The sequence below is a fragment of the Rosa chinensis genome, chromosome 4 (genome assembly GCF_002994745.2).
Source record: "Rosa chinensis cultivar Old Blush chromosome 4, RchiOBHm-V2, whole genome shotgun sequence".
NCBI classification, from domain to species: Eukaryota; Viridiplantae; Streptophyta; class Magnoliopsida; order Rosales; family Rosaceae; genus Rosa; species Rosa chinensis.
This window is the reverse complement of record NC_037091.1, coordinates 7380775-7441722: the sequence shown is the minus strand read 5'-3', so window position 1 is coordinate 7441722 and position 60948 is coordinate 7380775. Positions and strand designations below refer to the sequence as shown.

Below are 60948 nucleotides of genomic sequence, written 5' to 3'. Positions count from 1 at the left end.
ATATTTAGGCTTCTAACTCTCGGGTAGAAATGTTTTGTTAATGTGAGGAATGCCAAACATGATATACTAACATATAGGTTTGGGTATTGCAAAGGAGACTTCGAACTGTGTTTTCTAGTCATGAAGGTTTCTGTAGCTTGGAAGTTTTAAGCTTGGGCCAAGAAGCGAAAACAGTAACTACTCCTTATGCTTGTTACTTCATTTTAATCAATTCATGGTCTTTGATGTTGTAGCTATTTGTGTCCCTCAGTCCAGTCCCTCACTCTATTTCCCACTATAAATCAGACGCACATCCCCTACAATTGGGACTCCACCATTTCAATCAAAACCCCTTTCCCTCTGCTCTGGTGTCCTGTGAACCCAACTAAACGACACCCTCGTCATGTCAATTAACTCATCAAACGCACACCCTTTTCTCTCCTGCATTTTTATTTTCCATAAAAGGCAGAGGCAGCTTCACCAAACAGTTCTCACATTCACAACCCATGTACGTTAAATACATTATTCATTTCAGTTCCTGTGGAAAAAAATGAAAAGAAGACATTTTTAGTGCTGGGTTATTGTTTTTGCATGATCTCTGTTTTTTTTTTTTTTTTTTTTTTTTTTCTGGGCATGCTTTTGTTTTTCTGAAATTTAAGTAGATCTGTCACTCTCAGATGAACATGAACAATATTAGGTGAAAACCCTTTGGGTCATTTAATGAAAAAATGGATCTTGATTGATTGTTTGATGTGTTAGATATTTGTGGTGTCTGATTTTTCTGTGATTTTTCTGAAGGGTGAGTTGACCACCTCAACATATCTCTGCTTAAATACCTTTAAACTGTCGTTTGCTGTTTCTTGAAATAGTTATTTACATTGTTTGTAGATTCAGTTGTTGTGATTGAAAAAGGTTTTTCCTTTGATCAGTGTTATAGGTTAAGGTGAAATCGATTTGTTGGCAACATGTATCTTCCAAGGAGAAAAGCTCAGAACCCTGTGGAGGATGATTCTGCACAGAAAGAGGCACAGAAAGAAGCAAAGGTAAATAATTTACTTTTACTTGTGGCAGTATGTGTGTGTGTCTTTTTACGCCATTGCAGCTGTTGATCGTGTCATGGTGTCATTATTTATAATGAGTTTGTTTCTGTTTCTCTAATCACTGGGTTATTATTTTAATTTTTCCAAAGTTAGCTTTTGGTTGCTAAGAAATCTAGATCCGGATTCTCGGCTATAATGTTGTTATATTTGCTAGAATCTGCTTGGACTTTACTATGATGTTGCCATGTCATAAACTGGCAATCCAACAATTTAAAGTAAAAATTATTAACCAAAAACTTCTCTGATAAAGTTTCTTCTCATCATTTTTGCATCACTGATCAAGCTGTCAACAAAACTTTCTTTTGCACAGATTGTGGAAACCTCAGAGTTGTAAATGAAACGATCATATGCCTCGCCAAAACTATCTTTATGAAAAAGCATAATGATCTGAATGTTTTAATGAATAGTTGGTTTTCAATGTCCTTGAACTCGATCTCCCCAATAGCAAGAACAATAAGAAAGAACAGGACCCATATATATATATATATATATATATATATATATATATATGTCATTGTGTTTCATTGAACAAAGCAAGTTAGTTCAAGAACTAATGTCTCTGATTTAGAATCCAAAACCGCCAATGCTCTGATTGCTGGAACTCATTTTACTGAGGTATGTCATTTTGTGGGAAGCAGAAAATGTTTGATCAGTGTAGAGCTGATAGAATTTTGGTGTTTACATACTAGGAACTGTTGTTGAGCTTTACCACAGCAACCCATCAGAAGTTTGAAGGTGTTTTCTGAATTATTTTGATTACAAACTAGTGGTGGTTTTTGTTAATTTTGTGTAATCAGTGGGTTTCCAGGTGAAACTTTTTTTCTAGTTCTGTGTGGAGTTTAAACTTGTTTACTATTTGCTTTCTTTGCTGCTCTTAGTTTAGTAAGGTTTTCCTGCTAATTCTTGTATCATACATTCTTTTTTGATGTTGCGGGCAAGGGGGAATTTGAACTTGGGACCTTATGGAACATAATGGATGAGAAAAACCACTAGACTTATAGTGACTTAGTAGTATTTCCTGTAAAGATTGTTTACTCCAATTGATTTACATATGTTAATTTTCTGCACACTAATTCTTAATAGTTTGATGATAGAATTCTAAAGAAAGTTTTTTTATTATAATTTATCTTATCCTTTAAAGAATGGTGGTTGAAATGATTATCGAAAGGAGAAGGTAAAAGGAATGGTGCTTGATATGATTCATTTGCGTAGGTTCTCTTTGACTTATGTTATATGGCTTTGTCATAGACTGAAGTGTTAATTTTTCAGGTGCATGGGCTCAGGGTCAAGAAGATGGAGATATAGTTGTGGGTTTCTCTCTGAAGAGTCTTCTGAGATAATGTTTTCTATTCTGAAATGGAAATGCTCATGGTCTATGATACCGGCGATTGCTTCTATTGTGGGATTGGTTTCACTAATGTTGGCTTCAAAAGTTCATCTGTTCTTCTTTCCATTAGTTCCTTCTTTCTAGTACTTTAGTCAAACTCATAACTCTTGTGTCCCAATCAATGCTTCCACTGAAGCAATTACGGATCATTTTAGGAGAAATTTAGAACCTCCTATTGACTTAGAAAATCATTTTCCAGCTGACTTGCACAAGGCAGTTGTTTTTCGTGGAGCACCATGGAAGGCAGAGATTGGCTGGTGGCTTGCTGGTTGTGGCTCAATTTCTAATAAAGTCAACATTGTAGAGGTAATAAGAACAACCTTTTACATGATGTAATATAATTTTTTTTTTTTCTGAATGAGTGAAGTAGATTTCTTATAATGGAGTTAATTCATGTACAGAAGGGATATTGAAAATTAGAAACATAGAGATGAATACCTTGCAAGTTTGAATCAGGAGGTGGGAAGAGAAGTGGGAGTGAATGGGTGTTTACTCAGTTAATCTATGAAACCAGATGACACAAAAATGTTATTATTATTCTTCTATTTTTATAAGCCCTTGGAGATATGTGAGGTGAATATCAATTTTTATGGGAAGAGTATTCATGTTAACTAATTGTTCTGTTGGCAGTTAATAGGTGGGAGTGGCTGCAAAAATGACTGCAGTGGTCGAGGTTTTTGTAATCGTGAATTGGGACAATGTCGGTGCTTTCATGGATATAGTGGTCAGTATAATTTCATCTTCTTTCTTTCTGTGTAATTAAATTAATACAAAACTTCAAAAAATTAGGAGCAATCAGAAGTGGGTATGATGCTCAATTAGTCATCTCTGGAAACAAACTGAGTTTATACCATAATGGTATTAGTTTCTGCTATGTACTTTTATAAACTGCCAACTAATACGTCAGCTACTTGCCAATCTTTCTAGCTTTTCCTTGGTTATATTTTGTAACCATGCTACCACAGCAGATAGCAGGCATAGTGAGAAACTTGGTTTGCATTATAATATGACGAGTACAGCAGTAGTTATGGATGCTAGGATAGGAATGTCTTGTAAGCTCAATGTCTTTTTTGGTCTTTCCCTTTTCCTTTCCTTTCTTTCCTTCTGTTTTTCTTGTTATAGCTAATTGTTCATTTCATTTTATTTGCAAGTGAAAACAGAAGAACAAATGGGATATAAGTATGGCGAGGCTTGCTTTCGTTTATGTTTCTAGTATCATGTACCATTTAGACTTAAATTTTTGTTTTATTTCAACATGTTATGCATAGAAATACTTGGGATGTTGTTATGTATTTTGAACATCAATATTAATCAAAATTTATTTACTTACGATATGTTTCTCATTAGATTTCCTATCAACAGTTACAAATCAGTTTATAACTATATATAAAAATGAAGTCATATAAGTTCTAAAAGAAAAAATTGATATCCCATTAGCCAGTGGATAACAAAATATTAAGTAAGAAACGATGTAACACAACCCAATGAACAAAGACTTATTATATAAGAAACGATGTAAAACAACTCAATGGATATTGAGTTATTAAGTAAGAAACGATGTAAAACAACGCAATGGACATTGACTTTGTGTAAGAAACGATATAAAACAAAGTAATGGACATCGATTTATTAAATTAAAAACGATGTCTAGTATAAGCATGAACATCGGTGCCAACCTCAAAAATTGATGTTTAATAGAAAAATGGACATCGCTTCATAAAAGGAAACGATGTTTAATAGATTAATGAACATCGGTCGTGTAATACAAAAGAATGTAGATTTAATCTTAAATAGTGTGATTTATGGCAAGTACCGGTAAAACTTATAAACAGCAGGCAAACTTCAAAAACACCGATGTGTAAGAGAATATAACACATCGTTTCTAAAATGAGTAACGATGTTAAAATGAATACTAGTGCTGTTGGACCTATATTTCGTTAAGCATTAAATGAATAAATATGAAGCTTTAATAATATCTTAAAACACCAATTTGTGATCATAATAGCAGTTTAACATCGATTCTGGAACATAATCCGATGTTTATTATTATATGGGACATCGGTTTTTAACCGATGTCTATTTTTTTCCGATCTTTTACATCACCCACTAACACATGTGTACAAATTTTTTTTTACATCGGTTTCTGGCCGATGTATATGAGGAAAATTCTAGTAGTGACTCTTCCTCGGATGCTCTGTTGTGGTAAATTATTTATGTTATTAGTTTATTTTGGTTTAGTACAGATTTTGCTGCACTGGTGCTTACTAGATTCATGCTCGCTACGTGGTTTATTTGTTGTAGTGACATGATCATTAATTCAAATATGACTAACAAAAAAAGGTCTTGAACATTTTAACTTGAAGCATGTAGGAGCAGTTACATGTTGTAATGATAAATTGATGTAGTAGTAATAAATTCGTGGTCCATAGTAGTCTACTTGTTTTATAGCAAGAGGAATATATGTTGGTTGATTCACTCTATTATATAGGACATTGCAGGTCAGGAACGTTTCCATGGCCTGGCTCCCATGTATTACCGCGGTGCAGCTATAGCTATTAATTGGTCTATGATATCACAAGCATGGTAATCATTCAACTCTCCAATTTAGGTTCAGATGTCCTTATGTGTTGCTGGTTTTTGCAAGTTCGTGTTTGTAATTTCACGGAACATTAGACTTTCAAGTTTCAACATTATACAGTCCCTGCAATGGTTCCATTATAAGTATCTGCAGATTATATGTAATCGACTTGAAGTTTTTCTTTTTTTGATACTCTTGAAGCAAAGACTTTGGCATCTTTGATATATAACTTTTGAAAGCAGAATGAGCCACTTGTGACATTCTCATTGTAAGCCTTAAAATTTTATCAATCAAATGATCGAAGACTATGTCATTAATGATATGCAATATGAGTTGCTTAGACTTTATCTGTCAAATGATACGAGACTCTTTGGTGATTTGTAATATGAGTTATGTACTTTTTAAGTGTAATCAGTTCGATGGATATTGTTTTTGGCTGCAGGAGTCATTTGTTTTTAGCGAGCTAAGAAGTGGGTTTTTGAATTGCAAAGACAAGGTACATTTGAAAAGTTTTGGAGTGACCACTTTTTGGATTGATATAACTTGAGTACGTAACTAATATTCTTAAAGACTACTAACTCACTCAAGTTTATTTTACTTCTCATTTGATATTAGCAAATCCAACTTTAATAATGTTCTTGGCTGGAAACAAGGCTGACTTGGAAGAGAAGAGAAAAGTAGGGACTGAGGTATATACTCACTACTACCTTTCCTTGTTCATTTTTTTGTTACCTCTATTCATGAAGTATAGTTAACTATACATTTGCATCTCGATTGAGTTTTGCAAATGAGTTTTCTGCTTGATACTGTTAATCAAGCAATCTGACTATAAAAGTTTGACTTATATTTCATGTGTTTAGCCCAATGGTAAATGAACTAATGTTGGTTAATGTTGTCACAGAAAAGTAGTCCTCACTTAGGAAGCAGATATCTATCAGCCTATCAGGGCATAAATGGTTAGGAAGTAGAAACGATACGTAGTCTGCAGAAGGCAAGCAGAAAACAAGTAGTGAAGTCTTTGACCATTGCGCAATAGATACACTGCTGAATTCTCATGGGACAAGTACACTCTTCATGAAGGACCTTTTGAGGAGGTCGGAGCAATGTGTTGAAACTTTTATCAATGGGGTAGATTAGTTTATGCTGCTGTTAACAAACTATATTTCATGGTTTGAGTATGACTTTCATCATTGGGATATATAATAATACATTGGAAGTTATATGTCTTTTTAAATAATATCAAACAATAGAAAGTTACCAATAACTATGGTTTGAAACAAGTACACACAACAGAAAGATCAAAGATACTTCAAGCATCTACACATTCAAAGGACATTTAAATGTCCTTTTACAACAATAGAGACAATAGATAACTAATAGTGGATGTTGTTTCAATAAAGTTCACACAACAGATTTGGCAAAGAAATATGGAAATTCTACACATTCAGACGACATTTTATTGTCATCTCGCATTAAAACAGACAATAGATTATTTGTAAAGTCTGTTGCTAGAGTTTGACAACAACAACATTTGACTGTTGTTCTATTTCATATCTAACCACATATACTCACAATTTGTACATATTTATGCACATTCAGACGATAGATTTTTTTTAGGTGTCTGTCATCTGAGTGAATTTTTGACGTCGAGCTTTAACCGTCGTCTGAACGTTAATCAGATATCAGTTTACTAGACGACAGATTTTTTGCATATCAAACGACGGTCATTGTCTGTCGTCTGATGAGGTTATTGGCATAGTGATTGCATATCCCTTGGGAGTGATGCTGAACATATAGTTCCCTATGTTCACAGTCAAGAGGGTCTCGCAAATAGAATCTTGGTAATGCACACCAAGCTTCTAATTTCTGCATGGGGCTATGCAATCTTGAATGTAGCTATGTTGGTCTCGTTGAGGCTCACTGCTACCAACCTTACTCCATGTTATAGCTGGTGACTGGGTACGAACCTGATGTTTCGCACTTACGCGCATTTGGGTATGCAGTCCTCGTGCCAATTGTGTCGCCAGAAAGTACAAAATTGGATCCTCAACAAATGATGGGCCTGTATGTCGATTATGAATCCCATCTATTATGTGCTCTTTAGAGCCCTTGACAGGCGATCTCTTCACTTTGATGAGACAGTCTTCCCCTTGTTAGGGGGAGATAAGAAAGTCACCGTTCTTGATGAACGGCGTGAATTAACATGAAATGTCCCCACTATGTCTCATCATGATCCCTGAATCGCATGAAAATACTGAAGTGCGGACAATTCTAGATCTATAGAGTATATAATGTAATAAGCCAGACAGTTTCTCTAATCTAGCTAAAGTGACGATATCACATATACATGCTGCAAATGTGCCTGCAAAAATAGACGTTCCTGTAGGATGTGTCATCCTAGATGGACGAAGTACAACCATGGCGGCTAATCAGTTATACGTCCCTGCCCATAAGCGAGGTAGACTATTAGATTCGAAGGATTCTTATCCCCAGAATAGGGTAAACTTGGCACAAACGAATCCTCTTGACATCTCAATCTCAAACCGATTCATTTCACGAGATAAATCCGAATTATGGGTACGTCCTAGAAGAGACCATGTTAGGGGATGCTCCAACATTTGAACCCACTCCCGAGAATAGAGAAATCTCGGTAAATTTAGTGAGATTTGGAATCAGAATGAGAATATCATCAATGATATGTTTGTATTTGCGGTGGTCACCCAAACTATAATAAACGATGACCTCGAACCTTGCTTTGTTGATCAATATCAATGAAGAGACGACTGGCCAAAAACAAAATAAGCAATCCATGTCAAATTAGATTCCTTGACAAAGAGAAAGGTGTTTAAACCTGTTGTTCCCACACCTCCCCATGTTAAACCCGTAGAATTTAAATGGGTATTTGTAAGGAAACGTAATGAGAAAAATGAGATTGTGATACACAAGGCTCATCTAATGGCGCAAGGATTTTCTCAACGCCCTGTGATTGATTACGAGGAGACGTATTCTCCCGTAATGGACGTCATAACGTTCCGCTACCTTATCAGTTCGGTGGTCTCCGAAAAACTGAATATGCAGCTTATGAATGTGGTCACAGCTTATCTTTATAGGGATCATGATTCAGAGATATACATAAAAGTTCCTGAATGACTTAATATACCCGATGCAAATAAGTTCTAGACCACGGAACATGCTCTTCATTTATTTTGTGGCATTCACTTGATGGATTGAAAAATCTAGACGGAGGTGGTATAACCGTCTAAGTGAATATTTGATCGGGATGGGATATATGAATAATAAACTATGCCCATGCGTGTTTATTATGGAAACAAGTTCCTAGTTTGCAATTGTGGCGGTGTATGTCAAAGACATGAATTTGATTGATACTCCTGAAGAGATCAAGGAAACCGCAAAGCACCTAAAGTCGGAATTTGAGATGAAAGGCCTTGGGAGAACAAATTATTGTCTCGACTTGGAGCCCGAGCACAGTGCAGATGAAATTTTGGTCCATCAACCAGATTACATCTAGAAGATGTTAAGACGCTTTAATGAGGATAAAAGCAAGCACACCCATGGTCGTCTGGAGTCTAGAGAGAACCTTATTGTCCTGCAGATGATAACGAAGAGATATTGGTGCCAGAAGTCTCATATCTAAGTGCAATAAATGCATTATTGGATTTGGCTCAATGCCCTAGACCGGACATCTCATTCGATGTGAACTTGTTAGCTAGATATAGCTCTGCGCCAACACACCGCCACTGGAATGGCATAAAAGACATTTTTCGCTACCTTAGAGGTACGACGGACATGGGCTTATTCTATCCCTACGCATCAAGGAAGGGATCAAACCCCCTTGATCCTCAGAATGATGCTCGCCTTGTTGGATATGCTGATACAGACTATATCTATCAGACCCGCACAAGGCTCATTCCCAAACTGATTATGTCTTTACCATTGGGAATATTGAAATTTCTTGGAGGTCTACGAAATAGACACTTGTTGCTACCTCTTCAAATCATCTGAGATACTAGCTCTTCATGAAGCAGTATGTGAATGTACATGGCTAAGAGCCGTTACAAAGCATGTTCGAAGCACATGTGGACTGCATTCTACCACTGATGAACCAACCATTATCTACGAGAATAATGCTGCTTACATAGAGCAGATAAAGACGAGTTTCATCAAAGGAGACAACACCAAACATATTGCACCGAAGTTATCTTTCAATCAGCAACAACAGGAGCATCAAAAGATTGAAGTTAAACAGATTTGATTTGAAGACAATCGTGCAGACCTCTTCACCAAGTCACTACCAAAGTCTACATTCCATAAGTATGTCCAAGGTATTGGTCTACGTAAACTATCTAAATTACCTAACATGTAATTTTCAGGGGGAGTATCCTAAAGCATACCCACTTGACCATCGTGTACTCTTTTTATCTTTCGTCCAGGGTTATTTGGTCTCACTGGGTTTTGTTACCTATCAAGGTTTTGACGAGGCACATCTTTGGCATGGTCACCCCACTTACTGCATCCTGAAGATGTTTTGATTCGACATATACACATTTGATCATCTTTTTCCTTCGACCATGGGTTTCTCCCACTGGATTTACCGGGCAAGGTTTTGGTGCAGCAACTCTAATGCATCCCTCTTGTAGACATACTATATACTTAGGATGCTGATAAGAAGACTGCACCTGTTTCTGTTGTGATACGACTACTCCACATTCACACGCGTTGTGTTTTTTTTCTTCTTCGACCAAGGTTGTTTTTTCCCATAGGATTTTTATTACTTGGCAAAGGTTTTTGATGAGGCAACTTAGAAGCACATAGTAGAGGCAACACTATTGACATGGAATATCCAAGGGGGAGTCGCTACTACAATAAACGGATACAAGGACACCAAAAGAGGACACATAATTTTTATACAATCCTTCAAGGTTTTTAAGGACACACATCATTTAATTGAAATTTTTAAGAGGAGGGAGAGTGTTTGAAAGACACATGGACATCTTTAATGTTGTGTCCTTAAAGTTAGTTCGGCCCAATTTTCATTAAAATAAGAAAACGCTCCGCAACACTTCGCATTTTCCCTCTTGAAATTTCACTTCCCTCCTCTCCCAATTTTCAACTTCCCTCTTCAATTGAAACCCACCAGAAGAAAAAAGATGTTGTTTCATTCATTCTATTTCCATTTTTTAGGTGTAATTGAAAACAGCACAGAGGCTTCTTCTTCCAATGATCTTCCCACTCGCCCTAATCTCACGCACACCTCACTCCTGCTCCCTCCACCATGACTTCGTCAGATGCCCCCACAGCCTCCGCCCTCCCACTAGTGACCTCAGGTCTCTGAGGAAGAACCGATGCCAGTGCCGGCGTACATCAACATCTGCTGTCACGGTTCTTGATTAAAGCGTCTCTCAATTTTTGTTGAAGAGGAAAGATCCCACATTGGAAAAGTGACAAATAAAATATAACTTATAAGTGAATGGATCTCACCCAATTGTACCAAGGCCTTTTGTGATTAAAACAACGCCTAACAAGTGGTTAAGTTTGGACAACATCGGTACAATGGTGGGGTCACGGGCCACGCTTGTCGCTGTTTAACATGGTATCATAGCGGGTCGTTCTCCAATTGCCTCTCCACGTAGTCATGTATCATAAGCCCAAATTGGGGTTCCTTGTATTGTCATCGAAAGTGCCAAGTGTCCAATGTAGGCCTTGGATTGTATCGACCAAATCTCCGATATGAAACTTGTGTCCCAATTTCCAATGTGGAAATTGGATTAATTAATTTCAAGTGCAGACCTAGAGTTAGGTTGCACGTGAGGGGCGTGTTGAAGAGGAAAGATCTCACATTGGAAAAGTGACAAATAAAATATATCTTACAAGTGGGTGGATCTCACCCAATTGTACCGAGGCCTTTTGTGATTAAAATCCAACACGTAACAGGTGGTTAAGTTGGGACAATATCGGTACAATGGTGGGTCACGGGCCACGCTTGTCGCTGTTTAACAATTCTCCCTGGATTCTGGTGTTCGTCACGGTGGTGATGTTCTCTGCGGTGTGAGTGGTGTACTTCAATCAGTCGCTGAAGCCGAAGAAGATGAATCACAGAGAGGTTAGCGAAGATTATCGAAATGAACCAAAAGAAAACACTAATGTATTAGTTTGTGTGAAAATTTGATGAGAACAACCCTCTTTACATCCAAAGTTTCACTGATGCCAATGACGCCCTCAAGCTCTACCACATCATCCACTGCTCTCTCAATGTAGTCGAGAGCGAGGTAAATTTACGGATCTGGGTCTCTCTTACTTTTTCATATACCAATCCATTGCTCCTCCAGCAAGCTTTTACTTTTTTTTTTTTGGTTGAAGAATTTATACTTGGAATTACAAATGCAATTCTGGGTTCTGTTCATTTGGTCTTAGTTGGGTATGGTTGGAGTTGGAAGTGAACAGAACACTTGGATCATATTGGATGATGATACATTTGGATCATATTTGAATTTGTGTGTTTCACCGTGAATTTATATGGGTGTGTGTATGTGTGTGGTTTTGTAGTGAACAATCCGAAGAAGTTCAGACCAACACAGAATGAGTTCTTGGGTCTGCTTTATCCAATTGAAAATTACAAAGTGTGAGTGCTTTTGCCGCTTCTCTTGTGTATGGTTGTCACGGGGGTATTGCATTGTGTTGTTCTTATATGGTGATATTGTGTGTAGGTATGGCTATTTGACTAATACAAAGGTGAAGTTTATCTTGGTGACTATTGATCTCGATGTTAAAGATGCAGATGTCAGAAATGTGAGTATTGCTCTTGATTTGATGCTATTGTTACTAAAGAATTCAGTGTGTGAAAATGAAAACTGATGCAGAATTAACCCAGCAAATTTTCATCAATCTGAATATGTATTAATATTTCTTCTCATGCTTAATGATGATGAAAGATTATGTAGCTCCAAGTTGATCTAATTAGTTCATAAATTTTGACCAACTTAACAAGATTTCTCTTTTCTGGGAAATGACCCAAGACTTATAGGAAACAGTGGAACCCATGCAAGTTGTTGGGTGTAACTGAGTAGGATTAGTTTTACGTTTTGCACGGTAGTGTGCTTTTGTTATCTGAATGTTGAATACATATCATAGATTCCTTGTTTTATGTTTAGTCTGGTGATGTGAGAAGGAATCTGATACTATCATGCATAGCATTAAAGTGCATGGCTTTTACATCCGGTAGTTTGTTATAAACTCATCCCCAAATTTTAGTTACGTGATTTGAAGGAACTGAAATAAGAGGTTGCCAAGTACAAGGTGAGTTTACTCGATCGTTTTTTTTTTTCTTTTTTGATATGTTTTGTTTATATAATTTGTTTGATATGTTCAATGTGTATTGATCTTGGATTATGTTACGATTATGAATATGAATCTTGTTTTGGTTTTCTAGTTTGCAGATTGATGAGAATGTTCAGAGGGAAATCACAAATCACAGATCCTTGAGGCATCCAAATATTGTCAGGTTCAAAGGGGTAATTAGCTAGTATTGAGTTAATTGTGTGTGTACAGGCACTTTGGAGTGTATGGTGTGTTTGAGTGTTTCAGCTTGTTATTGTGGTGTTTTGACAATCATATTAGACTAATTTTATGTAAAGATAACTCCAAGATGATAATTATCAAACTCAACGTGAGCACCAAAGAACTAAGATAAGGCAGTCTTGAGACGAATGCTTGAAGTATACTTGTTTTGCTGCAGGTCTTGGTGACTCCCAGTAATATTTTAGCTATTGTCATGGAATATGCAGCTGGTGGTGAGCTATTTGAGAGGATATGTAGTCTGGTAGATTTAGTGAAGATGAGGTTAGTTCTTCAGTTGTCATGTTAGATAAAATCATTAGGTTTTTCTGCATATAGGAATTACTTAATTAGAAGTTGTTGATTCACGAGTATTTGTTGATTGCAATTCCTCTACACAACAGGCAAGATTTTTGTTCTAGCAGCTGATATCTGGAGTCAACTACTGTCATTCCATGGTAAATTATATTTGATGCAGATACATTATGAAATGGTTTCCTTGTTTAAAATGGGAAATCTAGTGTAGTGGTGGGTATCTCATACCCACATTTATAAAAGTGAGAACAAATTTTGTTGTCAAAGTTGTAATTTGAGTCCTACTTTGTGTAATTTTAGTTCTAATAATGGTAATTACACCTCTTACGACATTTTACAAGTTTTTGAACAAATTCGTTGTCAATGTTGTAATCTTAGTTCTAATAATGGTAATTACACCTCTTACGACATTTTTATAAGTTTTTGAACAAATTCGTTGTCAATGTTGTAATTTTTGTTAAACTATATGTAAATAGTGTAAATGAATATGGTAACTTTTGTTCTCAATGTTGTAATTTTGGTTCAAATACTTGAAAATTTTTGTTCAAATAGTTGTAAATGAGGGTATCTCATACCCACCAGTACACTAGCTTGTCTTGTTTAAAATAATAATTATCTGAAATATGGTATGTTCTTTTGTTCACAGGTTGAGATAATTATGCAGGGAAGTGAGCTCGATGAGAAATTTAATGGTTGTTAGATTATGCTCAGAAGGACTTGGGTGCTATATAATTGAAATCAATGCAACCATTGAATTGTAATCCTTGCATGCGTTCAATCTCTTATAGTTGCCGATTTAGTCACTTATTTTTTTTTTTTTCTTCTTTTTTAAAAAGAGGATCAAAGGGTTTCACTCCTGCCCCCATGGTGACTCGAACTCATGACTTCGTACATAGTTAGTGGATGCTCTTATAGTTGCCGGTTTAGTCACTTGTTTATTAACAAGCTATAAGGATTTATTTTAATATAGGATGTTCTTTTGGGCTTCATTCAAAGCATGCTGATATGTTCTTCATTTTAAATGCTGATTATTGGTGATAATATTTTCGTAATTAATGGTCAGATCACTAGCTTACTGTTTTCTTACTGAGCTCTTCATGGTGCAGTGTCATTAAGATGTTTAATGCTCAAAAGGGAAGAAAGAATTGTAAAGCAGTTTATTGGGAGGTGGTTAAGGTACATTTCTACTTAACCATGCATGTATATATATTTCTTATTTCTGGTATGAATTGAGTTATATATATAGCATCAGCTAGCTTTGAATTATGTAGGTTCAAAACAGTAGTAGTAGTGCATTAATTCTGGATGTTGGACTTGTGGTTTTTGCAAGTTACTTGTTTTGGATGGTATGAATTGAGTTATATATGTAGCAGCAGCAGCTAGCTTTGAATTATGTAGGTTCAAAACAGTAGTAGTAGTACATTCGGGATGTTGGACTTGTGGTTTTTACAGATTACTTGTTTTGGATCTTGGACATGTATTAATGGATGTTCTATATATATAAGGACTTGTTTAATGTGTAATCAATGTTATGCAATTTTGATAATATGAGAATGTATTCCCTTATGGATTTACTGACTCCATTTTCATAACTTTGAGGACATAATTTATGTGTCTTAGTATAGAAAACATGACACATATGGGAATGTATTTTTGTGTCCTCTTATAGATTTAAGGACTCTATTTCCAGAGTTTTTAGGACACAATTTATGTGTTCTTGTATAAAATAGAGGACACATATGAGAATGTTGTTTTTGTGTCCTCTCATAGATTTAAGGACTCTATTTCCATAGCTTTTAGGACACAATTTGTGTGTCCTCGTATAGAAATGAAGACACTTATTTGACAATATAAGGATACAATTTAGGTGTCCTCTTAGAGCAAGTTCACCAGTTGAGTCACCGGTTCACCTACTATTCACTACTTTTTAGTATATATTTTCATTCTTTGGGTCACGAAATACATTGTGCCCGTGACCCAGGGCACCTAATACATTGTGCTCGTGACCCAAAGGGTGAAATTAACACTAAAAAGTAATGAATAGTGGGTGACCTGGTGACCCAACGGGTGAACTTACTCTTATGGATATAAGGACACCACATCCAAAGCGATTAGGACACATAAAAATGTGTCCTCGTATAGATAAGATGACACATTTCCAGTGTCCTTGTTTGGGACTTATGATAACACCCGGATATATGACACTTTTTTAAAGAGTCCTTGCATGTATTTAAGGACACGGTTTCAATGTCCTTAAATCATGTTATTGTAGTAGTGAATGTTGTAAATGATTATAGTTATTCATGCAATAGGTATTGCTTGATGTATGCGATCACTATTGATTGGCGATTGACAGACTCGTGATTGTATGAGTGATTGGTATAGCTATTATGTATTACCTTTTGTATACATGATGTAACCCTATATAAACCTCATGGTGAGATGAATAGAAGACACACATCCCATTATGAATAGAAGACACACATCCCATTCTCTGCATCATTTCTCTCTTCTCTCAAATTCTTTTACTATTGTTTTACAACAACAACAACATAACCATAAACATGTGGTGCTGCAGTAAATCCTTGCTTCAATGGAACCATGAGTCCACCAACTTTTAGGAATCACGCTGATAAGGAAAACCCAAGTCATCCATTTGAAGAAAAAGAGAGAGAGCAGGTGGTGGAACCTCATGCCATACTAATGAAGAAGAAGCCAAACCCAAGTTTGCCATTCTGTCTGCAATAGTATTCCCTTCATGAAGAACATGAGAGCAATAAAAGGACATCAATCGGATGCATGATAAGCAATTTAACCATGCAATATGAAAAGGCCATGGTGGAGATAAGGAAGAAGAGGTAATGCATGAAAGAACACTAGTAGAATCACTCTCAAGCCAAATATAGCTCCAACCAAACTGAAAAGCATAGTCAATCCCAAGAATAACTCCCATTAATTCGGTGAAGAAGGCAGTTTGGTTACCTAGTCCATGACAGAAACCACCAATGTACTGACCAGTACTATCTCTAAACACACCACCACAAGCTTATCAGTGTGAGACCTTGAGGTACGTTGAATACCCAACCCAATCAATAAATTATTATCTAAAATACCACTTGAGTGACCCTGCATGTGGGGAGCAGCGAAACAAAGCCAAGCTTTAGTGAACCGGAAAACTCTCATAAGAGAAGGAGGTTTATCATCAAAGCGTAGCCTATTGCGTGTCTTCCATATAGCCATTAATACATAAAGACAGCCACAAATCCAAAGATTTTTCAGTTGAGGAGAAAAAGGCTTACATGTGATTGAGTTTAGAAAATCACCAATAGAACCATTAGAAGGCAATGAAGTCCCAAAGCAACATGCCAACCATTGCCAAACATGTTGAGCAAGGGTGCATGAGACAAATAAGTGATTTGAGTCCTCCAAATAGCCAAAATAACAGAGCTGACAAACAGAGACCATAGGAATGCCACGTCTTTGAAGTTGATCATCAGTGGCCATTATACAAGAGACGCCACGCTAGCATGGAGTAACGTGGAGGAATGAAATGTTGCCCAATCAGCCGATGCTAGGCGCTGGCGAATAAGCTCATAACCCTCTGAAAAAGAAAAATGCCCAGAGTTAGAAGTTTCCCAAATTAAGAGATCAGGTGTTGAGTCAATGGGAAGAGGTGTATGAAGAATTTCAGCAGCCAAAGTAGGAAAAGAAATAATAAAGCTATTTGGTAAGACCCATTGCTGACCAGATACAAAAGACTCCACTTTAGTCATTAACGGTGCAGGAAAGTGTTGAGCTTGAAGCTTGTCAAGTAGAGGAGTATCGAGCCAATGATCTGACCAAAACATGACAGATTTACCATCCCCTACAAGCCATCTAGAATTCTGGAAAATTAGTGGAAGAATAGCCTTTAAACCATGCCAATTGAAGAACCAAAATATCTATACCTCATTTGAAGACAAACAGAGAAACAAGTGCATGCAAAAGAGCTCCATAAGGATACAGATGTGAGAACATTCTAGCCTAAACTTAGAAGAGCAGCAGTGTTATTGGATTTAAGATCACGTAAACCAAGACCAGCTTCTTCCTTAGGAGCACAGACTTGCCGCCAAGAAACGGTGACAATCTTTTTATGTTTAATTTCAGTTCACCCCCCTGAGGTTTGGGGGTGTCATCATTTCACCCCCTCTCCTCTCAATTTTGAATTTTTACCCTCTGAATTTTTCAGTTTTGCTCAACCGTGTCCAATGTCTCATTTTCCGTCCAAATTGGACGTTAAATCAGATCTTGATGCCCACTTTAAGGGCTAAAATGGTCAATTCAAGATTAAAAAAAAAAAAAAGACTCGACCTCTCTCTTCTATCTCTCTCCCTAAAACCATTTCTCCTCTATTCTCTATTCTCTCTCTCTCTCTCTCTCTCTCTCTCTCTCTCTCTCTCTCTCTCTCTCTCTCTCTCTCTCTCTCTCTCTCTCTTTCTCTCTCTCTCTCTCTCTCTCTCTCTGCCTCACCACTACGATGGCCCCCGACCAAGACGACACCAAAGGCGACCTCTCCTCCTCCCCCCAAGACGAGGACGTCGACGACTCCGCCTCTCCTTTCTCCACCTCCGATGCTGTCACCTCCCGACTCGAAAAAGCCATTGCAGCCTCCAATCCCTTCGACGACGGTGTCGCCACCAAGGAAATCCATATCAATCCTTTTACTTCTCTATCTATTCGAATCTTCCTCCCCGAATCCGCTCTCAACCCGTCGGAGCCCTCCTGTAAATCTAGGGTTTGACAGCGCAATCTGAATTCTCCAGCCGAGTCCGAACGAGCAGCTCCATCATTCCAGCTGCAACAGCTGTGGCAACGTGGTGGTGGCGAATACGTTGAGAGCCAAGCCGAGGAGGAACAGCTACGGCTTCAGCTATGGCTTCAGCAACGTCGTTGAGGGGTTGAATTTGATGGCCGGAGTATGCTCCGGGGTCTACAGAGGGTACTCGCCGGGTCAGACGAAGCAAGAGATTACAGCCACTTATTCGATTAAGTTCGAATCAAGAGAAGCCAACAAGTCCACCAGTGATGTGAAATCTAGAGTTTCGCCGCCGATCTCCTCTTCCCCAATGCTCTGTTTGGTTACTTTGAGACCAACAAATAAAATAGAGAAGGGGATTCTTGTGTTTTTATGGTGACTGATGAAATTTTTTGTGTTTGATTAGATTCAACAGCTCCGGACAATAGGTACCTGCCAGTGTTTGAAGACGGGTTGAATTGGTTGGGGAAGCAGGCTGATATTACTGTAATGTGGTTTGCATTGCTTGCGGTCAACGTTTTAGAGTTGATTAGAATTGTGAGTTGATTTCTAAGTTTGAGTTTATTTCTTTCCAGAAGATAACGGGTCGTACTGAATCGTGGTCATCACTGGCGCGGTGGGGGTAAGCAGAGCATGGAACATGATGGTGACGATGGGAGGAGAAATGGTTTTAGGGAGAGAGAGAGAGGAGAGAGGTCGAATCTGTTGTTTTTTGTTTTTTTTAATCTTGAATTGACCATTTTAGCCCTTAAAGTGGGCCTCAAGATCTGACTTAACGTTCAATTTGGACGAAAAATGAGACATTGGACATGGTTGAGCAAAACTGAAAAGTTCATGGGGTAAAAATTTAAAATTGAGAGGAGAGAGGGTGAAATGATGACACCCCTAAACCTCAGGAGAGTAAACTGAAATTAATCCATCTTTTTAATAGCCAAGTTCCCAGACCAAATAAAATTACGAGCACAAGTGTTTACTATAACAATGTATTACTCCATAGCAGGAAATCATATTACTCTAAATAACCTGATCATCGCAACAAGCTCTTCTCGATCTTCTTTAGAATTTCATTTGCAAACGATTAAGAAAGTAGGAAGTCATAGCCAAACACATAAGTGACAAGTACATCACTCATATAACTATTACAATGATAGAAACTAATTGTATGCCTGAAGAGTAATACTACAAGAGGGTAATTTACTATGACACCTTGTGTTTATGGCAGGGGCTCCTCTGTCTCTAGTTCAAAGCTTATAATAAGACAACGCAGACCTCCCATCAAGGCCTTTTTCTCTGTAGTATGCATGATAGTCCCTTAAAGTGGTCTCCCTGTACTTTGGAGGATTGTCTTCTGATAATAACTCCTTAATTGGTCCGTAGAGCTTTGTCAATGGCAGCAGTCCAGTGCTGAAAAAACCCGCAACCGATATTCTGGGACCTCTATGGTTTGCCAGTACCCTGTGTTCTACACTCTTGAATTTGTCATTGGATATAAGCTGCACCCTCAAAAGAATACTAGTCAATTTGAAAAACCCAAAGCAGGAAACCACATCACAGTAATAACAAAAATACATGCTCTGCATAATCATATATAACAGTATTCCCTTTTCTTTTTCTCTCTTTATGCATGCTCTGTCCAAATTTTGTTCATTATTTACTTTGTCTTCACCATTTTAATCATCTCCGCACACTTTATCAACAGTCAAATTAAGGCCATATCAACATATCCGCCAACTTAATTGACGAAACATCCATGTAGAAAGAGAGAAGTGAAAAAGTAGTACTCAAACTACGAGAACCAAATTACTGATTTATTTTCCCTGTAATTAAACAAAAATCAATTGTATTATCTATATAGATAAAGAACAATTGTTCTGATGAAGGACAATGTTAACCACTAGTGAATTATATTATACTTGCCTGTAGAAAATCTCCTATGTTAACCACTAGGGCACCCGGTACAGGGGGTACATCAATCCACATGTTATGTTGAAGGACTTGAAGACCACCAATATTATCTTGCAGAAGGACAGTGATGAAGGAATTATCTGCATGCTTGCTTGTTCCTATTGTTAATTCTGGTTGTGGACAAGCAGGATAGTAATGGCCTATAACCAGAAGCCCCTTGTTACAATCTATGTCATTCAAGTGACTTAGCTCTAGCCCAAGAGCCTCAGACAACAACTCAAACAATAGCTTCCCCAAATTCATTAGTGGATTTGAGTATTCAACAAGTATCTCTCTGCAAATTGGAAACCCAAAAGAGCATATGAGGTTGTCATATTTTTCGTATCTTTCTTTTAAAAAGAAAAATTATACATAATGTATATAAACTTGACTCTCCAAATTTCTTCATCTATTGACCAATTCCTCATGTATAAATTGTAAATGGCTGGTTACTTGTTAGATATAAAACTGACATATATGCAGAAATGGCAATTTCTTCATTACAACCTATTGTCCGGAACAGGGTGTTTGTAACTCGAGCAATAAGATTTAGCCTATTAGGTCGAGATTATTGTCCATGGCATTCAAGCCTAAAACGCCTGCAATATCAGATAAGGAACAGGGCCAGCTGATACTGCCTGTCAGTTGTCACAGGCTAACCAAGTAGAATAGCTTGTTAAGTGATGCTATACATCTATATAAATCGCTATTCTTGTACGATGGGTTTTTCATCCAACTGAAGGATAGTGAGTGATCAACCCTTAAGCTGGTCAGTGGATTAATTTACTGAAACTGAAGAATCAACTCATACAACATACCATCTAAATCATGATTGAATCTGAAGTAAACTAATTAGTTTCGTAGATTTACCGGTTATAGACAGAATTTTATATAAGAGTTATGTCATTGTCACATACCTGCATACTTCTGGCAAGTCCTCTGTCTTAGGAGTAGGAGTCATGTTACATCTAAAAGTATCCCTCCAATTAGTCACTGGTGCACTATACAGATCAAAGTTGCTATTGTAGACGAATGGGATACTGTAGTTATCACGAATATATAACTGTTTCTTCACTTCAGTATCCTGCTCAAAGAAACCACGTACCCCATCCTTAATCTCCTCAAGCACATCAACAGGTATTCCATGATTGACAATTTGAAAAAAGCCCCAAGATTCTGATGCTTCTGCAACGTCTGCAACGATCTCCTTTCGTTTAGTTGGATCTGAGAGGCCCTTGAGGTCTATGACTGGAATACTAAACTGGGCTTCTTCTGAATCAGAGGTATTGTTAATGGAGTACTCATCAGGTGGATGATAAAAGATCCGAGGAATCTCGGCGATGCCAGCATCAACAAGGCCTTTGACACCTTCCTTTGTGTCATCAAAAGCTTTCAGTTCACTTTTTCTATCATAGTTGGTAGAAACATCATCTTTGTTGGTAGCTGCCATCTTCGTATCAACTGAGGTAAGCCTAATGCCTGTTCGAAATCTTAGACTGGACAATAAGATTCATAGAAATAGTGTATGTAAAAGCTCAGTAATTTTCACAAACACCACATTGCAATTTGCAAGTAGACGGCAAGGAAACATTATTGCGGCCGACCAAAAGTCCAGCAACCTTAATTGAATAACGACTAATTGCACTAATTGACAAGTAATCAAATGTGGTTTTCCATATATGAAGTGAAAGTTTGAATATTTGTAAACCTAATCCTTATAATGAAAAACTTTAATACCAAAAATAAAACTGCATCGTAAATAAAACTACGTCGTTTTAGACTTCTATTTAACCCGAACATATGACTTGAGAACATGGCATCTATACATGACTTCCTGCATAGATAACATCCACCGGACCTTGGATAGAACCAATAACTGTGTGATGCATTCTTTCACTTTTGTCAAAGTACTGTGTTTGATTGAATCTTTTCAACGCCTCCAAAGTTGGAAAGGCATCTTGATGCTAGAGACATCATCATTAAAGGCCTGATGGATTGTTGGGGATGGTATGTCAATTACTTTTTGGTCCTTCAATTGGGTTTTTCCTTTTCCACTTTACTATTTAATTCCTGAGCAAGATGGGAATAATTTAGACTAGTCACTTAAAGTGGCTAATTTTATACATCATTCTACTTTGAACAAACAAGCTTTGATGTCAATCTTACCTATAGATGTTGTTGATAAGACGGTTGCTATTCCTCTTCCTATAACTCCCACTGCAGATGAATTCATTTGGGGACTTTCTTCTAGCTTCTAGTACATTTTCAATTAAAAGTGCATCTTGGATACAATATGACCGGCCAGATCAACCCTCATTCAAAATCTCAAATTTTGAATAAAGTTTGGAAGCTAAATATTCCTCCTAAAGTTAAGATTCTTGCCTGAATTTTACTTCGAAATAGACTCAAAACTAGAGATAAGATAGCTATGTGTAATCATTCTATTTCTCATTTCTGTCTTCTTTGTAATCAAGATACTGAATCTGTGGAGCGTTTATTCAGAAAGTGCAGGTATACCATTGAGCTTTGGTCACATGATCTCCTTAAACCTTATGACTGGAATGGTTCTTTCTTTTCTTGGTTAGATTACCTTAGTAAAAGTAAACATAGTTCTGATTTGTTAAGCATTTCCCTCTCATTATTTGGTCTATTTGGAATTCTAGAAATAAAGTAATCTTTCATCAAAATCTTGCAACTCTTGCTAGTACGTACTTGGTTTGAAGCTTTCAATCTAGGTTCTAAGTACTCCCAGGTGAATAATAAAAATCATATTCAAAAGGTTGTTAGAAACATTCACATTAAATGGTATCCTCCTAATCACCAATATGTCAAATTAAAATTTGATGGTTCTGTTAGAAATGATGAGGCTTCTACTGGTTTTGTTATTAGAAATGCTGATGGGAATCCTTTAGTTGCTGCTTTCAGGGTCATACGTACTACAAATATCTTTTTTTTTATCAAGAAGAAACTTCATTAATAATGAACTGGATACAATGAGTTTTGGCATCATCTCATACATAGAAATGGCCAGTGGATTTCACACTGGAACTCCAAAATGACTGACTAACAGAGCCAACAAGGCCCCGACTCAACTACAGACTTAACTTGCACTACAACAAAAGGCAAAGACAAAATTGTATGACAGACAAAGGCGCAGAAGCAGTGAATTCTTGACATCTCACCTCTCGTCCAGCAGCAAGAACTCTAAACTAGACAACTTACTTGTGTCGACACTAAACTCACCCACCAGAGTCCTCCTGACCAGTGTTTGATCGACCAAGCCAACACTCATTGTGACCTAAACCCGACCAAAAAGGTTGCCAGACAATTAGACCTGGGACTAAAAAACTCAACACCATCATCACCCTCTTGTCAACACCATCCATCCACCACTGCTCCAAATCTTCATCGCCTTCGACCCAATCTCAGACAGGAAGGACCCACTAGAAGGCCAAGGATGATTGTCTATAGCCAGACATATTCGCCACCGCTGCTGACCCAACTCCAGAACAGGAACAACCTCTTGACCGGCGAAGAGAAGATTGTCTATACCAAAAATTGCAGTGCGACCCAACAGCTAAAACTAAAAAAACCTACAAAAGTCTTATTGATGAAAACCAAATAAAGAAACCAAACACCAAAAACTCTCAGCAGGCCGCCACACCCGCCACCACCGCCTACATCGGAGCCTCGCCTAGATTAGGCCACCGTCTGCCGCAGACCACCGCCTGCAATAGATCGCCGCCAGCATTTGAACTCCCCAACCTGCATCAGATCGCCCTCGCCTGCATCGATCTCCCACCTGCCGACGATCACCTCTGTCAGCGCCCCGCCAACCCGATTGTCCCAAAGCCCAGCTATTCCGGCCACCCTGTCCCTACCAGATCCGAGGGCAATACCCACAACCCCAATCCAAGATAACCTGATCCCCAAACCCCAACCCTGGCCCCACAGGTTTCGAGCGATTACCACCGAGCCTGCGCTACACCAGGAATAGGACGGAACCCCAGAACCGCAGATCGACGCCGTAGCAGCAACCACGCTAAATCTTCATCTCATCCCTCTAGATCGCCTGTCTCCATCCATCCCTTGCCAAGCACTGCTGCCTAACCGGCCATCCTATATACTCGACCTAAATTCCGATCTAAACCACTCGGGAACGAGTGGTTCGATCTCAACAACAGCCCAAACTCAGCAACCACCATCCTCGCCCTCAGAGAGAAGCATCACCATGAAGGCCAGATCCCGTCCGGCTGCACGCGCCACTCGCCGACGAGGCCAGAAGCCCGCGCCAACGAGGGTGCGCAGCCGGACGAGTAAAAGTTTTTTTAACGGGGAAACCCTAGGTCTAGAGAGAAAACAGATCAATGCTGCAATTCTAGAGGTACTACAAATATCTTAGTTGCGGAAGCTACTACTTTTAAGAGAAGACCTCCATATAGCTTATCTTCAAAATATCTCTCATATTTTGTGGAGAGAGATTCTAAGCTCTACTCATTGACAGTATTCAAGGCCACTAGGCAGCTCCTTTGACCATGAAGCTTTTAATCAAAGATATCAAACAGTTAGCCTCCAAGTTTCAGGACATATTTTTTAGAAATACTTATAGGGAAGCTAATTTCGTAGCTAGCAAACAATTTAGCATCCTTAGCTTATAATTGTCAGAACCCTAAGGTTTGGTTTTCTTGCCTTCCCCTTTCTGTGTGTCCAACGTTCCAGTTGGATCAGCTGGGCAGGAGAGTATATCATGGTTTTTCTTTTTCTCTGTAAGCTTTTTTCTGTCATAAATAAAATAAAATATAAAATAAAAAACTAAATAAATGTTGAAAGATGTCGATATCATGTGTGCCTCTTCAAACTAGGGTTTTTAGTCATAGAGTTGTAATAGGAGAAGGTTCTATATTTCCTAGTTATGTTAGGATTCTATTACCTTTCATGTACTCTGTAACTCCATATATAAAGGGCTCATATTATCAATAATACAACACAATTCTCTCTGTAATTCCATTTTTACTTAAACACGTTATCAGCATGAGTCATAACCCTAGCCTAAAAGGAAAAAAAAAAAAAAAAAAAAACCTAAATCCCTCATCACCAAAATCTGCCGCAAGCTACCGCAAGGCCTGGCCCGTGCAGCCCTGCCTTCCGCCCTACAACTTCCTTCCGCAAGCCCTGTCGCAAGTCCCTGCCTGCTGCCTTGCAATCCGCTCCCCTGCGCTCCTGCCAACCCTCCAGCGACGCGCCCCTGCACTTCTGCCACACACCCAGCGCGCCCGTGCTCCTGCAACCCTTGCGCAACACCCCCGCAGCAACTAGCCTCGCTGCCCTTGCATCTGCAGTCCCGCAACGCACCAGCAGCCCCTGCTGCCCCGCGCACCCGACCCGCTGCAAGCCTCGTTTCATCATCTCCTCGGTTAGCTTCACTCCATCATGCTTGCATCAACAAGTGTGTGACCCAAACCCCGAATCAACAAGTAATTTTTTACGATTAAAGTTCATGCTTTCTTGTCTTTAAATTCCTTTATTTGCTGCACATTTATATAGTATGAACATGGTTTCGAGTATTTAATAAGCAGAATTGTGGGGATTCACGATTAACAAACTAAAAGCGTTCGTAATCAATGAACTAAGAGGGTTCATAATAAATGAACTAAGAGCGCTCATAATCAATGAACTAAGAGTGTTCATAATATTCGGACTAAGAGCGTCCGCAAGCATCAAGTTGTGACCATATCAAAACATCATTCTTTGGTCTAATCCAAATATTCTTGGAAATTGATTTCTTGGTAGTATAGCTCGGAAATCTTATTATTTTAAATTTCATGGAAGTTTAGCTCCGAAACTAATATATCTTCTCTTCTTATTTTCAGGATGTCGAATGAACCTAGACTCGACTTTCCCATGCTTGACTTAACAGGCTCAGATTACCATAGTTGGGTGACCGATGTTGAGAACTGCCTCACTTCAAAGGGAATATTACCCATAATCTAGGAACCTAACCCGAATCGTGGTCGTGGTATCCTTGGCCATGGTGGTGGCGCCATAGGTCGTGGCTGTAGCGCCAACCCGCCTAGGGAATGTCCACAACGTGCACCTCAATTGAAGGGAGGCAACCACAATGATGTGTGTCATCGATGTGGATCAAGTTAGCATTGGTTCAAGAAATGCAAGGCAAGCAAGCAACTAGCTACAAGATACAGGGGATACAGGGACCTGAGGGGGCAAGAAGTATACCTTGCAGAAGAAGAAGGTGGTGAAGATTTCAATCTCACCATAGAGGACTTCAAAGCTGGAGATGAAGTGCACAAGGATGTCGCAGACTTTGATTAGAATAGTCCTTTTATTTTCCAAGAATTTTGTAATGGCAATATGCCTTAGTCAATAAATGACAATTGTATTAACTCTTTCTTATGTAGCGCACCCAATGAAATATGATGTCTAGGAAAGTAATTGAGATTAGAGGTACTTAAGAGAGCCTCGCTCCACCAACATCTCTCTCTACTTTCCTGGTCATATTTGATTGGAGTTATCAAATGGATTGAGTGACTACAATTTGTCTAAGTTTGATTTTCTTTATTTTGGATTAGACTTTTGGGTCCTTTGATGTAATTGTTAATGTATGTGACCGAAAGGTCTAATTAACGATAAAATACAGAGAGAGAGAGACACACACACACACACACACATAAGAAGTATAATGGTTTGTCTCCCGCTACGTCCACTTGAAAGCTTAACTATGTGTGTTGGGCCTTGCAACCCAAGAGGATTACATGAGATGTAATGGGATGATTGTTTAAGTGGGAGGAGGGGTCCCTTTTATAGGTAAGGGAACCCCTCTCAATTACATGTTCTTCAATGTGGGATGCAAACCCACTATTCTAGTGTAGAAAGGCCTATTATGGAGGCAACTTGGTAAGGCCGGGAAGGTGGCTTACCGACAAGGTATTGGCCGCTTCCGACTACCGCGGTGTATCTTGGACATCGGGCTACAAGATGCAAGTCGCGGTTGGGTCCCACCTCTACTTGTGGGCCCCAAAAGAGGGTGCTACTTATGCTTGGTGAGATAGCAAACTAGCTTGCTAGTAGAGGTATCTACAAGTCCCCGAAGTCCCCAAGTAAGAGGAGCTTCTTGGTTGAGAGTTATACACATGATGTCATCAAGCATAAGTAACGTCCGAGAGGCGCCTAGCCCCTACAAGTCCCCGAACTCCGTAAGCAAGAAAGGACTCGTTAACCTGCATAAGAAAGACAAAGCACGCATATGTAGAATGCTTGTTGCATTGGGCACCAAATGTGAGTTGAACTGATATGCATTGGCATATACGAATATACGAGGTGCATGACACATGTTGATGTATACATGTGAATGGAGTTGAGTATGATCGGTTATGACGTATAAACTCGAGAACGAGTTTGGTTGTGTGAACATATCACGAATAAGCATATGAATTGCATATGATGCGTGTGGTGTTCGCTAGAGAACGAACGAGGTCTAGTTGACGAGGTTACGATTTGTGTAAGTTGCATGAATTCCATGAAGGTAAGAGTTTGTAATTTTGAATGATGAATATGCGAATGCTTGTGTTTGTTTGGTTGTCGCTCGTATTAATAGAACGCGAAAGAATTCGATTTGTCCGAGCGACAATTGGTAGAAGAATTCAATGTTCCATTAATGTGTATTATGTCGAGGGAATGTAAGTATAACACTTGGGAATGTCGGGAGGCAAGAGCATGGAAGCTCGGGAGTGCCGGGAAGGCGTGATAGAGAGGTCAGGGGATGCCAGGAAAGCGTGAGAGGAAGCTCAGGGGTTGCCGGGAAGGCATGAGAGGAAAGCTCGGGGTTGAGCGGAAGCTCGTGAGCGGGAAGCTCCAGGGTGAGAAGAATCTCTGGGGTTGCCGGGAAGGCATGAGCGGGAAGCTCGAGGGTGAGCGAAAGCTCGTGAGCGGGAAGCTCAGGAGTGTCGTTAAGGCGTGAGCGGAAGCTCATGAGTGGGAAGCTCAGTGGTGAGCGGAAGCTCGGGGGTGATCGGAAGCTCGGAGGTGTGAGCGTTAGAGTTCATGGGTGCCGCGGAGGCTCGTGAGCGGGAAGCTCGGTGGTGAGCAGAAGCTCAGGGGTTGCTGCGAAGGCGTGAGCTGAAGCTCGTGAGAAGGGAAGCTCAGGGGTTCCTCGAAGGCGTGAGAGGAAGCTCGTGAGCGGGAAGCTCAGGGGTTGCCTCGAAGTCATGAACGAAAGCTCGTGAGAGGGAAGCTCAGGGGTGCCGCGAGGGCGTGAGCGGGAAGCTCGGGGGTGTCGCGAATGCATGAGTGGAAGCTCGTGAGCGAAAAGCTCGAGGGTGCTGGGAATGCATGAGCGGAGAGCTCGAATGTGATCCCCTGAGGAGTAAACGAAAATCAATTGTATTATCTATAAAAGATAAAGAACAATTGTTCTGATGAAGGACAATGTTAACCACTAGTGAATTGTATTATACTTGCCTGTAGAAAATCTCCAATGTTAACCACTAGGGCACCCGGTATAGGGTGTACATCAATCCACATGTTATGATGAAGGACTTGAAGACCACCAACATTATCTTGCAGAAGAACAGTGATGAAGGTCCTATCTGCATGCTTGCTTATGTCTACTATTAATTCTGGTTGTGGACAAGCAGGATAGTAATGGCCTGCAACCAAAAGCCCCTCATTACAATCTATGTCATTCTAGTGACTTTGCTTTAGCCCAAGAGCCTCAGACAAGAACTCAAACAATAGCTTCCCCAACTTCCTTACTTGATTTGAGTATTCAACAAGTATCTCTCTGCAAATTGGAAACCCAAAAGAGCATATGAGGTTGTCATATCCTTCATATCTTGCACTTAAAAAGAAAAAATATATATTTATATACATATGTATATAAACTTGAGTCTCCAAATATTTCTTCATCTAATGTCCAATTCCTCATGTATAATTGTAAATGGCTGGTAACTTGTAAAAAACAAAATGGATATGTGCAGAAATGGCAGTTTCTTCATTACAACCTATTGTCTGGGACAGGGTGTTTGTAACTCGAGCAATAAGATTTAGCTTATTAGGTTGAAATTGTTGTCCATGGCATTCTACCCTAAAACACCTGCAATATCAGATAAGGAACTGGGCCAGCTGATACCACTTGTCAGTTGTCACAGGCTAAGCAACTAGAATAAGTGATGCTATACATCTATATAAATCTCTATTCTTGTACGATGGGTTTTTGTCCAACTGAAGGATAGCGAGTGATCAACCATTAAGCTGGTCAGTATGTGGATTAATTTACTGAAATGTCTGAAGAATCAACTCATACAACATACCATCTAATTCATGATTGAATCTGAAGTAAACTAATTAGCTTCGTAGATTTACCAGTTATAGACAGAATTGTATGTAAGAATTATGTCATTGTCACATACCTGCATACTTCTGGCAGGTCCTCTGTCTTAGGAGTAGGAGTCATGTACCACGTGAAAGAATCCTTCCAATGAGTCGCTGGTGCACTATACAAATCAAAGTTGCTATTGTAGACGAATGGACTACTGAAGTTATCGCGAGTGTAAAACTGTTTCTCCACAGCAGTATCCTGCTGAAAAAACCCTCGTACCCCATCCTTTATCTCCTCAAGCACATCAACAGATATTCCATGGTTGACAATTTGAAAAAATCCCCAAGACTCTGATGCTTCTGCAACTGCTGCAACGATCCCCTTTCGTTTAGTTGGATCTGAAAGGCCCTTGAGGTCTATGACTGGAATACTGAACTGCTCTTCTTCTGAATCAGCTGAGGTATTGTGAATGGAGTACTCATCAGGTGGATGATATAAGATCCGAGGTATCTCGGTTATGCCAGCATCAACAAGGCCTTTAACACCTTCCTTTGTGTCATCAAAAGCTTTCAGTTCACTTTTTCTGTCATAGTTGGTAGAAACATCATCTTTGTTGGTAGCTGCCATCTTCGTATCAGCTAAGGTAAGCCTAATGCCCGTTCGAAATCTTAGACTGGACAATAAGATTCATTGAAATAGTGTATGTAAAAGCTCAGTAATTTTCACAAACACCACATTGCAATTTGCAAGTAGACGGCAAGGAAATATTATTGTGGCCGACCAAAAGTCCAGTAACCTTAATTGAATAACGACTAATTGCACTAATTGACAAGTAATCACATGTGGTTTTCCATATATGAAGTGAAAGTTTGAATATTTGTAAACCTAATCCTTGTTGTAAATGATAATGACTATTCATGCAATAAGTATTGCTTAATGTATGCGATTGACGGACTCATAATGTATGTGATTGATATACTTGTAATGTGCGATAGATTAGTATAGCTATTATGTATTGCCTTTTGTATACATGATGTAACCCTATATAAACCTCATGGTGAGATGAATACAATACAATTATCCAATTTCCTACAACACGTTACCAGCACGATACTCAAACCCAAGCTAAAAAAAAACCCTCACACCCGAAATTTCTTTCACCAAAAACTGGCGCAAGCTCCTAGCCCTTGCTAGCCATACCGTGCGCTTCTCCTGCAGCCCTTGAGCACCCATGTGCGTCCTACTGCCCCTGTAGCATCGTCGCACACCTGCTGCCCCAACAACACAGCAGCACGCTTGTTCTTGTGCAGATCACCTGTTTGCACGCCCCGAAACGTCTTGATCAGGACCTCAAATCAAAATCCTTCCTTCATCAAAGTTGTTCGTCTCTGCCTCTTCTATCTGACCTCCCAAGTTCAGCCATATTGGAGTCGTTTTGAGATCTGTACACCATTCTAAGTGGGAGCTGTTCCGAAGCAAATCTGCTTCGAATTTCAACAAGTTTTAATGATTAAAGTTCCTGGTTTCTTGTCTTTTAAATTCCTTTATTTTCCGCAGGATTTTCAATATACGAACATGGTTTTGATTATTTAATAAAGAGGAATTGTGGGAATTCACGCTTAATGAACTAAGAGTGTTCGTATGAACTAAGAGTGTTCATAATGCTCGGACTAAGAGCGTCCGTAAGCATCAAATTGTGACCATATTAAAACATTAGTCTTTGGTCTAATCCAAAAGAGATTCTTGGAAATTGTTTTCTTGGTAGCATAGCTCGGAAATCTTATTATTTTAGTTTTCGTGGAAGTTTAGCTCCGAAACTAATATATCTTCTCTTCTTATTTTCAGGATGTCGAATGAACCTAGACTCGACTTTTCCATGCTTGACTCAATAGGCTCGGATTACCACAGTTGGGTAACCGATGTTGAGAACCACCTCACTTCAAAGGGAATATTACCCATAATACAAACACCTAACCCGGATTGTGTGTTCGTACGAACACTTACAAAGCATGATCAAGCAGTTGTCTTGATGCGACGCCATATGGACAAGGCACTCAGATTGGAGTATATGTCAATCAAGGATGCAAGAGAGCTATGGGTAGCGCTAGAAGAGCGCTTTGGCAATGTCTAAGATTCCCTCCTCCCTTATTTGAAGGTTCAATGGAACGACAATCTGCGCTCTGCTGATTTCAAGTCTGTTGCTGAATATAATTCAGAAGCTCTTCGCCTACAGTCCATTTTGAGGTTTTGTGGACAACCTGTCACAGAGCAAGAGCTAATTGAGAAAACTCTCTCCACCTTCCCCGTTTCAGCCATTGTGGTATCAAAGCAATATCGCACTGAAGTCAATGTTAGACGGATCACGAGGTTTCATCAGCTTATCAATCTCATATCTGTAGCTGAGAAACATGATAACATACTCGTGAGGAATTATAATTCAATGCCCATTGGAACTAAAAGCGTTCATGACGTGAATTATAATGCACTCAAAAGAGGAAACAAGGAGCGGAACTCTAAGAATAAGGGATATAAGGGACGTATGGGTCCATATAACTGCCCTAACAAGGAAGGAAACCGCAGGTTTAGTGCGAATACACGTGGTGGCAATGCCACACGTGGGAGAGGTGATCGTGGTATCCCTGGTCGTGGTGATGGCGCCATGACTTGTGGTAGGGGTGCCATGGGTCGTGGTGGTGGTACCAGCCCTCCTAGGGAACGCCCACAATGTGCACCTCAGTTAAAGGGAGGCAACCACAATGACATGTGTCATCGATGTGGATCAAGTGAGCATTGGTTCAAGCAATGCAAGGCAAGCGAGCAACTAGCTTCAAGAACAGGGCATACAGGGACCTGAGGGAGCAAGAAGTGTACCTTGCAGAAGAAGAAGAAAATTAATGGTGGAGACATCCATCTCACCATAGAGGACTTCAAAGCTGACGATAAAGTTCACAAGGATACCGCAAACTTTGATTAGATTAGTCCTTTTATTTTCCAAGAATTTTTGTAATGGCAATATGCCTTAGTCAATAAATGACAATTGTATTAAACTCTTTCATATGTGGTGCACCCAATGAAATATGATGTTTAGGAAAGTCATTGAGATTAATGGTACTTAAGAGAGCCTCGTTCCACCAATATCTCTCTCTACTTTCCTGATCATGTTTGATTGGAGTTACCAAACAGATAGAGTGACTACAATGTGTCTTAGTTTGATTTTTGGGACCTTTGATGTAATCATTGGCTATCTTTATTAATAAAGTATCGTATTATTATTCGATGTCATGGACATGTTTTAATTCCGAACTTTATGATTTTTTAGTATGTTTCCTAGAGAGTTGGAATGCCCTGTTGCCCAGCGCACTGGACCCGCTGCAAGCCTCACTTCATCATCTCCTCGGTTAGCTTGGCTCCATCACGCTTGCATCAACAAGCGCGTGACCCAAATTTCGAATCAACAAGTAAGTTTTTACGATTAAAGTTCATGCTTTCTTGTCTTTAAATTCCTTTATTTGCTGCAGATTTGTATAGTATAAACATGGTTTCGAGTATTTAATAAGCTGAATTGTGGGGATTCACGCTTAACTAACTAAAAGCGTTCTTAATCAATGAACAAAGAGTATTCATAATAAATGAACTAAGAGCATTCGTAATCAATGAACCAAGAGTGTTCATAATATTCTGACTAAGAGCGTCTGCAAGCATCAGTGTGTGACCATATTATAACATCATTGTTTGGTCTAATCCAACTATTCTTGGAAATTGATTTCTTGGTAGCATAGCTCGGAAATCTTATTATTTTAGTTTTCGTGGAAGTTTAGCACCGAAACTAATATATCTTCTCTTCTTATTTTCAGGATTTCGAATGAATCTAGACTCGACTTTCCCATGCTTGACTTAACAGGCTCGGATTACCATAGCTGGGTGACCGATGTTGAGAACCACTTCACTACAAAGGGAATATTACCTATAATCCAGGAACCTAACCCGAATCTCGTGTTGACACGAACACCTACAAAGCATGCTCAAGCAGTCATCTCGATGAGATGTCATATGGACAAAGCACTCAAATTGGAGTACATGTCAATCAAAGATGCAAGAGAGCTATGGGTAGTGCTAGAAGAGCGCTTTGGCAATGTCCAAGATTCCCTCCTCCCTGACTTGAAAGTTCAATGGAAAAATCTGCACTTCGCTTATGTTGCTGAATATAATTCAGAAGCTCTTCACCTACAATCCATGTTGAGATTTTGTGGACAACCTATCACAGAGCAAGAGCTAATTGAGAAAACTCTCTCCACCTTCCCCGTTTCAGCCATTGTGGTATCAAAGCAATATCGTACCAAGGTCAATGCTGGATGGATCACGAGGTTTCATTAGCTTATCAATGTTATATATGTAGCTGAGAAACATGATAACATACCAGTGAGGAATTATAATTCAAGGCCCATTAGAACTAAGAGTGTTCATGAGGCAAATTATAATGCACCCAAAGGAGGGCGCAAGGAGCGGAACCCTAATAAGGGACATCACGGACATATAGGTCCATATAACCGCCCTAACAAGGAAGGAAAATGCAAGTTTGGTGCGGATACACGTGGTGGCAATGCCACACGTGGGAGAGGTGCTCGTGGTATCCCTGGTCGTGGTGGTGGCGCCAACCCTCCTAGGGATGGCCCACAAAGTGCACCTCAATTGAAGGGAGGCAACCACAATGATGTGTGTCATCAATGTGGATCAAGTGAGCATTGGTTCAAGAAATGCAAGGCAAGCGAGCAACTAGCTGCAAGATACAGGGCATACAGGGACCTGAGGGAGCAAGAAGTATACCTTGCAGAAGAAAAAGATGGGGAAGATGTCAATCTCACCATAGAGGACTTCAAAGCTGGAGATGAACTGCACAAGGATGCCGCAGACTTTGATTAGAATAGTCCTCTATTTTCCAAGAGTTTTGTAATGGCAATATTCCCTAGTCAATAAATGACAATTGTATTAACTCTTTCTTATGTGGCGCACCCAATGAAATATGATGTCTAGGAAAGTAATTGAGATTAGTAGTACTTAAGAGAGTCTCGCTCCACCAACATCTCTCTCTACTTTCCTGGTCATATTTGATTGGAGTTACCAAACGGATTGAGTGACTACAATTTGTCTAAGTTTGATTTTCTTTATTTTGGATTAGACTTTTGGGACCTTTGATGTAATTTTTAATGTATGTGACCGAAGGGTCTAATTAACGATAAATACACAGAGAGAGAGAGACACACACACACACATAAGAAGTATAGTGGTTCGTCTCCTGCCTTAGCGGGAGACTACGTCCACTTGAAAGCTTAACTATATGTGTTGGGCCTTGCGACCCAAGAGGATTACATGAGATTTAATGGGATGATTGTTTAAGTGGGAGGAGGGGTCCCTTTTATAGGTAAGGGAACCCCTCTCAATTACATGTTCTTCAATGTGGGATGCAAACCCACTTTTCTAGTGTAGAAAGGCCTATTATTGAGGCAACTTGGCAAGGCCGGGAAGGTGGCTTCGCAGCTAGGTATTGGCCGCTTCCGACTACCGCGGCGTAGCTTGGACATCAGGCTACAAGATGCAAGTCGCGGTTGGGTCCCACCACGGCTTGTGGACCCCCAAAGAGGGTGATACTTATGCTTGGTGAGATAGCAAACTAGCTTGCTAGTAGAGGTATCTGCAAGTCTTCGAAGTCCCCAAGTAAGAGGAGCTTCTTGGTTGGGGAGTTATACACGTGATGTCATCAAGCATAAGTAATGTCCAAGAGACGCCTAGTCCCTACAAGTCCTAAACTCCATAAGCAAGAAGGGACTCGTTAACCTGCATAAGAAAGACAAAGCACGCATATGTAGAATGCTTGTTGCTTTGGGCACGAAATATGAGTTGAACTGATATGCGTTGGCATATACGAATGTACGAGGTGCATGATACATGTTGATGTATACATGTGAATGGCGCCGAGTATGATCGGTTATGACGTATAAACTCGAGAACGCGTTTGGTTGTGTGAACATATCACGAATAAGCATATGAATTGCATATGATGCGTGTGGTGCTCATAAGAGAACGAATGAGGTCGAGTTGACAAGGTTAAGGTTGGTGTAAGTTGCATGAATGCCATGAAGGCAAGAGTTTGTAATTCGTGAATGATGAATATGCGAATGCTTGTGTTTGTTTGGTTGTCGCTCGTATTAATGCAAATGCGAAAAGAATTCGATTTGTCGCAAGCGACAATTGGTAGAAGAATTCAATGTTCCATTAATGTGTATTATGTCGAGGAGATGTGAGTATAACACTTGGGAATGCCGGGAGGCAAGAGCATGGAAGCTCGGGGGTGCCGGGAAGGCTTGAGCGGAAGCTCGGGGGATGCAGGGAAGGCGTGAGAGGAAGCTTGGGGGTTACCGGGAAGGCATGAGCAGGAAGATCGAGGGTGAGCAGAACCTCGAGGGTGAACGAAAGCTCGGGAGTGCCGCGAAGGCGTGAACGAAAGCTCGGGAGTGCCGCGAAGGCGTGAGCGGAAGCTCTTGAGTGTGAAGCTCGGGGGTGAGAGCGTTAGAACTCGTGGGTGCTGCGGAGGCGCATGAGCAGGAAGCTTGGTGGTGAGCAGAAGCTCGTGAGCTAGAAGCTCAGGGGTTGCCGAGAAGGCGTGAGTGGAAGCTCGTGAGCGGGAAGCTCAGGGGTTCCGCAAAGGCGTGAGCAGAAGCTCGTGATTGGGAAGCTCAGGCGTTCTGCGAAGGCGTGAGCGGAAGCTCGTGAGTGGGAAGCTCAGGGGTTACCACGAAGGCGTGAGCGAAAGCTCGTGAATGGGAAGCTCAGGGGTGCTGCGAAGGCGTGAGGGGAAGCTCGGGGGTACCACGAAGGAGTGAGCGGGAAGGTCGGGGGTGCCGAGAAGGCATGAGCGGAGAGCTCGAATGTGATGCCCTGAGGTGTAAACGTAACCGTTGTTAATTATGTTGGGCTGTATGTACAATTCCCCGAAGTCCCCGAGTAAGAGGGTTTTCTTGAGGGGTTAATACCAAAGCGTAGCTTTGTGCCGTATTGCGAGCATAATTAGTGCAAGTGCGTCGTCCATCTAGAATTGGTCGGAGCGAGCGCTTATGCCCTTTCGGGTGGGCCCCTGCTAGGCCCTCCAAGGAGTCCCCCACTCCTAGGTATAGACCTCCATATAGTCAGAAAATTGTTTGATGAGGGGAGCTGCGTATAAGCAATGGGCGTTAGGTAGCAAACCTAATTTTTGATACCCAAGGGTCGGGGGTCAACTGCCGGATCAATGGCTGCCGTGGGTTTCGTTAACCATCCCTTTACTCTTTCCCAGAGGAGAAAAGCTTGACTTCAATCCCGCGTAACGGTCATTGTCATTATGAGGCATTGCCTTGCCACTTGGCTGTTGGTCATAGACCATAGACTCATGGAGTCTAGACCGGTTTAGGTCTCTTTCCCGTGGGGAGAGTTTGACAAAATATAGTGCCTGGAGGCTAGCCAATATATTTGCACATAAAGTACATGTAAATATTGCAAATTGTATGGGCAACAAAATAACAAGTGATATTTATGTGGATCTTATGACCATGTAACATGCACAATAGATAGTGACAAGTGTGATGGGTGTCCAAATAAAATTTTGAGAGTAGCTTCCGATGAAAGCTATGAAGAATTGTGAACTTAGAGCTTAACTAAAGCATGTTGGATATGTTTGAGCGAGTTAGGTTGTGTTAGAGCAAGTTGGGTGCAGTTGAGCGGATAGGTGCTGTGAGAGCATGCGGGGCGTGGCCCAAGCGAGTGGCGGCCATGCTCAATACCCAAGCTAGTCGTAACTGTTGCAAGTGTTAATCTGAGCATGTTTAACTAAATCGTAAGTGTCACAAGCTTCTGGATGTGGTATAGTTTGTTTAAGTGAGTGTCACATTAAATTGATTTAAGTATGTAATGTGTATAGCATGTACTTGTAGTAAAGTTTGCTAATAACATTTTGTATTTTTGTAGACATGCTTAAGTTTTTTGAGATATAAAGTAGGTATAGTAGGTGTGCTACAAAGACATATAATGTGTTACAAGCATGCTTTAAAAGTCATTTAAGAGCATGTAAAGGCATGTCAATAGCTCAAATTGCAAAAGCTTAAAAGATAAGATATAGTTACTTATCTTATGCCGATTTGGAGTGAGTTGGAATTGGAATTGATATAGGTACCCAAATCATGTTGGAGTTGTCCAAGCATGACGTTCCATTGCTTTTCGCGAGTGTGCTGTAATAGATGACCAATGCTTCATTGACCGAATGAGTGTTCGGTATGCCTCCCTGTTTTCCAGTTTTTGGCAGAAGGAAGACTTTGCGCTGTATCGAAGGCGCTGATCACAATTTGGGTGATGAGCTGCACCCAGAAACCGATATCATGAGGTCGTCAGTTTTAGAACCAATAGCAAGGAGGGACTACAAGATTGAATAGGTGCCCAAAGTAGTTCTGGGTGACCGGGAGACTAAACCTCAGCAAAGAAAATTGAAGCTCTATCCAAAGGATTGAAGCTCCGAGGTTGCCCAGCTGTGAAGCTGCTTAGTGAAGGTCGTTGCCGGTTAGCGGAGCGGAGTTTTGGCCATCGGAGCATTTGGTCAACAGAGAGCGATTGCGTGCTGGGCATGGTCAGCGGCGCTCTTGGCCACAGGCCCTCTTGGCTAGCAGAGGATGATTGGTCAGCAGCTGAGCTTGGTCAGCGGAGGCGCTTGGCGGAGCGGAGCATTGGGCCGGTGGTGCTTGAAGAACATGGGTTCTTGGAGAAGGTTGTGAGCTCAGTGGAGACCTGGTCCGTTGACGCTGATTGTTGGCTTGCGGTGGTGCTCGATGGTGACCCTGACCTCTTGGCTGTGTTTTAACTTAGCGGAGATAGGTTGATGAGTAGCTCGAGTGCTCGAAGCAACTGTGCTTGGTGGATCGATCTTTGACTGGCAAATCCATGACTGATTGATCCTTGATGGACCATCATAAAGGATTGCTTGAGAGAGCTTCTGGCGGAGGAGAATTGAGTTCAATTATCGCTGATGACTGCCGCTGATGGAGATTAGCGGAGCTTTGTTTCCCGCTGATGAAGCCTAGCGGAGAAGTTTCTCACTGACGAAGCTCAGCGGAGGAGCTAGCACGGTGCGTCAAGATGGCTGGTAGTCAGCGGAGCTATGGAGTCAGCGGAGACTTAGAGCTCGCTAGTGGAGGCACTGGATGGCACTCTTGACAGCGGCAACGGAGATTTCGTCAGCGGTGAAGCTTTGGCTAGCGGTGGTGGAGTTGGCATGGGTGCCCAAAGTAGTTTTCTGGGTGTGCGAAAAAAGTTGGCAACCAAACTCTGTTTTTTTTTTTTTTATGCAGCGTTGACCTTTTTTTGAGTTGGCATTTGACCAGTGTTGATTTTTTTATGGGCGTTGACCGGAGCTGACCAGCCCTATGGGCGTTGACCAACCTAGATGGGCGTTGACTGGCCCTAAGTTGATGTTGACCAAGCGTTGACTCGACGCTTACGGATCAAAGTTCGTGGTAGGTGATGAAGCCTTTGTGTTGGCTTCCCACAGACAATGCTAATGTTAATGTATGTGACCGAAGGGTCTAATTAACAATAAATACAGAGAGAGAGACACACACACACACAAGAAGTATAGTGGTTCGTCTCCCGCCTTACAGGGAGACTACATCCACTTGAAAGCTTAACTGTTTGTGAAATTACAATAAAAATTATAATTTCTATATGAGAAACTCGTTGACAATAGGCTGAGGCGCGAGTCTCTCGCTCTCTTTAAAGAGATTCAAGCCCTCTGCGGAATAATGCCCGTGCACCAGAAATCTCTTAACTTGTCCCCTCCAGGATACAACAGCCCAACAATAATTGTACGGTCTCACACCAATTTGCACAAATTGGAGGAACCCAAAGCTCCACCAAAAAAACACATTTCTTTGGCCAATAGAACAAAAAACACTTTGGAGTTTTTTGAGAGAAAGTTGATGGGTGAATAACAGAGTAAGAGTTTGATATATCTAAGCATGCAACAAATTGTGCTATTTATAGGCTCTTAGGACACTCCCTACAATTAATAGGGTAGTAACCGAATGCCATAGGTTACAAAAATTAAAAACCCAAAATAAATCAAAATAAATCGCCATGATTTACAAAATAAAATTCAAAATAAATTCTGAATTTAAACATACAAATAAATTCAGAATTTAAACACAAAATAAATTCACCCAAATTTAATTTCAATAATAAATTAAATATTAAAACATGGGTGTTGGGCCTTGCGGCCCAAGAGGATTACATGAGATGTAATCGGATAATTGTTTAAGTGGGAGGAGGGGTCCCTTTTATAGGTAAGGGAACCACTCTCAATTACATGTTCTTCAATGTGGGATGCAAACCCACTATTCTAGTGTAGAAAGGTCTATTATGGAGGCAACTTGGCAAGGCCAAGAAGGTGGCTTCCCGGCTAGGTATTGGCCGTTTCTGACTATCGCGGCGAAGCTTGGACATTGGGCTACAAGATGCAAGTCGCTGTTGGGTCCCACCACGGCTTGTGGGCCCCCAAAGAGGGTGCTACTTATGCTTGGTGAGATTGCAAGCTTGCTTGCTAGTAGATGTATCTACAATAATCATTGGCTATTTTTATTAATAAAGTATCGTATTATTATTCAATGTCATGGACATGTTTTAATTCTGAACTTTATTATTTTTCAGTATGTTTCCTGGAGAGTTGGAATGCCTTGTTGATAGTGGCACCGCACATACTATATTGCGACATAGGCAACTATTTCTATGGATGACGCCTAGTCGATCTTCAGTGACTACGATGGCTGGACCATCACAATTGATTCATGGTAAAGGACCAGCTCAATTTATGTTGCCAAATGGCACAATTATTAATGTCACCGAAGCTTTATATACTCCTAGGGCTGGAAGAACCCTATTGAGTTTTAAAGACACAAGAGCCAATGGTTTTCATGTGGAAACACATTGTGAGAATGGACAAGAGTTCCTTTGCATCACCTCTAATGACTACGGACATAAACGAGTATTAGAGAAACTTATGTGTCGCTCTAGACTATTCGAATTATTAAATCCAACCATGTCATGAGAGATGCCTTATGGGATTCTGACACATATAGGCTTTGGCATGACCGTTTGGGACATCCAGGTCGTGATATGATGATCCGGATATTAAAGACTTCACACGGACATCGATTTTTCAAAATGAAAAGAAGTCAGAACCAAAATTCGGTCCAAGGCCGGACTGGCGCCGCCTACCCCATGAGGCCCAAAAGTGGTATTGACGCCACCAATGCCTCCTTGGTTCCTTTTTCTACTTCTAAAGTCAATTGTGACTTCGTGGCTCAACTGGATTCTTCCCTGGTTGCTTCTAAATCGTATCTTTCGTTTTGCAAAGCCTGCTCTTTAGCAAAATTAGGATCGAGACCATCCTGTGCAAAGGACACTAAGGAAAATATTCCATTCTTGCAAAGAATCCAAGGTGATATCTGTGGACCTATTCAACCAACTTGCAGACCATTTAGATATTTTATGGTGTTGGTTGATGCATCGACACGCTGGTCACATGTCATGCTCTTGTCCACAAGAAATGTTGCATTTGCTAAACTCCTAACATAAATCATTAAATTAAGGGCTCACCACCCTGACCATCCCATTAAGTCAATTCGTCTTGACAATGCTGGAGAGTTTACATCAAAAACGTTTGATGACTATTGCATGTTCATTGGGATTGAGGTTGAACACCCTCACACCCAAAATGGTCTCGCATAAACTGCCATTAAAAGACTTCAAATGGTCGTTAGAGCATTGGTTATGCGCACCAATCTCCCTATTTCTGCTTGGGGCTATGCAATATTGCATGTAGCTGTGCTCATTCGTCTGAGACCTACTGCTACTCAACCCTTTTCTGCATCCCAGATGGTTACTGGATATAAGCCTGATGTCTCACACTTACGCATATTTGGGTGTGCAGTGTATGTGCCAATTGCGCCGCCACAGGATACCAAAATGGGACCTCAAAGACAATTAGGCATTTATGTTGGATATGACTCTCCAACCATTATCTGCTACTTAGAACCCTTGACAGGCGATCTATTTGCCGCTAGATTTGTGAATTGTCTCTTTGATGAGACAGTCTTCCCGTCGTTAGGGGAAGATAAGAATAATAATGTTCAACAGGAACGACAGGAATTGTCGTGGTCTGTCCCCACTTTATCTCATCTTGATCCCCGAACCGCATAGTCCGAAATTAAAGTGCGGAGAATTCTTGATCTTCAGAACGTAGCAGACTCGATGCTTGATGCGTTTTCTGATATCGCTAAAGTGACAAGATTACATATACCTGCTGCAAACGTGCCTGCAAGGATTGATGTCCCTAAAAATCTTGGACATGGCGCCACCCCTAGGGGTATTGGGCATGGCGCCGCCACCACTAATGGTGATGGCAATGTGGCTCAGTTCGGGCTCCCAGCAAGAAAACGTGGGAGGCCTAAAGGTTCGCTGGATTCTCGCCCGAGAAAGAAAGCGAGTTTGGCACAAAAAGATCCATTAATCATCGACATAAATAACCCGTCTCATGAAGATATTCCGGATTATGGTTATGTCCAAGAGACATCATTGGGGGATGATCCAATGTTAGAACCAATTCCAGAGAATAGGGAGATCTCCATGAATTACACTAGTGTACATGAGATGTTGAACCGAGATTCTATTATCCTTGATGATGTGTTTGCATATTCTATTGCTCAAGGAATTATAGAACATGATGATATCGAACCTCGCTCCGTTGAAGAATGTCAATGAAGATCAGACTGGCCTAAATGGAAAGATGTGATCTAGGTTGAATTGGATTCACTAACAAAGAGACAGGTATTTGGGCCTATAATGCTGACACCCCCAAGTATAAAGCCTGTTGGCCATAAATGGGTCTTTGTTAGAAAGCATAATGAGAAAAATGAGGTTGTTCGATACAAAGCCCGCCTTGTGGCTCAAGGTTTCTCACAATGCCCTGGAATCGACTACAAGGAGACATATTCTCCCATAATGAATGTTATAACGTTCCGCTACCTTGTCAGTTTGGTAGTTTCCGAAAAAGTTGACATGCAGCTTATGGATGTGGTTATTGCATATCTCTATGGGGATCTAGATTTAGAGATATATATATATATATATATATATATATATGAAGGTTCCAGATGGACTTCAATTACCCAAATCAAGTGGCTCTAAACCACGGAGCGCGTTTTCAATAAGATTGAGACGCTCACTATATGGATTAAAACAATCCGGACGGATGTGGTATAACCATCTAAGTGACTACTTGGTTGGGAAGGGATATGTCAATAATGAAATATGCACATGCGTGGTTATAAAAAGGACAAGTTCCGGATTTGCAGTTGTAGCAGTTTATGTCGATGACATGAACCTAATTGGAACTCTAGATGAGTTAAAGGAAACTGCTAAATATTTGAAATCCGAATTTGAGATGAAAGATCTTGGGAAAACACAGTTTTGTCTCAGACTAGAACTCGAGCACCGTAGTGATGGCATTATGATCCATCAGTCAACGTAGACTCAAAAATTACTAAGGCGCTTTAATAAAGATAAAGCGAAGCCTGTGAGTACTCCCATGATCGGCCGTAGTCTTGAGCCTGAAAAAGATCCATTTCGTCTAAGGGATGAGGATGAAGACTTATTAGAGGTTGAAGTGCCCTATCTAAGTGCAATAGGCGCATTATTGTACTTAGCTCAATGCACAAGACCGGGTATCTCGTTCGCAGCAAACTTGTTAACTCAACATAGCTCTGCGCCAACACACCGCCATTGGATTGGTATAAAGACAATCTTTCAATACTTGAGAGGTACGATTGATATGGCCTTATTTTATCCCTACAAAGAGAAAAGAAATAACAAGAGTGTGGGATCAGTCCCCACAAGGCAAAATGCCACCTTCCGTGATGTTGACGCCGGTGACGCCATCCATGGTGGCCGACGTCCTCATCCTCCCCTCCATCAAAATGACAACGATGTCTTGGTGGGTTTTGCTGATGTAGGGTATCTCTCTGACCCTCACAAAGGTCGCTCCCAAATGGGTTATGTTTTTACCATGGGAAGCACTGCGATATCTTGGAGGTCTACAAAGCAGACCCTTGTTGCTACTTCCTCAAATCATGCAGAGATTATTGCTCTACATGAAGCCGTGCGAGAATGCATATTGCTAAGGTCTCTAATTAGACATATTCAAGGAACTTGTGGTTTGAAGTCTACCACAGATGAACCTACATGCATTTATGAACATAATGCAGCTTGTATTGAGCAAATGAAATTAGGTTTCATCAAGGGCGATAACACCAAGCATATATCGCCCAAGTTCTTTTACAATCAGCAACAACAAGCACTTCTAAATATTGAAGTGAATCAAATCCGATCTGAGGATAATGTAGCAGACTTATTTACTAAATCGTTACCTAAATCCACCTTTGAGAAATATGTGAAGAGTATCGAATTAAGAAAGTTATCCGAACTCCCATGATTATTGCAATCAGGGGGAGATATTGACATCAGGGGAGGTATGGTGTTACATTTTCAATCTCGAAGAGTGAATGACGTGTTGTGCTCTTTTTGCCCTTCAACCAGGGTTATTTTTGTCCCACAGGGTTTTTGTTACCTGACAAGGTTTTTAGTGAGGCAACGATCAAAATGTCATCACCAAGTTTGAGCGGCACAAGGGGGAGTGTTGAAGGATGTCGACATCATGTATGCCTCTTCAAACTAAGTTTTTAGTCGTAGAGTTGTAATAGGAGAAGGTTTTAGATTTCCTATTTATGTTCGGATTCTATTACCTTTCATGTACTCTGTAACTCTCTATATAAATGGCTCCTATTATCAACAATACAACACAATTCTCTCTGCAATTCCATTTTTACTTAAACAATAAATAAATAACTATTTTTGACAAAATCAGTCATTGACCTTATTTAATTAGTTGATCATCTTTTGTCACAAAAAATAAAAAATAAATAAATAACTATTTTTGACATCTACATTTTTTTGGCTTAATAAATTGGTGTTAAGAAGATTACTCCTCCGCTATCACTCATTGCATCAAAAAAAAAAAAAAAATTTTCAACAAAATCAGTCTTTGACCTTATTTAGTTTATCATCTGGTATTTATAAAAAAATAACAGCAAAAGAAGCCATATACACAAACAGAAATATAACAGCTTATTACTCCAAATAGGAAATCATAGCAGCCAAACTCTCCAACAGAAGCTCTTCATCACATTACCCTAAATAACCTGGACACCAGGTCATCTCAACATGCTCTTAATTATCTTCTTTAGAATGTTATTTGCACATGAGTTTGAAAACAGGGAAATCATAGCCAAACACTTTTTAGCAAGTACATCACTCGTAACTATTACAATCAAAGCAAAAAATGTCATTTGCACATGAGTTTGAAAATAGGGAAATCATAGCCAAACACTTTAAGAAGTACATCACTCGTAACTATTACAATCAAAGAAAACAATGTATGCCACAAGAGTACTGCTGTAAGTGTATAATTTAGTAGAACACCTAGTGTTCATGGCAGGGCTAGCTCCTCCTCCTCCAAGTTCAAAGCTTCAAATGAGACAAGGCAGATTTCCCATCGAGGCCTTTTTTAACATAGTAGGCATTATAGTCCCATACAGTGGTCTCCCTGTACTTTGGAGGATTGTCTTCTGATAATAACTCCTTGATGGGTCCGTAGAGCTTTGTCGAAGGTAGCAATCCTGTGCTGAAAAAGCTTGCAACTGATACCCTGGGACCTCTATGGTTTGCCAGTACCCTGTGCTCAACACTCTTGAATCTGTCATTTGATATAAGCTGCAACCTCAAAAGAATTCTATTAATTCAACATGAAAATCCCAATAGGAAACTAGACTGAAATAAGTACTGAGACATATCCTAAACATAACATCCTAGACCATCCAACTAGAATAGACATTCATGATCTGTGAAATCATAGTATAACAGTATTTTCTTTCTTTATCATTGCAACTCAAAAATTTGTTCATTGTTCAATTTGACTTCACATTTCAACTCGATTGTGTTATTTAGAAAGATAAAAGAAACGATCGATGCTTAAACTTGCCTGTACAAAATCTCCAATGTTCACCACTAAAGCACCTGGTGCATGAGGTACATCAATCCATTTGTTCTGATGAAGGACTTGAAGACCACCAATATTATCTTGCAGAAGGACAGTCATGAAGTTATTATCTGCATGCTTGCTTAAGCCTATTGTTAACTCTGGTTGTGGACAAGCAGGATAGTAATGGCCTAAAACTATAAGCCCCTCACTGCAATCTATGTCATTCAAGTGACTTGGATTTAGCCCAAGAGCCTCGGACAATAACTCAAACAATAGCTTCCCCAACTTCATTACTTGCTTCGAGTATTCAACAAGAATTTCTCTGCAAATTGGAAACCCACAAAAGCTAGCATATGAGGCAATCATATATACCATCTTGTTTCTCCTAAAACAAAATTATTTCCTATGAGTGATTAAGGTATACACACGTTTATTACTATTACAGTATAACATATCTGCAATTTTATTTTTCTATTGACCAATTCCTTTTTGTATATCAACCTATATCCAATTGTAAATGGCTTAATACTTGTTATATACAAAGTTGCTTTTATGCAGAATCGTAATTTCTTCAATACAACCTATTGCCAGGGACAGGGTTTTTGTAATTCAAGCCAACCAAGTAGCCTATAATAATGTTGCTTAGTCATTCATAGACGAAACCAAGAGATCACTCTCTCTTATCTGATATATGATTCTTCATATCCATGGCATTCTACCTAAACCCCTCCAATATCATAAGCAACTGGGCCAGTTCTGACACAGGCTAAGTACTAGCTAAGATTAGCTTGTTATGTGATGCTGATCCATCTGTATAATTCTTACGAGTACTTATCTGATGGGTCGGTTGTCCAACACACCTATACCCTTAAGCTGGTCAATGTATAACTTCCCTCTTAGTTACCAAAGTGGAAAATGTCAAAACACAACCATACCATCTAATTGACAATAGAATCTGAATTAAGTAAACAGTCATGCATTAACTTACCAAGTATAGCACATAGATAAAAGAGTTGAACACTTATCACGTACCTGCATACTTCTGGAAAGTCTTCTTTCTTAGGAGGAGTAGGAGCCATATAACACAGCAAACTATCCCTCCAATTAGTTGCCGGTGCACTATACAGATCAAAGTTGCTGTTGTAGATGACTGTTCTAGTGGAGTCATCACGAGAATAATACTGTTTCTTCACTTCAGTATCCTGCTCATAAAACCCACGTACCCCATCCTTCATCTCCTCCAGCACATCAAAAGGTATTCCATGATTGGAAATTTGAAAGAAGCCCCAAGTCTCTGATGCTTCTCCAACTGCTGCAACGATCTCCTTTCGTTTAGTTAGATCGAAGAGGCCTTCGACGTCTATGACTGGAATGCTACACCGGACTTCTTCTGAATCAGAGGTATTGTCAATGGAGTACTCATCGGGTGGATGATAAAAAATTCGAGGAATCTCCGTTATTCCAGTATCAACAAGGCCTTTAACACCTTCCTTTGTATCATCAAAAGCTTTTAGTTCATGTTTTCTGTCATAGTTGGTTGGAACCTCGTTTCTGTTGGTAGCCACCATCTTGGTCTGTGCTATGGTAAAGCTTAATGCATCTTAAATAAGATTAATACCAGAAGTGTATGAGGATGGCAAGCATATACCAAACGATATACTTGTGTCCATACAAAGGAGTATGCCAAAAAGCGACTCTTTATCCTTAATTGAATATCTACAAGTTGCACTATTTTTTTTTTTTTTGGTTATAAGCAGGACCTAAAAGGCCCAAACAAAAGCAAAAAAAGAAACTAAGAACTGGAACAAAAACCAGTCCTCCTAGCTCTAGTTACATCAGACAAATCATCCAAGAAAGTTTGGGCAGCATGAGCAGGGGGATTGTCAAAAGTGACCAATCCAAGTTCATGAAAAATGTTATTCTTGGCAAGGGCATCAGCAGTCCTATTACATTCTCTGAAGATGTGAGTCAGGTTGACATTCTAAAACTTGGCCATCAGTAGATCACAGCCAGCAAGCATAGAACCAAGGGGATGCAGAGAATTGTCAGAATTTTGCATAAGTTGAACCAGGAAAGCCGAATCCGATTCAATCTCCAGATTAGTAATGTTATGCTTTGAGGCTAACTTTAAACCAAAGAAAAGACCCCAAGCCTCAGCATCAAGAATTTCCCCAACACCAAGATTAATTTGAAACCCATCCACCCAGTTGCTATTATGGTCTCTGATCACCCCTCCTGCACCAATTTTCCCAGAAGAGGAACTTCTAGTCCCATCAATGTTCAGTTTGAAGTAGTTTGTAGGAGGTCTACTCCAAGACAGCATAGTGTAGTGTAGCTGTACATGGTGTCAGAGTTGGCCTTTGATTAGGCACATATCCATTCTTCTGCATAATCCCATATGATCATCTCAGGGCAGGCAGGCATGACAAACTTAGGATCAAAAATCACCTTATTCCTCCATTTCCAAATGAACCATAGAACAAAAACAAATAAACTACACCACTTAATATTATTCTTGATCCTTGTATGGCAATGAAGATGAGCAACCGCCCAACTATTCCAATCCAGAGAGAAAGAGTTAAAAATGGTACCAGGTTTTAGGAAAGATTTCCAAATGGCCATAGACCTGTGGCAATCTCTAAATAAATGAAGAAGACTTTCATCAGCAGAATTGCAAATGGGGCAAGTAGGGTTGGCAATGAGGCCTCTTCTGGCTCTTTGCACATTGGTGAGAATTTTTTTATGGAACACACTCCAAATAAAAGTCTTCAGCTTAGGAGGGCAGCTCAAGTTCTAGATAGCATTCTAATGAGGATTGCAGGGGCCATTAATATCCAACATGGAGTCGTAAGCAGATTTGACAGAAAAGCACCCATTTGAGGTTGCATTCCATATAAGCACATCATTACCACAGCCATCAAATCCAGTTGGGACATTAATAATTAAGCTCACTAAATCACTGGGAACCACAGAAGCTAAAAGCAAAGCATCCCAACCAGTTTCATCCCAAAATTCACAAATGGTGGCATTATCATTAATAGTGGCAGAAGGTAAAGCAAAGTTGATCAGAGCAGTAGGTAGGAGCCAGTAATCATACCAGAACTTGATTTTCTTGCCATCTCCAACTCTCCACTTGAGATTTTTCCTCAGCATAACAGCACCATAGGAAATGCTTCTCCAGGTACTAGAACAATCAGGAGGGGGCAGGTAGTTATCACCAGTAATACAGCAATTTTTGAGATACTTTTCAGAGTAAATGGAAGCCCATAAGCCAGAATCATGTTGAAAAAGTCTCCAACTAGCCTTAGCTAGCATGGCTTGATTCATGTCAGCAGTTTTTTTGATTCCTAAGCCACCAAGTTTCTTTGGCTGACAAACAGTCTCCCATCCAACAAGATGAACTTTTTTATTTTCATTTGAGTCTCCCCATAAGAAATCTCTGTTCAGCTTATCAATTCTATCACAGAGGCTCACAGGAAGCTTAGCAGTTTGCATAGCATAAATGGGGATTGAATAAGTAACAGACTGAAGCAAGGTGAGCCTACCTGCCATGCTGAGCACCTTACTTTTCCAGCTAGAGAGTCTACTCTGAACTTTGTCAAATAGGCTATCATAGGTATGCTTGTTCACTCTCGAGTGAATAAGAGGCATTCCCAAATATTTTCCAAGATCAGTTGTCAAAGGAGAGCCACAAGTTCTGCTAATTTCATAAGCCAATCTTTTACAAGTGTTTGGGGAGCAGAAAATTAGAGATTTTTCATAGCTAACAGTTTGACCAGAAAGAGAACAGAAGGCATCCAAACAACTCTTTAGGGTGTAAGCCTAGTAAGGAGAAGCTTCAGCAAATAGCATGAGATCATCAGCAAAGAAAAGATGGGAAACTTTTGGCCCAGATTCAGAGGCCCTAACAGGCTTCCAATTGCCAATATCAACAGTAGACTTAATTAGATGTGAGAGTTTTTCCATACATAGGACAAAAATATAAGGTGAGAGGGGGTCTCCCTGCCTAATACCCCTTTGAGCTTTGAAAGAGCTAGTTAATTCACCATTCAAGCAAATCTGGAAGCTAGTAGAAGTAATGCAGCTCATAATAAGTTTAACCAAACAATGGGGAAACTGAGCTTCATAGAGAACCATTTCAATAAAGTTCCAGCTAAGTCTATCATAGGCTTTAGATAGGTCCACTTTCCAAGCAAAAAAACCCAAGGCACCATATGATTTTTTGAACTTGAAAAGCATTTCTTGAGCAATCATAACATTATCAGAGATATGTCTGCTAGGGACATAACTAACCTGATTGGGACTTAAGAGATGTTGCATCAAAGGCCTAATCTGAGCCACAATGACCTTGGAGATAACTTTGTAGATAGTAGTGCATAGGCTAATTGGCCTAAAATTAGTCATGTGTTGAGGGCCGTTGACCTTAGGAATGAGAGAGATGATTGTGTGATTTAGGCCAGGAGGAATAACACCAGACCTGAAAGCATCATTCACCACATTAGAGATTTCACAAGAGTAAAGTTGCCAGTGATATTGGAAAAAAATAGCAGGGAAACCATCAAATCCAGGAGCTTTGAGACCACCAATGGCAAAGAGAGAGTCCTTCACTTCAAGGAGAGAAACAGGTTTACAGATATTGTTAAGCACATCTTGATCAATCTCAGGAAAGAGCCAGGGAATTATAAATCTAGTGTCTTCAGCAATAGGGGAGGAGAACAGGTTAGTGAAGAAATCAACAGCAATATTTTTCATGGAAGCAGAATCAGTAAACCAATTTCCATTGCTGTCAAACAAACCCTCAATCTTATTTTTCCTCCTTCTGACCAAAGTAGTCAGGTGAAAGAATTTAGTATTTCTGTCCCCTCCTTGAAGCCATTTATCTCTAGATTTCTGTTTCCAAAAAAGATTTTCCTGATTTAAGATACTCTCATAATCATGGATGAGCTCAGCTTCAAGCTTAATTAAAAAAGGGTTCTCATATCTGTCACAAGCCTTTTGGATGCCACCAATCCTGGCCAAAATTCTCTTTTTTTTCTGAAACAGATGCCCAAAAATCTCTCTATTCCATTTGGAGAGAGCAGAAGAGAGGCCCATTATTTTAGAATGAAAATCCCCATGCATCCCATTCCATGTGTCAGACACAAAATTAGAATAAGTTGCGTGAGAAAACCACATAGCTTGAAATCTAAAAGGGCTAGCATTTCTGTTAATGTAACTGTTGGAAGACAACTACATGATAATAGGGCAATGATCAGACCTTGTTTTGGGGAGATGTTGAATAAAGGCATCAGAAAAAGTAGACCTCCAAGAGCAATTACAGAAGGCCCTATCCAGTCTTTCTTTCACCCTATTGTTGCTCCAAGTGTAGCAAGATCCTTTGTAACCCATATCAATCAAAGCATTCATGTTGATCCAATCCCTTAAGGCACCAAATCTACCAGTAAAAGGGCCACAACTCTTATCAGCACTGGAAACCAACTCGTTAAAATCTCCAATAAGCATCCAAGGGAGATTCGTGATGGCAGCAAGGTTGTCAAAATAGGGCCACAGTGAAGACCTTGTGGTGTGAGTTGGACTAGCATAAACAACAGTAAGCATCCAAGCAGGCTTGCCTGGGAGAGTGATTTTAACAGAAATAGATTGAAAGTTATCATCAATAAAGTCAACCTGAGTCTTATTCTTATTCCACAGAAGCCAAAGACCACCAGAGAAACCTTCAGCCTCAACAATTCTTGAATCAGTGAAGCCAAGATTTTTAAGAGTAATAGAGGCTCTTGAAAATTGAACTTTAGGTTCACAAATAGCCAAAATATCAACAGAGTGAAGTTTAACAAGGTCTGCAATAACAGATCTGAAATTATCACTACCAGTACCCCTAGCATTCCGAAATAAGACTTTAAACATTGGAATTGCAGAAGAGGGGAGGGTGGAGTTCCCAATTAGGCATCAATCATGCCCTCACTATTTTGGGAGGGCAGGTTATCATCAATGGTCAACATGCTATTGTCAGCAAAAATATTTTCCACAAATTTGTCAGCATCATGAACAAGGGAACTTTGTATATCAGGTTGAATAGAAAGCTCATCAGGGGGAGTATGCCCAAAAATGGCTGAAATTCCATCCCCCAGAACATTAGAGCTCACCTTTTCAAAGGAAAGTTTTTTGAAAACATGAGTCTGATGTTTAATCACAGAATTAGGCAGCCCTTTGGTCTTTCTCTGATAGTGCAGGTCAGTCTTAGACCCACTGCAGCTTCCAAAATTGGACACATCCTTCATTGGGGCTCTTGGAAGGTTCTTAGATTTGGGGCCAGTGGTTTTGTTCATGGGATGAGAGGCTTTTTCACCAGCAGGTTGCTTGCTAGAGGAGACACCAGTAGGGGTATTGGCGTGCTTCTCTTTGGTAGGGCTTTGGGTTCTTCTTTTTTTTCTCTTGGAAACTCTGCCACAATTTCACAATAGTAGGGGACTGTCCATTATTATTGTCATCAATGGTCTTTTCAGGTAGTTCAGAATCAGCCACAGTCTCATCTTGAAGCACAGCAAATCTAGAGCCAACAGCAGAAGATTTCTTAGTACTGCTAGTATCACCATTTTTCTTTTTGTTTATGTAGCTCATCAACATCCATGGGCCCATGTCCTCTTTAATCACATCATTTTGAGGGACACATTGCTGCATACTCACATCAACCACCTCAGTCTCAACATTTGCGGCATGAGTAGTCACTTCATCATAATTCATAGTTGGTTGCTTGGAATGAGTATTATCGGTGACTTTAAGAGTAGGGCATTTGTCTTTAGCATGGCCAAAACATCCACACTCAAAACAGATCAATGAAATGCCTTCATAGACAACTTGATAAGCAATGGATTCCACTTCAACAAATGGACGCAGGGGCTTACTAAGATCAACCTCAATGCACACTCTAGCAAATTGTCCCCTAGCTTGACCAACAGTGAGTTTGTCCACTTTGACCACATCCCCAAGGATCTTACCAATTTTTGCCACAGTGAAATCCTTAAAGAATTTAACAGGTAGGCCAAAGATTCTCACCCAGAGAGCCATTTTACCAATGAATTCCTTCATAGGGTCAAAGTCAGGTCTCCATTTTCTAACAATAAGGGTTTGCCCAGCCAAGATCCATGGTCCTCCGCAGAGAGCATATTTCATATCTTCTTCTAGGTTGAATTTCACAATATAGAAGTCATTAGGAAGGTCAATAAGTTGCCAACCTCCTTTCACCTGCCATTTTCTTCTGAGACCTCTAAGCATGAAGTCAAAAGTGTTCGTCGAGTTGGGTTTCCCCATCAATTTAACAACAACAGCACATCTCCAATCAAAATCAAGCTTATTATGGACTTTTTCAGAGAATGAAACGTTCTGACCATGTTTACCTTGAGAGTAGGTACAGTCCTCATCATTGAAATCGAACTCTTCAGTCATGGTTTTCCTGTAGCGATCGACAGGGTTCTTCAAAGTGCTCGCGTAGGTCATTTGGGGTTGCGAAGAAACAGTGTTCTGCACAGTGGTGTCTAGATCTTCCATCCGGAGAGCCTCCAGATCAGCGCTGATATCTCCTCCATTCTTCACACGTTTACGCTGAATCGACATTAAATCCGACTCCCCGCAGCTTCCCGGTGGAAGGGCGGAGAACACAAAGGCCGGCGACGCCAACAATGAGATTGGGTAGACAATCGGAGCCGGGAAAGATGGAAATCAACAGTGGCCAATCAGTGCGAAAGTTAGGTAACGGCTAGGCTTTTGGGAAAGACGCGTGAGGCGCGTTCTCAAAAAGCAGTACAAAACATTTACAAGTTGCACTATTTGACAAAAGATCAAATAGTTTTTTCTACATATGAAGCTGAAAAACGAATATTTCAAGATTAATACCAGAAGTGTATGAGGACGGGAAGTATATACCAAACGATATACTTCTGTGTCCATACAAAAGAGAAATGCCAAAAAGTGACTCTGTATCCTTGATTTAATATCTACAAGTAGCACTATTTGATAAAAGATCAAATAGTTTTTTCTACATATGAAGCTGAAAAATGAATATTTCTAAAACAATCCTTGCAACCTGTAGTAATTAGTTGACTAAAATGTAGTAGATAAATATATTTAAAACTCAAAATAATAGTAACGCATGCACCCGCAGTATATACTGAATGGTTTACTGTTGATCTTCTTTTTACAGACTATCGTTGTTTACTCTAACAACTTATTGCTCCAATAGTGGGAAATCGTTCTACTCAAAATAACCTGATCATCGCAACAAGCTCTTCATAATCTTCTTTAATTAGAATTTCATTTGCAAACAATTAAGAAAGTAGGAAGTCATAGCCAAACACCCAAGTAACAAGTACATCACTCATATAACTATTACAATAATGATAGAAAACAATGCACTGCCTGAAGATTGGCAATTGGAAGTATTTATCGGCAATTTGGAAAACTGAAAGAGCATATGAGGTTGTCATATCATTCATATCTTTCACTTAAAAAGAATATATCTATATACAATGCTTCTCGATTACGGACGTCCGCAAATTTCAAAATCTGAGGATTTGCAACGTCAGCTGTTGGATATGCTTAAATGAAGCTCTACGGCCATAATTAAAACAAGAAGGCATGGGTCATACGGGTTGGAGATTAAAATGGATCCGACCCAGGTCTTATATAAGACCCACCTACAAAGGTTTGAGTTGAATCTCGATTCTTCTCAAGTTGTCTTCTTTAGCACAACTTCGTCCGTTTCTTCAGTCCTTGAAGCCCACCCCAACTCCCGACCAGGCTTCAGTCACTCCTTCAATCCTTCAAGCCCACCCAGAGTCCCGACCAGGCGACCAGGTGACCACGATCGTCGAGCAAGGCAGCAAGGTGCTGCATTCCTGTCTCTTCTTCTCTCAGAGTCTTAGAGATCGAAGGCTCCTTCTCTTCTACTCTTCTTCTTCTTTGGGGCAATCAATTGAATGTAGTGTAAGTAAGATTCAATTTTGTTTATTTATTCAATTCAATTTGGGGAAATTTTTAGGGTTAAGAATTGATGTTGATTTCAATTTCATGGGTGTTGATTTAGGGTTTGGAACATGCTCTCTTGCTTACAATTTATTGTGGGTTTCTCCTTCTCTTTCCTCCAATTCGATGTGAGCAACTGACTCAACTGAGGACTGAGCCACTGAGGAACAATGGTTTCGAATTTATTGGTATGGTTTTAGTTTAATTTTCTTATTGGACAACAGATTTATCTTGTCATGTTCAGCCTATTCAGCTGTCTGACTGTTCAAATTCTGATCATACAGAATGAGTATTGAAATAATTTATAAAGAATTTATATAGTCACTGTAAGATTGTTGGAATTTGGCTTCAGCTGCATCACATGGATTCAACTGATATCACAGGAACAGACTAAAGTATAGCATGCCTATTTTGCGTCTTGAACTGTTTAAGTACACTCCCAAGTAACTTGAGAGGGTTTTGATTGAGATATATTGTTTCAATATGGCAGGTTGTCTTGCTCAGTTCCTGTGTACTGCCATTCTTCCCGAATTACTGTATATTTCTTAATACGACACTAAATTCAGCACTAATGCAGACAATTTGCGGTAACTTGAAGGTTTGTATCCACTAAATTTCTGCATCTCCGAGATGTATTACAACATAGTTTAGCAGCCTGTGTGCAATGTTTTGTTAATTGATCTATTAGTTCTTTATTTGGGCTCTTATATTTTCTGGTTATTATACTCGTATAGGATTTCTTTACCATTGGACTTGGCTGGGTGATATTTGGTGGCCTTCCATTTGATATTGTAAGTGTCAATGGGTTCGCATCCTGACAGTGAAACAATATTGTTAGAAGAAAAGCGTTTGCTTCTTTTTTATGAATGGAAACTGATATATTTCTTTGTATGTGCATTTGAATGTCATTGGGCAATGTCTCGGTTTTCTTGGTTCTGGATTGTATGCGTACAATAAGCTCATAGGGAAGTAGCATAATCAATGGATGGCTAGTTTTCTCCATTGAAGATGATTAGTTGCTGCCTTTGCCCCTGTTCCCGCTCCAATTTTGGGTTTGTGATTATGGATCTTAGAAGGGAGAGGCGACTGTTAAAGATAGGAGATTTCTACTCAGTGGATACACAACTATTAACTGGAAACAAAGCCTGCTTCTTTGGCCTTGTAGTTATTCTTCTACAGGATAGGTATTAGATTTGAAACAGTGATGGCAATTTAGTGTTGGTAGCTGCTTGCTGATCTAATTTGTTAGACTTGACATTGTATATGATGATTCTCTCTTCTTCCAATGTTTCCAGACAAATTATATGCCCAAATTTTGAAGAGATGAAGTTTTGGATAAAAGTATATTAACCACATATTATCGCTTCATATATAGCAAGAACTGTTTTTCCTGCGAAACTAAAACACACCGGCCTTGGGCATTTGCCGGTGAGCTACATATCACCTGTGGTTTAAGCCCCCAGTTGGCCAGTTGCAGAGTCTGAAAACAACTATTTAATTTCATTGAGTGTCAAATTTCATCAACCCATATTTCATTTCTTTCATTATCAAGAATATATAAGGATAACAGCGATTAGTCCATCTGTTTCAGAATCCAAGTCGATGATCTTACCTCAATATCCAAAACTATTGAATTGTTCACAAAATGGCAGACAACGATAGCTAGTTAATATAACATAGCAAAGAACAAACTTTTTCTGCTCAATCTGATCACTGCTATGCTGCAAAACCAAGGACAAACTTTTTCTGCTCAACTCTTTCCTTCTTTATAATCTGCTGCTATGCTGCAAAAAAAAAGTCTTTGAGATAAAGTCTCTTCAGAAGCAGGGGAACTTAATTGTCATCATCTTCATCGAAGGAACTGGGGTCCTCATCTTCATCAGTTGATATTGGCTCGTGATCATCTTCATCCTTGTCCGCATATTTGTCAAGAACAGAACTACATGAAAATAACATCTAATTAACTACATCCCCATATAAAAAATGAAATTATACAAGGAATAAACAAAGTTCTTCACAACGTTACCTATCGTTAGGCATATTAAGCACCGGACAGTTCCGTTTATCATGTAATTGCCCATACAAACCACATCCATGACATTTCCTTGTACTAGTTCTCTTTCTCTCTGTTTTCTCCTTTGACTTCGTAAGCCTTTTTCCAGAACCCTTTGCTTTGATAATCTTTGGCTCATTATACCTATGTTGAACATCACTTGGCAACTTCTTACTGATACTTGCACTTTCACTACTATTGACTTGCATTTGTTTGAGCTTATCAAGAACATTGTCAAGAGCCTCGATAAACATGGTCTGAGCTTCATGAGGACTTGTAAGGACTTTATCAATAACAAGTGAAGCATGATGAAATAATTTACTACGGTTCACCACCAATGCATTTGTATCTGTTATCTCCAACCCATCTAGGTCCTTAACTACAATAGCATTTGCAGCTTTAGTCCATCTGTTCAAAATATATTGGTCAGGCAAGTAATCTACTTCCTGAACTTTCAGCAAATATCCCAAGATGTGCCTACAGGGGATTCCTTCACTTTGAAATTTTTTGCAAGTACATGAAGCAAGGTCCGTATGCTTGTCATAAACAATTTCCCGATCCTTTTGAATCTAATCACTTCTTTTCTTGACCAAATACAATCTTTGATTGTCATCCTCTCTCATAAGTTGAAACCTGTAATTGAAAAAGCTAATATAGAATTCACTTTGAAATTGTTGGAAACAGGCACGAGTATAAATTCTAGACAATTGAGATTCCATAGGATAAGGGGTATTCATCTGAGGCTCTTCATTTGCATCAATATAGGTAGAAACTAACTCTTGATGACGTTGATGTACAAGTCCTCTATTAAAGCGAATCACAAAGTCTAGTAATGAATTTTTGTGGTCAACATACTTCTTGAAAAATGAATGACAACTTTCAGCACGTTGGCTACTTGACATTCCAGCCAAGAAAATGTGATTACAGTATGCGGGCCCATGATGCTCGAATGTCATAAATTGATTGAAGCCATCCATTGTCACTTAAACCACTCTTCTCAACAACTTCCTTCCACTTCTTATCAAATTCTTCTGTCATCTCAGAGTTCCACACACAACTTCTAAAGTCATCATAATATTCATTACATTTCACTGCACCTATCTTTTCTGAAAACTTATTTAATATGTGCCAACTGCAATACCTATGGAATGTGTTAGGAAGAACTTGGGAAATGGCAATCTTCATAGCAGGATCTTGATCAGTAATTATCATTTTTGGGGGACTTCCTCCTGGCATTGCTTCTAAGAAAGTATTGAGTAGCCAAACAAACGACTCTGTGGATTCATCACCTAAGAATGCACAACCAAACATAATGGTCTGGCCATGGTGGTTAACCCCTAATAGTGGTGCAAATATCAGCCGATATTTGTTAGTGTTGTATGTTGTATCAAAGATAACTACATCCCCAAAGAAACTATAAGCCCTCCTGGAGGTCGCATCTGCCCAAAAACAATGTTTGATTCTATTTTCACTGTCTTCCTCTATCTTGAAATTGAAAAATGAATTCTTCTCCCGCTATGCTAAAAAATGAGCATACAACATATCTCCATCATGTCCTTTCAACTCTTCTCGCTTATCTCTTTCATAATTGTATATATCTTTCTCTGTGCAACCCATATTCCCAATTCCTCCCGATTGAACTTCAAGCAAACTGATTTGTTGGTGGGTTGGAATATTTACTAGTCCAAGTTCCATGGTTAAGCATTTGGTAGCATTTGAAACTTGATGATGAGATGGTAACAAATGAACTCTATCTGGAGTTGTCAAAGGATGGTTATGAGCTTCCATAAATTGAGTGATTACATATATGCCACATCTCTTCACAGCTGCAACCTTTGCTAGACAACCCGTTCTTATGATCCCTTTCCGCTTTTTTGGTAGAGCTGTATGTTTCTGTGAATGCCCTTCTTTGCGACAACAAAGTTCTTGTCTTATAGTTTCAAAACCATCTTTACTCTTGGCAGTAGAACTTCTCCGAACACTAAACCCAGCTTCAAAAGCATACTTGTTGTAAAATTCAAAAAGTTCATCTAGTGTTCTAAATTCACAGTTTTTTGTAGGCTTCAACTCATCCGCTACTTGAGGAATGTACACTTCAGTGGTCTCAGCAGAACATGAAACTGACCCTAAATTCATTGCCTGAAACATAGTCCCCGACCTATAATTTTTCATTGCAAAACAATGAAACCACATAAAATTAAACTACATGAACTTTACAATTTTATAATCAAGGCAGTGAATGAATGGCAAACCAATTAAACTAGATTGATAATTACACATAGAATCCCAAACCAAAGTCAGCAGAGAAACCAGTTTTAGCTTTTATCGATTCAAGGCCCCATCATCCTGACCAAATCCAAAGTCAACAGAGAAAGAAGACAGAACAAGCTTTTGTAAAATCTATTCCTGAATTATGAGTGCCTTTGTCCTTAAAACCAAAGGGTGTAGCAATAGTTTTCTCTCTCCCTCTTCAGAAACATCACATGGAATCAAAATATTTTAGAGGTAGAGGGAGTGAAAGAGCAGGAGTTCGTCGAGCTTTGTTCCAGATTGGTCTTATATAAGACCCGGGTTGGATCCATTTTAATCTCCAACCTGTATAACTCATGCCTTCTTGTTTTAATCATGGCCGTAGAGCTTCATTTAAGCAGATCCAACAGCTAACGTTGCAAATCCGCAGATTTTGACATTTGCGGACGTCCGTAACTGAGAAGCATTACACACACACACACACACACACACACACACACACACACACACACACACACATATACAGGTATATATATATACACACACACACACATACAGGCCAGTTCTGAAGCAGACTTCCGCACTTCTCTAAAGTGCGGACGGCGATGCAACAGCGGCGTTCCAGGAGGCGACGACGGCTCGGGGCTTGGCGGACTGAGGCCGGAGGCGTCCCAGACGGTTTTGGATAGTGATCAAGGTCGGAAAAGGTCGAGGTTGCAGGTTCTGGGCAGCAACCTCACCTGCAACTGCAGGTTTCTAGGCAGCGCTGCAACCACGTCGCTGGCAACTCCATCGACTGCAGACCGGTCCACCTGACCCCTGGCCTCCGTCCGGCAAGCCCCGCCCCTCCTTCGCGCCCCGAGCCTAGCTGCAGCCCCGAGCAGTGCAGACATCCTCTTTGGAACCGCTCCGTATATACATGCAGATACATACATACATACATACATACATACATACATACATACATACATACATACATACATACATACATACATACATACATACATACATATGACTGGAATGGTTCTTTCTTCTCTTGGTTAGATTATCTTAGTAAAAGTAAACATATTTCTGATTTGTTAAGCATTTCCCTTCTCATTAGTTGGTCTATTTGCAATTCTAAAAATTAAGTAATCTTTCATCAAAATCTTGCAACTCTTGCTGGTACTTGGTTTGAAGCTTTTAATCTAGGTTCTAAGTACTCCCTGGTGAATAATAAAAATCATATTCAAAAGGTTGTTAGCATCCTTAGCTTATAATTGTCAAAACCCTAAGATTTGGTTTTCTTGCCTTCCCCTTTCTGAGTGCCCAGCGTTCCAATTGGATCAGCTGGGTAGGAGAGTATATCATGGTTTTTCTTTTTCTCTGTAAACTTTTTTTGTCATAAAAAAATAAAATATAAAATATAAAATTAAATAAATAAATAACTATTTTTGACAAAATCAGTCTTGGACCTTATTTAGTTGATGATCTGGTATTTATAATAAATAACAACAAAAGAAGCCATATACACAAACAGAAATATAACAGCTTATAACATGGGGGACGCTCATATTAGGCATATTTTCAGAGAGTGCAACATGACTGCAGATGCCATGGCCAAAGATAGTATTAACCATGAGCTTGGTTTCATTACTCTTGATGACATTCCCATTCATGTTGCTCAACCTTACCTCGATGACATAGCCTCTGTGTCTAGAGCTAGAAGAAGTGCTTACTCCAGTTCTTAGTCTGTTTGTTTTTTTTGTTTGGGCCTGCTAGGCCTCGTTTGTAAAAGTAAACATATATATAACAGCTTATTACTCCAAATAGGAAATCATAGCAGCTGTTTCTGGTGCCTTTCTCCGAGTACCTCACACAGAATGCTATACCACCTTGGGGTACTGATCCGACTCCTAAATCTTGTATCAAGAGCACGGCGTTAGAGGGGTAAACCGTACCGGACGGTTTACGCCTCTCTGATGCCTAAGTAAGGTATCAATATATATAAGCGAATTGAGTAATAGTAGATAAAGGAGTTATTACCCGTAAAAGGTGGTCGTGCTGATGCTTTAATACTCGAGCAAGGGAAAGGGGTTTCCCCTTATCTTCGATGTGGGAAGCATGTTGTCCCCTTGCAGCTATATCAGCTTTCTGGTGTATATTTAGATGGACTGTGCTGATCAGGTCCGGACCCCTCTGTGCCCAGGATGCCGTCCCTGACGCGAACCATCATAGCGGGATGTGAACCTGGCCCGTGGGCTGGTACCTGGGTCTTCCTACGGGCCCCAGTTGACTGCCAAACCTAGTGAACTACCTAGTAGTATGTACAAGTCCCCCAAGTTCCCGTTTAAGATGTTTCTTGGGTGGGGACTTGATATTTCATGTCACAAGATTTGGCACAGATGTGCCTGTAGGGAGTCCCCCAAGTACACATGCAAGGGATGTCTTAAGCTGGTTACACTGCAGGTAGCTACTC

General features: G+C 40.0%; 7 protein-coding genes, 1 long non-coding RNA gene and 1 pseudogene across 8 annotated transcripts; 2 read left to right on the top strand and 7 right to left on the bottom strand.

The window, feature by feature from the left end:
• The first annotated feature begins 4966 nt into the window (after positions 1-4966).
• On the top strand, positions 4967-6164 carry LOC112196753. The gene is made up of 4 exons (XR_005810012.1): positions 4967-5049; positions 5487-5540; positions 5660-5733; positions 5946-6164. It is a non-coding gene; the product is annotated as an uncharacterized LOC112196753 (long non-coding RNA).
• An 11283-nt stretch (positions 6165-17447) lies between these two features.
• Positions 17448-18352, top strand: LOC112198717 (probable carboxylesterase 11). The gene is made up of 4 exons (XM_024339841.1): positions 17448-17694; positions 17810-18043; positions 18133-18212; positions 18302-18352. Exons 1-4 carry the CDS (start codon positions 17448-17450, stop codon positions 18350-18352), a joined length of 612 nt encoding a protein of 203 aa, XP_024195609.1.
• Positions 18353-18761: 409 nt separating this feature from the next.
• LOC112196747 (1-aminocyclopropane-1-carboxylate oxidase homolog 1) lies at positions 18762-21336 on the bottom strand. The gene is made up of 3 exons (XM_024337167.2): positions 20588-21336; positions 19644-19965; positions 18762-19219 (listed from the first exon to the last, which is right to left on the bottom strand). The coding sequence occupies exons 1-3, from the start codon at positions 21118-21120 to the stop codon at positions 18968-18970; spliced, it is 1107 nt and encodes a 368-aa protein (XP_024192935.1). The 5' UTR covers positions 21121-21336; the 3' UTR covers positions 18762-18967.
• A 6777-nt stretch (positions 21337-28113) lies between these two features.
• On the bottom strand, positions 28114-29631 carry LOC112196749 (annotated as a pseudogene).
• Positions 29632-44316: 14685 nt separating this feature from the next.
• On the bottom strand, positions 44317-46800 carry LOC112196743 (1-aminocyclopropane-1-carboxylate oxidase homolog 1). The gene is made up of 3 exons (XM_024337161.2): positions 46202-46800; positions 45170-45491; positions 44317-44901 (listed from the first exon to the last, which is right to left on the bottom strand). The coding sequence occupies exons 1-3, from the start codon at positions 46735-46737 to the stop codon at positions 44650-44652; spliced, it is 1110 nt and encodes a 369-aa protein (XP_024192929.1). The 5' UTR covers positions 46738-46800; the 3' UTR covers positions 44317-44649.
• Positions 46801-47974: 1174 nt separating this feature from the next.
• Positions 47975-50263, bottom strand: LOC112198716. The gene is made up of 2 exons (XM_024339840.1): positions 49463-50263; positions 47975-48991 (listed from the first exon to the last, which is right to left on the bottom strand). The coding sequence occupies exons 1-2, from the start codon at positions 50261-50263 to the stop codon at positions 47975-47977; spliced, it is 1818 nt and encodes a 605-aa protein (XP_024195608.1).
• A 135-nt stretch (positions 50264-50398) lies between these two features.
• Positions 50399-51073, bottom strand: LOC112198715. The gene has a single exon (XM_024339839.1). It carries the CDS (start codon positions 51071-51073, stop codon positions 50399-50401), a length of 675 nt encoding a protein of 224 aa, XP_024195607.1.
• Positions 51074-51529: 456 nt separating this feature from the next.
• Positions 51530-52780, bottom strand: LOC112198713. Its single transcript, XM_024339838.1, has one exon. The coding sequence runs from the start codon at positions 52778-52780 to the stop codon at positions 51530-51532; it is 1251 nt and encodes a 416-aa protein (XP_024195606.1).
• Positions 52781-57161: 4381 nt separating this feature from the next.
• Positions 57162-59383, bottom strand: LOC112198712 (protein FAR1-RELATED SEQUENCE 5-like). The gene is made up of 3 exons (XM_040518627.1): positions 59226-59383; positions 57778-58398; positions 57162-57666 (listed from the first exon to the last, which is right to left on the bottom strand). The coding sequence occupies exons 1-3, from the start codon at positions 59381-59383 to the stop codon at positions 57162-57164; spliced, it is 1284 nt and encodes a 427-aa protein (XP_040374561.1).
• Between the last annotated feature and the right edge of the window lie 1565 nt (positions 59384-60948).

Coding starts and splice junctions, on each gene's coding strand:
- LOC112196743 (XM_024337161.2), bottom strand. CDS start 46,737: ATGGTGGCTACCAACAGAAACGAGGTTCCAACCAACTATGACAGAAAA. Junction 45,492..46,201: donor GACTTTCCAGAAGTATGCAG/GTACGTGATAAG, acceptor TCCAATTTGCAG/AGAAATTCTTGTTGAATACT. Junction 44,902..45,169: donor ACATTGGAGATTTTGTACAG/GCAAGTTTAAGC, acceptor TTGAGGTTGCAG/CTTATATCAAATGACAGATT.
- LOC112198712 (XM_040518627.1), bottom strand. CDS start 59,383: ATGTCTGCACTGCTCGGGGCTGCAGCTAGGCTCGGGGCGCGAAGGAGG. Junction 58,399..59,225: donor AACCTGCAGTTGCAGGTGAG/GTTGCTGCCCAG, acceptor GAAAAATTATAG/GTCGGGGACTATGTTTCAGG. Junction 57,667..57,777: donor GGACATGATGGAGATATGTT/GTATGCTCATTT, acceptor TGCGACCTCCAG/GAGGGCTTATAGTTTCTTTG.
- LOC112198717 (XM_024339841.1), top strand. CDS start 17,448: ATGGCCCCCGACCAAGACGACACCAAAGGCGACCTCTCCTCCTCCCCC. Junction 17,695..17,809: donor CAACCCGTCGGAGCCCTCCT/GTAAATCTAGGG, acceptor ATACGTTGAGAG/CCAAGCCGAGGAGGAACAGC. Junction 18,044..18,132: donor CTCCTCTTCCCCAATGCTCT/GTTTGGTTACTT, acceptor GTGTTTGATTAG/ATTCAACAGCTCCGGACAAT.
- LOC112198716 (XM_024339840.1), bottom strand. CDS start 50,263: ATGGGCCTCTCTTCTGCTCTCTCCAAATGGAATAGAGAGATTTTTGGG. Junction 48,992..49,462: donor ATCTCTTAAGTCCCAATCAG/GTTAGTTATGTC, acceptor TCTCCTTACTAG/GCTTACACCCTAAAGAGTTG.
- LOC112198713 (XM_024339838.1), bottom strand. CDS start 52,780: ATGTCGATTCAGCGTAAACGTGTGAAGAATGGAGGAGATATCAGCGCT.
- LOC112198715 (XM_024339839.1), bottom strand. CDS start 51,073: ATGTTTAAAGTCTTATTTCGGAATGCTAGGGGTACTGGTAGTGATAAT.
- LOC112196747 (XM_024337167.2), bottom strand. CDS start 21,120: ATGGCAGCTACCAACAAAGATGATGTTTCTACCAACTATGATAGAAAA. Junction 19,966..20,587: donor GACTTGCCAGAAGTATGCAG/GTATGTGACAAT, acceptor TCCAATTTGCAG/AGAGATACTTGTTGAATACT. Junction 19,220..19,643: donor ACATAGGAGATTTTCTACAG/GCAAGTATAATA, acceptor TTGAGGGTGCAG/CTTATATCCAATGACAAATT.